Source organism: Rattus rattus, chromosome 14 (genome assembly GCF_011064425.1).
Source record: "Rattus rattus isolate New Zealand chromosome 14, Rrattus_CSIRO_v1, whole genome shotgun sequence".
NCBI lineage: Eukaryota > Metazoa > Chordata > Mammalia > Rodentia > Muridae > Rattus > Rattus rattus.
In genome coordinates, this window is record NC_046167.1 from 18,382,431 (window position 1) to 18,434,955 (window position 52,525).

The 52,525-nt window shown below is 38.5% G+C and overlaps 2 protein-coding genes across 3 annotated transcripts in view; one reads left to right on the forward strand and one right to left on the reverse strand.

Moving 5' to 3' along the window:
* Positions 1 to 2,044, forward strand: part of LOC116883694 (3-alpha-hydroxysteroid dehydrogenase) — a 14,263-nt gene extending 12,219 nt beyond the window's left edge. The window contains exons 7-8 of the mRNA XM_032884907.1: positions 98 to 263; positions 1,943 to 2,044. Of these exons, the coding sequence (XP_032740798.1) occupies positions 98 to 263; positions 1,943 to 2,026 (250 nt within the window). The 3' untranslated portion in view covers positions 2,027 to 2,044. The remainder of the gene's footprint in view (positions 1 to 97; positions 264 to 1,942) is intronic.
* Positions 2,045 to 32,753: 30,709 nt separating this feature from the next.
* Positions 32,754 to 50,354, reverse strand: LOC116883411 (aldo-keto reductase family 1 member C18). Of its 2 annotated transcripts, XM_032884537.1 has the most exons (9): positions 50,235 to 50,354; positions 43,700 to 43,867; positions 42,812 to 42,928; positions 41,815 to 41,892; positions 40,722 to 40,844; positions 36,706 to 36,815; positions 36,286 to 36,451; positions 35,211 to 35,293; positions 32,756 to 32,999 (listed from the first exon to the last, which is right to left on the reverse strand). In XM_032884537.1, the coding sequence occupies exons 1-9, from the start codon at positions 50,316 to 50,318 to the stop codon at positions 32,957 to 32,959; spliced, it is 972 nt and encodes a 323-aa protein (XP_032740428.1). In that variant the 5' UTR covers positions 50,319 to 50,354; the 3' UTR covers positions 32,756 to 32,956. The 2 variants fall into 2 exon arrangements, with proteins under 2 accessions (XP_032740427.1, XP_032740428.1); XM_032884536.1 differs by lacking the exon at positions 41,815 to 41,892 and having other exon boundaries at positions 32,754 to 32,999; positions 50,235 to 50,318.
* Positions 50,355 to 52,525: the final 2,171 nt, after the last annotated feature.

The window sequence follows — 52,525 nt, forward strand, 5'->3', positions numbered from 1 at the left end:
CTATCTATGGTCTGGTTACCTGTTTTTGTAAGTCTCCTAACATAAAGGTAATTTGCATTTCAGGCGTTCAGCATTTTCTTTTAACCTTCCCTTCCAGGGTGGACCAGAAAAGTCCAGTTCTCCTAGATGATCCAGTTCTTTGTGCCATAGCAAAGAAGTACAAGCAAACCCCAGCCCTAGTTGCCCTTCGCTACCAGCTGCAGCGTGGGGTTGTGCCCCTGGCCAGGAGTTTCAACGCAAAGCGGATCAAAGAGCTAACACAGGTGATGACTGGGCTGTTGGCCTTGAAGTGCTTGTGAAATATCTCGTCTTAGGGTTACTATTGCTGTCATGAAACATCACGACTAAACACAATGTATGGAGGAGAGGGCTTGTCTTACACGTTCACAACACAGGTCACCATCAAAGGAAGTCAGGATAGGAACTCACTCAGGGCAACAATTGAGGCAGGGGCCATGGCAGGGACACTGTTTACTGGATTGTTCCTAAAGACTTCCTCAGCCTGCTTTCTTATAGAACTCAGGACTACCAGCCCAGAGATGGCAATACCCACAATGGGCTAGGCTCAATCACTACTTAAGAAGCTATATCTGGATCTTATGGTGGTATTTTCCTCAAGTGAAGTTCCCACTTTTCTAGCTTGTGTCAAGTTTGACATTAAGACAAGCTAACACATATCCTTAACATGGGTCCTCCATGATCTCTCAGACTATTTCTGTGCTTTTTCAGGAGTCAGTTTCCCTTCCCACCATGGATTCCAGGATTGCATTTGGGTCTTGCTAAACCATTTTGCTGGCCTGGGCTGACCTTTGGCATGTCTTTTCTGTTCACTCTTACATTTGGAAGAGAGTGAGGCTTCTTTATTGACTGGTCTGTTGTCAGTGCTGCCTAAGTTTTCTTTCATATAGTTTTTTCTTTACTCTTTAGCTAACTAGCTTAGGCTGCATCTTGTTACACAGCACAGTTGTTGTGGAGTGGGCTATTCTAAAGATGGCTGCTATTTCTTCTCTCTCTGTCTCTCTGTCTCTCTGTCTCTCTCTGTCTCTCTGTCTCTCTGTCTCTCTGTCTCTCTGTCTCTCTGTCTCTCTGTCTCTCTGTCTCTCTCTCTCTCTCTCTCTCTCTCTCTCTCTCTTTCTGTTGTGTATGGACATGGTATGGTATATATCATAGATGTCGGACAACCTTGGGTGTTAGTTTTCACTTTTCACCTTGTTTGATACAGAGTCCCTCTTGCGCATGGCTGACATTGGGTTAATTTAATGTCATAATTTGGTTTCTGTTGCTGGCATAATACCATGACCAAAAGCAACTTGGGAGCAGAAAGGGTTTATTTGGCTTACACTTTAAAAGCACAGCGCGTCTTATCCTTAATAGTTTTCTCAGCTGCTCAGATACTGAATTCCAACATACTTTATAGGAATACTGTAGATCCATAAGATCATTAGTCTGAATATGTTGGGTGCTAGTGGTGATAATATTCATGTTTAATCTCCCTAATTTAGATAAGAATTTTGAGGCCAATTCCTATGCTCTTTGCTGATGACTTCATTAGTATTTGACAATTTATAAATTAAGCTACATAAACCTAATTTTCTCATTGTATTACTAATGGGATATAGGAGTCTCTGCCCATACATTGTACTAAAATTCAGTTTTAAATTTTTTTCTGGTATTCTAAGTTCATTATCTCTCTTTCTTCTCTAGGTTTCCTTTGGCTTGTAGTCTCGTGTGGTTTCAATCTCTTACATAAGAACCTGAGTTTCTGTTTTTTCCACCTGTTATCCTTTAATAATTTGGATGCTTGTTTGGTATCTTCAAGATATTTGGAATGTGCCTCCTATGTTTTCAATATCGCCACTGCAACACTCTGTTGAATTCACTTGGATTTTCCAGACTAGCAATATGTAATATAAAAATAATAAAATTTCTACTTTTGTGGTAGGTTTTTGAATTCCAGTTGGCTTCAGAGGACATGAAAGTCCTGGATGGCTTGAACAGAAATTTAAGATACAACAATGGAGAATAGTGAGTAACTTTGATCATTGCACTACTTCAATTTGCTTTTTGAGTAGGATTGTCACATGTTAAAATAGTCAATATTTGTAAGACAGAGACTAGTATGAGTTGGGAAGGAGCTGCTCTGGGTGTTCTTACCAATTATCTCCAGAGCTCTATTCAATGGTGGAACTAGGGTTAGCTTTTCCACAGTTTCGTGTCACTGAACTTCTGGATGATACAATGCCCTCATTGAAACCAGCCCCTGTATAGGTTTCTGCCTTTTACAATGATGTCACAAGACATATACATTATCATACGGAAAAATGAAATGTTTCTAAAAGTCAGCTAATGACAGTTGCTTCTGAATATCTCATGAGTTTTCCTGTTAACTGGATTGAAGGGTTGCTTTCAATGCTATTGTCCTGGTTAGACTCTCTTATCTAGTTCATATGGAATTGGTAATTACACCTTGAAAATTGATGTTTTTAATAGATTTGGGCCTCTCAATTCCTTTGGCTTCACATTTGTTTGGTCCTCAAAGCTACATTTGTATGAAAACCAGCCAATCTTTGTGAGGTGAATAGAAACCATTGTTTTACATTTCAGACAGACGGAGAGCTCAGTGCACAGAACAGAGGAATCTTAGATTAGTGAGATAAGAAATCAAAGGGAGATCTTGAAGAGATTGTCACTGTTGGAAAAATCTGAAGCCAACAGATGGTTTCTAGTCTCCTTCCTGTCGTAAGGTTGTAGGAACTGAGCAAACACATACCCTATCAAAGAGAGTAGGCAGGGACAATTCTTCTGCTCATGGGAATTTAAATTCACAATTGAAATGATAGAATGTACATGAAGTGAGAATAGCCTGATGGAAAATTATATGTGCTTAAAAATACTGCTATTTTTAATTTATATTAATACAGCATTAATAATCTTTTGATTTGTACAGAGGGCAGATAAGAGATAAGTAGAGACAACAATGCAAAAGTAGAATGACAAGCAGAGAGGAATTGTTCCCATCTTTTTTTTTTTTTTTTTTTTTTTTTTTTTATTAACTTGAGTATTTTTATACATTTGAGTGTTATTCCTTTCCGGTTTCGGGCAAACATCCCTCCCCCTCCCCTTCCTTATGGGTGTTCCTCCCAACCCCCCCCATTGCCGCCCTCCCCCACAGTCTAGTACACTGGGGGTTCAGTCTTAGCAGGACCCAGGGCTTCCCCTTCCACTGGTGCTCTTACTAGGATATTCCTTGCTACCTATGAGGTCAGAGTCCAGGGTCAGTCCATTGTTCCCATCTTTTAAGTGTTAAATTATAAAGAATGATCGTTGTCAGCTATGCTTTATGTCAGTAGTAAAGGTTCAGTATCAAATTCCAAAGTATGCTTCTGAAGTAAGGAACTCAACATTCTTAAACTGGGCATGGTGGCACACAGCTGTAACACTAACACTGGGTGGTGGAGGCAAGATGGTCATAAGCTCAACATTATTGTTAGCTGTAGATGGGTTTGAGGCCAGCCTGGGTTATATGAGACCCTGTGTATAAAACTGAAAAAATATTCCACTTATAAACTTAACATATTAAGTCCTCGTGTTAGTTAGCATTGCTATTGCTGTGAAGATATAGCATGACCTAAGAAACCTGGGGAGGAAAAGGTTTATTGATCTAGCCTTTAGTACTGACCAACATTTGGACTTACCTTCTTTAAAACAAGGAATTAATTTCTTACACTATGCATTCTTTTTTTTCTAATTTTAGTTTTGATGGCCATCCCAATCATCCATTTACTGATGAATAGTAACATGGTGGACTTTGTCAGCATTTCTATCGGAAGATCTGTTTATGCATTGTGATATGAAAGATATCTTGGATACTGGTGACTGAACGCATCAGACCACTGTTTCTGTTAATTCACAGTCAGCTGGAGCAATGTCCACAGTGCTATGAGGGAAGCCATGTTTTTGTCACACTCTGAAATGGAACATCAAGTTGCTTTTCTTAGTCTTGTGTTTTTAAATATTCATTTATTTTGCTTTACATATATGAATATTTTCCCTACATGTATGTGTATCTCATGAATGTCTATGTCCATGCAGGGTTGAAGAGTGTTGCAGGTCACTTGGAACTGGAGTTACAATGACTATGGAGTTACCATGTAGGTGCTGGGAGCCAAACCTAGGTCTTCTGTGAGACTAGCAAGTGCCTTTGAATGCTGAGCCATCTCATTAGGTCCAACCCTAAAGATCCTTGCCTGCCACTATTTCTGTGATCTCAGTGTTTTGTTTTCTTCTGACTTCTGACACCAACCTGATTTGCTAGAAGTCTTGGGCATGAAGTGGGTGTTGAGGACAGTTATTGCAAAGGGATTTCTGGGTGGGAGTTGAAAGAACTTTCAACATTCAGGGAATTAATTGTTAGAGGTTATTGATTAGTCAATATTCCCCATGTTCTTTGAAGAAGAAGAAAATACTCCATAGCTCTTCCCTTTTTCTTAGTTTTGAGGTAGGGCACATGTGGCAGGAATGACCAAGAGACCCAGGGTTCTCTCCAACAGCCCAAGAACCAGAGCTCCAAGAACCCGGAGAGTAAGTTCTTGTGGGAAGGTTGGGATGTTGGTAAGAAGAGAACCAATCTAAAAGCATCATCATGATTCAGATGTGGGGAGATTGAGAGGAAATTTGAATATGTCTCTCTGCTTGGGAAATATATCACATTTTTTTTTTTTGGTAATTACATGTAGGGAGTAATGCCCTTGAAACTCTCCATTATTGATGTTATTATTATGGTTAGAATTAAGTATGACTGGGTTCATGGAAAATCCCCAGCCAGCTGCAGAAGACTAATACAAATCTGGTGGTCAGGATGAATAATAATATGATAAAGTTCTGACCTTGCTGAGAAATACATCTGATATCAAGATACCCAATGTGATGACCTGTAAGCTTTCTGAAAAACCAACATCCTGTTGACATCAGCTGACTACACAAATACTGTGTCCTTGGCCTGTGTAAATGTTTCACACTTCCCCCCTCCCTCTGTTACCCATGTTATGGTATAAATTCAGCCTTGGGAAAAAATAAAATTGTCGCCTTGATCAGACTTTTGTCTTGGCGTCCTTCTTTGCGTCTCTTGTCCCCCATTCTCTTCCAGGTACCCTCAGCACCTTCATTGACAATTGCATGTGACAAGTAAAAGGGAAATCTACATATTTCATCCAAGACAGACAGCTAGACTTGATCTTTATATTTTCAAGGCTTTTGGTAGTTGCATTATTGAGCTATGGAAAGAAAAACTAATTCACAGGAGTATAAACTTCATATTCATCAAGTTTTCTCAGACTTAAAACTTGGTTTTGTGAAACTTGATCTTACATGTTTATAAAAAAATTATAAAAAAATTATAAAAAAATTATCAAAAAGCAATAAAATTTCTAGTTGTTTAATAATAACTCTTATAAAATATGAATGAATAACATAATAAAATTCTATGAAATGTATTAAAATGTGCTGATACAATGTGTCATGTTTTTATTAATAAATGGAATAAAATATGTAAATGTTATAACAGGGTATATGAAATGTCTCAAAATGAATTTAACAACAGATTAAAAGCTAGACACTTACATTATGATGACAGACTCAATATCAATGGGGTTAATAAATCAGTTCCAAAGCAACCAAAGTTTCCAATGCAGAATCAAACACATGATTAGACTTACTCTTTTGTGGAGGTTGATAAGGTAGTTGGATAAAGATTTTATATAACATATTAATAAATCAAAAATAAAGTTACTCTTAAATAGAAAGAGTTATGGAGATGTTTGTATTCTATATAACAAGGCTGCCTTTCAAGATATAAAGACTGTACAGAAATTAAATACATTAGGGCTGGAGTGCTGGCTCATTCAGAAAAATGCTTAACTTGAGGCCATGAAGACTGGAGTTTGACCCCAGGACCCACATTTCAAAAACCAGGTATGGAAACACCACACTTGTAAATTTAGTGTTGGGGAGGCAGAGACAGGTATATCCACACCTTTGTAGCCTACTTGGCAGATTCCAGAGCAGTGAGAGTGTCAATAAAAAAAATCCAAAAATAAAAACAAAACCCCAAACAGAAAATGAATATAGCATTAAAAATAACAACTAAGGTTGTCCTTTGTCTTCCATACACCCACACATGCACATGTGTACACACATGTACACAGTAAAGTTAAATATGCTAACCAGAATAAGAGAGGCCAGTGTAACACAAATACAGGGCAGAAGTTCATCTATCTTTTATTCTTGCCGAGGCCATTTTAGGTTTAACTAGAAATTCATCTCCTTGATGGGAAGACCTGTGGGAAAATTATGCAACTTTCTATTTTAGGAACTTAAGGTCAGGAGGCCCCAGCTACTTTTTCTCAACTTTGGTTAAACTGCGTGAATTTTCCAAATAACTGCTAAGCAAAAGAACAATACACACACACACACACACACACACACACACACACACACACACACAAAACTATATAACTATATATATAACATATAAACATGTTTCAACATGTTTCAAAAACCGAACCTGAGTCACTTACATACACACAAATGGGTGAAGTATTGTTCATAAGATATGCCATGTAAAAAATGAACAAGTAAAAATCTACTCGAGAAAATATTTCAATAAGTATTGCCGATGTTCTAAAAGGAATAATACTTAGAATATATAAATTTTGTAGCTCGATCATATAGACTTCAGTTTTAGGTGGACTCTATAAGTTCCTCTCCCCGCTGTAGAGTTTTTCGTCTAAGGTCCCTCCCTTTGATTCCTGATAGTCAGTCTCTCACCTCCCAGGTTTCTGGTCCTTTTTAGAGGATCCCTGCACCTGACACTCTGACGAAATTGCATATTTCCATTCATTCTGCTGGCCCTCAGGGCTTCTCTCCTGTTACCCCTAATACTTGATCATGTTCCCCGCTTTCCCCTCCCCTTTCCTACTCAGATCCCTCCCTCCCTCTGCTTCCCATGATTGCTTTCTTCTCCCTCCCAAGTGGGATTGAAGCATCCTCACTTGGGCCTTTTGGCTTGTTTACCTTCTTGAGTTCTGTGGATTTTATCTTAGGTATTCTGTACTTTTTTGGCTAACATCCACTTATTAGGGAGTACATATCATGCATGTCCTTTTGGGTCTGAGTTACCTCACTCAGGATATTTTCTAGTTCCATCCATTTGCCTGTAGAACTCATGATATCCTTGTTCTTAATAGCTGAGTAGAATTCCATTGTGTAGATGTACCACATTTTCTGTATCCATTCTTCTGTCATGGGATATCTGGGTTGCATTTAGCTTCTGGCTATCACAGATAAGACCACTGTGAACATAGTGGAACATGTGTCCCTGTGGCATGGAGGGGCATCTTTTGGGTATATACTCAACAGTGGTATAGCTGGGTCTTTAGGTAGATCTATTTCTAATGTTGAGGAATCTCCAGATTGATTTCCAGAGTTGTTCCAGTTTGCAATTCCACCAGCAATGGAGGAGTGTTCTCTCTCCACACCCTTACCAACAAGTGTCATCACCTGAGTTTTTGATCTTAGCCATTTTGATTGGCGTGAGGTGGAATCTCAGGTTTTGAGTTGCATTTCCCTGATCACTAAGGACTTCGAACTTTAAGTGCTTCTCAGCCCTTCGAAATTCCTCTGCTGTGAATCCTCTTATTTAGCTCTATACCCCATTTTTTGATTGGGTTGTTTGGTTTTTTGGAGGTTAGTTTTTTGAGTTCTTTATATATTTCGACTATTTGCCCTCTATTGGATGTGGGGTTAGTGAGGATTGTTTCCCAATCTGTAGTTTGATGGTTTGTCCTATTGACTATGTCCTTTGCATGTACAAAGGAATTCCATGAGCTGGTAGATTCTTAAATGTCGAGTCTTCAGCTTACCTTGGTCCAGTGTCTTTAGTTAAGGGCCACTAATCTACCCACAAGGCTTTATCTGTAAACCATTTTTAGAGTAGGGCCATTGGTATTTCAGCAGTTCCTCCCCTCCTTATAAATATGGAAACTCAATCATTGTTACCTCCTGTGTTTCAACAATTGTCACAGCCTGGGGTCGTTTTTGATGACACATCAATACTGTCCCCAGGAGCATCTGCCATTTCACCCCTTATTTCAAATGGACTGTCTTTGGGGCTGCAGGAATATTATATTTGAGTACCCCACTGTTGTAAAAAGATCCCTTCCCCATAAATTTATGGCATATCAACCACATGAGGTCTTAGTGTTCCTATATGACTTTCGCACACTTAAAACATAATCCAAGATAACTTTCTGTGGTGCACAGGGAGTGGTGATAATTGGAGGTGTGGCCTTGTTGGAGTAGGCGTGTCACTGTGGGCTTGGGCTTTTTTTTCCTTGTCTTAAGTTTACTTGTAAAAATGGCATAGGAAACTGGTCGTCTGCAAACAGTGTGTAGGTAGGTGTATCACAGCGGTCCGTCTGTCTTCACACTGGCAGGAGCCTTTTCTATGGAGCCTTCACAGGGCCTGAGCACCTTTGGGAGTCTGAGCCCTCTTCCCAAGCTTGGGGTGAGCCATGAAAGCCAGATGGCTGAGTTTGCGCCTGGGGCCCTTTGGCATCCTGGACTTGATGACCTGAGGCTTCACAAGGGCCTTGATGGCCTTTGCAAGTGCACTCACTGCCCTTGCTTTGTTGACCTGCATCTTCCTGTCTTCAGGCCTTTCTTGTTGTGCTTCTTGACAAAGCTCATGTTCCTCAGAAACTTGGGGTCAACCCCCTTAAGACATTCATATCTTTGTGACCTGGGTTTCTTTTTTTTTTTTTTTTCGGAGCTGGGGGACCGAGCCCAGGGCCTTGCGTTTCCTAGGCAAGCGCTCTACCACTGAGCTAAATCCCCAACCCGTGACCTGGGTTTCTTGATGCCATTTCTGTGCCACTTGAAGGAGTGGTTGTGTATGGTGTGGTGTGATGTGGTTCTTGGACTTGGCCATGTCTTCACGGTAACCAGCAGTGCCTGGGACTGGAAGAGAAAGTGGGCTTGGGCTTTAAACCCCTCATTCTAGCTGCTGGAAGCCTGTCTAATGCTAGCACCTGCACCATGTCTGCCTGTATGCTACCATGATCCTGCCTTGGTGATACTGAACTGAACCTCTGAATCTATAAGTCAGTCCCAACTAAATGTTGTCCTTAGAAGAGTTACCTTCGTCATGGTGTCTGTTCGAAGCAGTAAAACCCTAAACAAGACACTTTCCATTCCTAGAAACTGAGTCTAAGTCTTTTGAAGTGGCCATTCTGAATTCTAAGATTTTTATGAGATGACAGATTTACCAGGTCCTGGATCCACCAAACGTTCTATTTTAATATAATTTACTTGCAATTTTAATTTTGGCCTCTGATCATTAACAAGTATTTGCCAGAGCACATATTTTCCTGTACTTCTAAGCCCATTATTCTTTCTAATGGAGTGGCTTTACCTTTGATCTAGGGAACCAGTAGCAGCTGAGCTATGACCTGGGTAAAATCACATCTCTCTTTACAGAGGCCACAATTTTAATTTCTTCGTTGAAATCGTCACCTATTATTCCTGGATGAACCATGAATCCTTGGGAAGTCAACTCACTCCTTCCCAAGATTGTCCCTAGTGTCTGTGAGGGCAAAGGAGCATAAATTCCAGTGGTGATTTTACAGCATTGAGTTTTGAGGGATAAAGTAAGATGCTTACCTGTGGCCAAGTCCTGAGCTGCGTCGTCTACAGTGACAGGCATTAAATCTCCAGTGCCGAGGGTGCATGTCACTCCTTTGCTAAAGCGACTCATAATTTTTACTGGCGTGTCCCAAGACCACTTCCTGATGATAAGAAATTACTTTGGATATCTATTTTGGGCCTACACTCATTGGTCCAATGGTAATCTTGACATATCACCAGCATATCCCTGGAACGCCTAGGCTTCCTTTCTGGTTTAAGTCTGGAAAAAACCATTCCCTTTAGAGGTAACTTGTTTGCAATTTTGTTGTAAGTAAGGATATTTTCCACAGTTAAAGCACTGGGCATTGTGAAATCTGAGACCTTTGGTGGCTTGGTTACGGTCTCTTTGCAAATTACCATTATTTACCATAATTGAAGCACTGGGCATTTTGATATTGGCGATCTCTAGCTATAGATTGACCTGTTATATTAGCATGGTACTTGTTAGCACCAATATCAGTCACATCCCTTATCCATTTATCTATAGACTCTGCTTGTGCTTTTAATGATCTAATACCTTTTTAACAATATTTATTTAATGGATATCAGTACACTGTAGCTTGTCATCAGATATACCAGAAGAAGACATCAGATCCCATTACAGATGGCTGTGAGCCACCATGTGGTTGCTGGGAATTGACCTCGGGACCTCAGGAAGAGCAGTCGGTGCTCTTAACCGCTGAGCCATCTCTCCAGCCCAGATCTAATACCTTTTTAACATTCAATAATCACATTTTCGAATGCCAAGGTTTCTCTCTAGGAAATTTGATTTCAAATGCTGTAGAGGAAACCACAGGGGATGAAGAGGCCATAAAAATATTTTTTCAAGAGGCCGTAAAATTTTATTGGGGCTGATATTGCTGGGATATCTCATGCTTGGCTTCTAGAAGAGACTTTATATTTTTTCTTTTTCTTCTTCATATGTTAGGTTCTGTTTCAAAAAAGGTTGGAAGATTGGCTGAGCAGTTGGAAAGAATGCGATTGGAAATGAAGGGACTGGAGAAACAAAAAATAGTTGAGATAGGAAAACAAGAGCGATCACTCTGCTCTCTCATTTCTGAAAGGGCTGCAGAGCTGGCTGAGTCACTGGAGAGGTTGTGTGTGGGGGTGGAAGCACTTGCCAAGTGTGGAGCACTGGAAAGGAGAGAACACAAAGTCTCAGTCCTGGTGGGATTCTGCAGGAGGTTCCCACAGAAGGAAAGAGGGGAAGAGACCTTGTGTCACAGTCTGATACAATTTTGTTCACAGTTCAGACTACAGACTACTCTTTGTAAAAACAAAACAAAACAAAACAAAACAAACAGTGAAGCCCACTCCAGCGCTTGTACAATCTTTGTAATGAGGTGGACTTTCCCCCAGGATACTCACCTTTGTCTCAAGCTCTTACAGCCTCTAAGTGACTTGGACAAAGGAGGGCAGAGGAGCTGCTGCACAGTAGCATAATCAAATTGAATCTGCTCTTGTATATCAGCATATCGCTCTTCACATAGCAACTCACCCTTTTTCTATATCCATTCCCCTCACACTGCTTCACTATTTAATTTTCATGGCTTTCTGCCCTTATGTTAACCATTGCAACTGTGAACCTGCTTCTGGTGCAGCCCTTACCAATCCCTTCCAGTCTTGGGGAGTAATTATACTTTGAGTGACCCAGTTATTTAGAATTTGTTTCCCATAAGGCAAGTACCTTCCATAGGAAATCTTTAAAATGCCTTAGCACTATCGTTTGTATAGGATGGCACCCTGTCTTGTCATAACCTCGTTTCACACTCTTAGCAGGCATACGATGCATGACTACTGGAAAAGCTAATGGTAGTCTTGAAAAACCAGGCTGTCTCTCCTCTGATTCTGACAGTGCAGTTGGTTTAAAATACAGAGACAAAGTGTGGAGCAGAGACTACCACACATGGAGATCCATCCCACATTCACTTACCAAACCCAGTCACTGTTGGGGATGCCAAGAGGTGCATGCTGACAGGCACTTGATAAAGCCATCTCTTGAGAGACTCTGCCAGAGCCTGACAAATACAGAGGTGGATGCTCATAGCCAACCATTGGACAGAGAATGGAGTCCCCAGTGGAGGAGTTAAAGAGCTGAGGTAGCTGAAGAGGTTTGAAACCCCATTAGAAGAACAATAATGTCAACTGACCAGACCCCCCCCCCCAAAGCTTCCAGGGACTAAAACACCAACCAAAGAATACCCATGAAGTGACCCATGGCTCCAACTGCTTCTGTATCAGAGGATGGCCTTGTCAGACATCAATGGGTGGAGAGGCTGGATGCCCCAGTATAGGGGAATGTCAGGGCATGTAAGAGAAGGAAAGGAGTAGGTGAGGGAGGGAGCACCCTCATCGAGGCAGGGGGTGAGGAGTGGGATAGGGGTTTCCAGAGGGGAAATCAGAAAAGGGAAAAATGGAAAAAGAAAAAAAAAACCAAAATCAACCCTTTCTTTCAAAACAGTCTATTTTACCAGATGGTTCTCCATCTAGATTGTTCATCAGCTTTTGTCTTTCTTGAACAGCCTCCAGCAATTTCCTTTCCTCTTTCCTTCAAAAGGAAACTCCTGCTCTCTTGCTCAGTCACAGGGACTTAGACTTTTTGTTCTTTTTTCTGTGGTGCTCCTCAATTCCCAAGAGTTCCAGTTGCACAGCCAACTCTACAACCCTTTCAGAAATGAGAGAGCAGATTGACCCCTTTTGTTTTTCCATTTCAGACATGTTTTTGTTTGCCAGGTCCCTCCATTTCCACCCATAATTTTTTACAACTGCTCATCCAGTCTTCCAACCTTTTCTAAAATTTGAATATATGAAGAAGAGAAAGAAAAAAATACCAGAAAATTCCCTGTGAGAGCAAACCTGGGGATATCACACTGATAGTAGCCATGATATGTATATATATATATATATATATATATATATATATATATATATATATTTTTTTTTTGCTGGCTTCTTGGAAAAAAAATACATCCCTTTATCCCCTGTTGTTTCCTCTATGGCATTTGAAATCAGATTTCCCTTTTTTTTTTCTTTATTGAGCCCCCACTGGGCACCACTTTTAGCTGATTTTTGATACTTTGTGGGTTCTTCCCTCTTACCTTTTATTTACCCAATTTTACCCTCTAACACTAGATAGGAGAGATATAATTGTAGAGGAATTTTCATCCAGCAACATGGCTGCTCTAACAAGGGATTACATATCTGGCTGGAATGCAAATACACCTTTAGTATACACCTTAACCCCAAACAATGTCATCTAACGGAGGGGCAGAAAAGTGATGAATCAGAGAGAGATTTGACAGAATGAGTCAGAAATAGGATATGTCCAACTCTCATGATAAGAGACAGGAAAGAAAGGTTACAAAAGGAAGGCTCTGTCTTTACATCCATTCTGATATTCTGGGACTTTTTATTGGGGAAATGTGACAATTAATATTGAGAGATATCAATGACCACTAGGTGTCGATTCCTGCTATTTTGCTGTTGTTTGTGTGTCTGTATGTGAGTGTATCTGTGTGTGTGTTTACCTTCTTTTGGTTTTGCTGGTGTGATACTGTTAGTTTGTGTTTTCATGGGTGTAGGTTTTTGTTTTCCTTCTAGCACCTTCTGTAGGGCTGGATTTATAGATAGATATTGTTTAAATTGGACTTTATTACAGAATATCTTACTTTATAGTGAATGAGAGTTTTGCTTGGTATAATAGTCTGGGTGGGCATCTCTGGTTTCTTAGAATCTGTGGCATTTCTGTCCAGGCCCTTCTGGCTTTAGAGTCTCCATTGAGAACTGAGGGATAATCTTAATAGATCTGCTTTTATGTGACTTGGTCTTTTTCCATTCTAACTGTTAAATTTTTCTTTGTTCTGTATGTTTTGCATTTTGATTATGTGCTGAGGGAAATTTCTCTTCTGGTTTGATCAATTTCATGTTCTGTGTGCTCTATATAAATGGATAGGTATCTCCTTACTTTGGTTAGGAAACTTTTCTTGTGTGATTTTGTTGGAAATATTTTCTAGAACTTTGAGCCAGGATTCTTCTTTCCTCTATTGTCTTAGGTCTTGTCTTTTCATAGTGTCCCACATTTCCTGGATGCTTTGTGTCAGAAAATTTTTAGATTTAAAATTTTTCCTTGACTGATGTAACCATTTCTTTATTACTGGGAGATTCTCTCTTCCATCTTTTATATTCTGTTCGTAAAGTTTGCCTCTGTTGTTCCTGTTCCAAAGTCTTACATTTTTTTATTTTCAGAATTCCCTCAGTTTGTGTCTTCTTTATCATTTCTATTTCTTTTTTTAGGCTTTGAATTTTGTTTCCTTCAACTGTTTGTTTGTAGGTTTTGTCTTTCTGCCTGCCTGTCTGTCTGTCTGTCTGCCTGCCTGTTTGTTTGATTTTTGGCTTTCTTTAAGTGTTTTATTCATTTTCTCCAATTGTTTATTTGTATTTTTCTGAATTTCTTTAAGAGATTTATTCATTTCCTCATTAATGACTTTCATTATCTTCACACAGTTGGTTTTAAGGTCTTTTTCTTGTGTTATAGCTATGTTTGAATATTCAGTGCCTGTTGTGGTAGGATATCTGGAATCTAGTGGAGGCATTGTTCTGGCTGTTATCGTGTTATTATGCTGGTGTCTGAGTACCTGGGTTTGGTGTGACTATAGGCCTATGTGTTGATTTCCGGGTTTATTTTTGTTGCATGTGTGCTTTGTTCCTTGGTTTCTGTTTCCTCGATAGATTTTAAGAGTGCTATGGCTATGTGTTACCTGTTTTGTCTCTCTGTTCAGTTAGTGGGTTCACAGGGAATTTCTGCTGTTATTGGAGGCTGGAATATAGGGAGGAGTCAGGAGAGGGAAGTCATTGGGGATGGTCTGTGCGATTAGAGAGATCAGAGAAGGTCTTTGGGTAGGCTACTGGTCTTCTGGTAGGGGTTGCCTGTGGTTTGTCAGGGCCTGGGACACAGCAAGAACTGAGGAGCTGTGCTATCTATGTGCATTATTGAAAGAGTTAATCAAGTGAGTAACCTATCCAGACCAGCATCAAATTATGTGGTCATTATAAGAACAACAGGTTCTGATTTCTGGGCTCCTATGTAGAATTGGAGGACAAGAAAAAAAAAGAAAGAAAGAAACAATTTGCTGCTATAAGCTGTTTTCCAGGTTCCTCTTAAGTTCAGGCTGAAGCTGGTATAAGTAAGAGTTCATGAATTTTGGCGAAGTGATGGTGTCCATAGTCAATCTGAAGATTTCTCAAGCATGTCTGGAATTGGGCACAGGGTGCATCGTGTATTTCCTGCCAATTTGGAAAGCTTTTTATGAAGTTAGTTTATGGCTGTGGCTATCAGGTACCATTACCTCCAATGCCACATTGCTTCTAGCTGAGTACACAGATTAAAGGGTGAGCTCAGACCAAAGGACTTTGTGAAGGACTCTGGGTTGTGATAAGTTCTTGCATTAAGGGAGAAAGGAGAGGGAGAAATCACAAGAAACTTGGCCACTTCTGCCTTTATTATTTTTTCTAAAATTTTTTTCTTTGATGTAGGGTCTCATATATCCAGACTGACTTCTACCTTTGCTAAGTAGCCAAGGGTGACCTTGAACTTCTCTTCTCCTTAGTGCTTTGGATTATAGGTATAAGCTAGTATTCCTGCTTTTCTAGTGCTAGGGATTAACCACAGGGCTTTGCACATGTGAGGACAGCATCTTACCAAATGAGATACACCCCAAGCTCCACTTGTGCCTTTATGGGATCCAGACATTTTGAAGGAAGGGCTAAGCCTCAGATGGCTGACCATTCAATATCTCTGGAGTAAACTCTAGCTTTGTAGATAGAGCATATGCTAAACAGTGCTCAGACTCAAAACTCTCCTAACGAGTCATTTCTCTCTATGTAGCACTTTCTGCAATAACTAACCATGGAATGGTGACCAAGTGTGATACCACATAGGGTGCCTTCTCCTTCTGGGAGACACAAAATCAGTAACTGAGGGTGAGCTTTAGCTGTGAGGAAAATTATTCTTGGCCCAAGGGTATGAGAAGCAGACACAAGAGACTCACAATATGTTTTTTTTGGACCACTGGGGCAGAAGTCACATAAGATGATGGAAGAAAGTAGGGGAGAAAGGGAAATATTTATGCTCAGCGTCACTCGTATATGTACATGCACCACATGGACTGAATTACAAAGTGGCAAGCTGTCTAGATTCAAACAGATATTGGCTAACCTACTTTAAATATTTTTGTGTGTGTGTGCTTTTGATATCTTCCTTCAAAAGTAAACAAGATCTGGGTGTAGAAGAATCTGGCCACATCGCGCAGCATGTAATCAGGGCAGGGCAGGAATTGCGTTAGGTCATGCATACAGTACAGATTAGAACATGCTAGCAAACCTGCAGCTGCCTGAGTCTCAGGAGACGGCCTGTTTTCCTGCTTGATCTGTTTTGATGGAATTGTCAAGGATTCAGTTCTGTTTTTGTAGAATTCGTTGAACAGGAGGACCTCCACTGAAGGAAGAGATTTAAGGAATTCCGAGTCTTATAGGAGACAGAAACAAAACAAGATAAGACAAGACAAAACAAAACACCCAGGGAAGAGAGAAGAAGGGAGCTAGGACAGCAGGAGCAGAGAGGAGGGAGAGCAGATGAGAATCTGATCCATTTAGTCGGAAGTAATACAATCCTTCAAATAATGAATAGCTTCAAATAAGTAATACAAAACTTCAAATAATGAATAGCTCATATGCACTCTGACCTCCCTCCTGAAGGAGAGTTGTCAGACCACTTGGCAAGGTCTGAAGATCTGGAAATATCTAGATTTACTGTAGAGCAGGAGAGGCTTCAGCGTTAGCTAAAACAATCCCTATTTGCAAAAGCAAAACAATTTGCTCTTGTGTGCACTGGTCCTACACAGGTCATAGGGAGAGAGAACAATGACAGAATGACAGGGGACCCCTGCAGTAAATCTACTTTGAAGGGAATAATAGAGAGGGTAAGTGGGATATGGTGACATCTCATTTGAATGATAGTTTAAATCTAACGAGAATGAAAGGCTGGAGAATAAAAGAATGAGCACAGGAAGTGGTGCCCAATTGTTGCAGCTCTTAATGAATTTAGAACTTGATGAATGGAGGCTTAGGAGAGACCACAGAGCAAAAGGATTGTTCAGTGTGCTGTGTTAAGATTTTTCTTGTAAAAGAATCCCAAGCAGTAAATATAGAAGTCACTACCTGAAAGTACATTTAAAGTATGAATCAGCCTCTTAGGGAAGCTTGCGTTTTCCGCATTAATGATAAAAGGTTATAGCGACTTCTTCCAAGTGGAAATTTAAACTGAGAGAAGTAAATATAAAGGTAAAAATTGGGTTTCAAGATGTCTGAATGTGTAAAGGTGCTTGTCACACAATCCTGGATACCCAAGCTCAATCTTTGGAATCCAATATGTGTGTAGTGTATTTTTAGTTTGTTTATATGTATGTGTCACATTAGTGCATAAGTGTGTGAGAGTATGTGTGAGAAGATGAGTGAGTTTGTAGGAATGTATTCTCATACATGGGTATGTGTGCACTGTGTGTTCAAGTGTGTGAAATGTGTGGAGTGTATTTGTAAGGCGTTTTAGTATTTCAGTGAGTGTGACTATTATTCACAAGTGGGCACTGTGTTAGTGTATGTTTATGAGTGTGTGTCTGTGATTATAAGTGTGTATGAGCACACCAGTGTGCTAGCATGTGCATGTTTGAGTGTGTTCATGTATGTCAGTGGTGCTAATGTGTGTGAGAGAGATGAGTGTCTCTTCAGTGTGTGTTTGAATTACGGAGAGTGATTGGGTGCAGTTGTGTACAAATCTGATGTGTATATATGTGTATGTGTGTGTAAGTGTCAGCATATGCTATGTCTGTGAGAGAGAAGAATGTACAAGTGTGTCTGAATTGCTGAAAGTGACTGTGTATGATTGTATACAAAATACAAATCTGATATGTGTATATATATATATGCATGTGTATATGTATATTTTTCTATGTGTGCATGTCTATGCATGTGAGTTTGTATATATGTGTGATGGTGTGTGCATGTATGTAGGTGTGTTGTGTATACACATGTATTTGCATATATATGTGTGTATACATATGCATGTGTAGTATGTGTATATATTTAGTGTGTTTGTGTGGGTTTATGCACATGCAATGTATTCATAGGTGGTGTATGAAAGTGTGTGGAGCAGAGGAAAATTGTGAGAATATTGCTCTGTTACTCTCCTCTTTACTTGCTGAGGCAGAGTTTCTTACTGTAGCAGAAGCCTGATTGGCTGACTAGCAGTTCTCCTGTGTCCCTACCTGGCATCTCTAGAATTATAGGTATGCACAGCCACACTCAGACTGTCCTGTAGCTATGGAGGCTCTGAACTGCAGCCCTCGTGCTGTGTAGCGAGTACGATGCTCTTAGTCACCGAGTTATCTATCCAGTTCCCATTTGTTTAGTTCTTTGGCTGTGACTGTGTGTGGGATGAGCCTTTGCCTCAGAAGAGGTAAGGATGGTGGTTTTGGACGTCAGAAGAAAGGAGACAGGACCAGTGGCATCTGAGAGTTTGACCACGGGGTTAATGACTGTAATTCTCAGTACTGCCTTTCACTTGAGTTTTAAGTCTGAAACAAACCCATTTCTAGGTAAGCACAAAAGAGGAGATTGCTAGTCATACTGAGTGTCATGTAACTCAATGTCTGTGGGATATTTTCATTTTTTTGAGAGATCTATTCAGGTCACTTCCCCTCTATTTACCTTATTTTGCTATAAAGTTTTCTGACTTCTTTCTGTGCCCTGAAGAGTAATCATTTTCCAGTTAACACTTTAATTATGATTGCCTCACTGGTCAGAATACCTCATAGAAACCAAAGAAGGGATTGGTGGTTTGTTTTTTCTTTCCTTTTTTTGATTTTTGCCACATGGTTCCCGAGCTCCAGTCCATTGTTCGTTGACCAGCTTTGACTGAGCAGAACATCAAGGTAGGGTTATGTGGAGGCAGCTGCTCTTCTCTTGGTGGAAAAGAGCAGAGAGAAGAGAAGCAAAGGAAGGAGCTAAGGCAAGATACAGTTCAAGAATACTAGGATACAACCCCAGGATCTCACTTTCTCCAAATAGATTACACCCCTACTTTCCACACCCCCCAACAAGAAAATTAAATCAATATATCAATGCAATGATCTGGCCAGAGTCTTGTTGCTCTAATTACCTCTGTAAATGCCAGCATGACTCACCAATCCAGATGTGTATCTCAGGAATCCCTGGGAGCTTTGTTCCTTAAAAAATATTCAAATCAAGCCAACAAAGTGAAACCGAATAGATGGGTGGCTGTCAAGGATTTTCTTCTCACCTGTTCTTTCTTCATTCTACTGTTCCCTTTGCTGCAATCAAACCCTACAGGCAAGTAAAGAGTACTGAGAGTGTGAGAAATAGTCCTGTCCAGGGAAGAACACACTCACTGGTTATCCATGACCAAATGTTCAGTCCTGAAATTTTACATAGGATTAACATTATACAGACTGAGCAGATTATATTTAAGAAAATATGTATATGCAGATACATGTGATATAGTGTTCAAGTGCTATACATAAATTTCACTTAATGACAATTAATGAAGAAGGAGTTGAAAGGGAGAAGAAAGGGTTATATAGGAGGGTTTGGAGGGAGGAAAAATGGGAGAAATGTTAACCCTATATTATGATCTCAAAATTAAAAAAAAAATAAAATTATATATTTTAACATTACTATCAAAAAAGTAAAAACACATTTGTTAAACATACATAATTCTATTTATTACCCACTTTCTTTGGGTCTGTGGATTATAACATGGGAGTCCTGACCTTTATGGCTAATGTCTGCTTATAAGTGAGTACATACCATATATGCCTTTCTGGTTCTGGGTTACCTCACTCAGGATGATATTCTCAAGTGCCACCCATCTTCCAGCAAAATTCATGATTCACAATTCTAAATGGATTCTGAACATCCATTTTTTTTGCTTCTGTTAAGTGTTAGAGATGAACAAAAATTTGCTTCCTGAATATTTCATAAAGCCTTGTTCGATTCTTGCATTTTGTCCAGTATATATTAAAAAACAATCATCCACCATGATCAAGTAGGTTTCATCCCAGGCACGCAGGGATGGTTTAATATACAGAAAACCATCAACGTGATCCATTATATAAACAAACTGAAAGAACAAAACCACATGATCATTTCATTAGATGCTGAGAAAGCATTTGACAAAATTCAACACCCCTTCATGATAAAAGTCCTGGAAAGAATAGGAATTCAGGGCCCATACCTAAACATAGTAAAAGCCATATACAGCAAACCAGTTGCTAACATTAAACTAAATGGAGAGAAACTTGAAGCAATCCCACTAAAATCAGGGACTAGACAAGGCTGCCCACTCTCTCCCTACTTATTCAACATAGTTCTTGAAGTTCTAGCCAGAGCAATCAGACAACAAAAGGAGGTCAAAGGGATACAGATCGGAAAAGAAGAAGTCAAAATATCACTATTTGCAGATGATATGATAGTATATTTAAGTGATCCCAAAAGTTCCACCAGAGAACTACTAAAGCTGATAAACAACTTCAGCAAAGTGGCTGGGTATAAAATTAACTCAAATAAATCAGTAGCCTTCCTCTACACAAAAGAGAAACAAGCCGAGAAAGAAATTAGGGAAACGACACCCTTCATAATAGACCCAAATAATATAAAGGACCTCGAATTGTGACTTTAACCAAGCAAGTAAAAGATCTGTACAATAAGAACTTCAAGACTCTGAAGAAAGAAATTGAAGAAGACCTCAGAAGATGGAAAGATCTCCCATGCTCATGGATTGGCAGGATTAATATAGTAAAAAATGGCCATTCTACCAAAAAGTGATCACGATTCAATGCAATCCCCATCAAAATACCAATCCAATTCTTCAAAGAGTTAGACAGAACAATTTGCAAATTCATCTGGAATAACAAAAAACCCAGGATAGCTAAAACTATCCTCAACAATAAAAGGACTTCAGGGGGAATCACTATCCCTGAACTCAAGCAGTATTACAGAGCAATAGTGATAAAAACTGCATGGTATTGGTACAGAGACAGACAGATAGACCAATGGAACAGAACTGAAGACCCAGAAATGAACCCACACACCTATGGGCACTTGATTTTTGACAAAGGAGCCAAAACCATCCAATGGAAAAAAGATAGCATTTTCAGCAAATGGTGCTGGTTCAACTGGAGGTCAACATGTAGAAGAATGCAGATCGATCCATGCTTATCACCCTGTACAAAGCTTAAGTCCAAGTGGATCAAGGACCTCCACATCAAACCAGATACACTTAGACTAATAGAAGAAAAACTAGGGAAGCATCTGGAACACATGGGCACTGGAAAAAATTTCCTGAACAAAACACCAATGGCTTATGCTCTAAGATCAAGAATCGACAAATGGGATCTCATAAAACTGCAAAGCTTCTGTAAGGCAAAGGACACTGTGGTTAGGACAAAATGGCAACCAACAGATTGGGAAAAGATCTTTACCAATCCTACAACAGATAGAGGCCTTATATCCAAAATATACAAAGAACTCAAAAAGTTAGACCGCAGGGAGACAAATAACCCTATTAAAAAATGGGGTTCAGAGCTAAACAAAGAATTCACAGCTGAGGAATGACGAATGGCTGAGAAACACCTAAAGAAATGTTCAACATCTTTAGTCATAAGGGAAATGCAAATCAAAACAACCCTGAGATTTCACCTCACACCAGTGAGAATGGCTAAGATCAAAAACTCAGGTGACAGCAAATGCTGGCAAGGATGTGGAGAAAAGAACACTCCTCCATTGTTGGTGGGATTGCAGACTGGTACAACCATTCTGGAAATCAGTCTGGAGGTTCCTCAGAAAATTGGACATTGAACTGCCTGAGGATCCAGCTATACCTCTCTTGGGCATATACCCAAAAAGATGCCCCAACATATAAAAAAAAGACACGTGCTCCACTATGTTCATAGCAGCCTTATTTATAATAGCCAGAAGCTGGAAAGAACCCAGATGCCCTTCAACAGAGGAATGGATACAGAAAATGTGGTACATCTACACAATGGAATATTACTCAGCTATCAAAAACAATGACTTTATGAAATTCGTGAGGCAAATAGTTGGAACTGAAAATATCATCCTGAGTGAGGTAACAATCACAGAAAAACACACATGGTATGCACTCATTGATAAGTGGCTATTAGCCCAAATGCTTGAATTACCCTAGATGCCTAGAACAAATGAAACTCAAGGCGGATGATCAAAATGTGAATGTTTCACTCCTTGTTTAAAAGGGGAACAAGAATACCCTTGGCAGGGAAGAGAGAGGCAAAGATTAAAACAGACACAGAAGGAACACCCATTCAGAGCCTGCCCCACATGTGTGGCCCATACATATATAGCCATCCATTAGACAAGATGGATGAAGGAAAGAAGTGCAGACCGACAGGAGCCGGATGTAGATCGCTCCTGAGAGACACAACCAGAATACAGCAAATACAGGCGAATGCCAGCAGCAAACCACTGAACTGAGAACGGGACCCGGTTGAAGGAATCAGAAAAAGAACTGGAAGAGCTTGAAGGAGCTCTGAGACCCCTTATGAACAACAATGCCAAGCAACCAGAGCTTCCAGGGACTAAGCCACTACCTAAAGACTATACATGGACTGACCCTGGACTCTGACCTCATAGGTAGCAATGAATATTCTAGTAAGATCACCAGTGGAAGGGGAAGCCCTTGGTCCTGCTAAGACTGAACCCCCAGTGAACGTGATTGTTGGGGGGAGGGGGGAATGGGGGGAGGATGGGGAGGGGAACACCCATAAAGAAAGGGAGGGGGAGGGATTAGGGGGATGTTTGCCTGGAAACCGGGAAAGGGAATAACATTCGAAATGTAAATAAGAAATACTCAAGTTAATTAAAAAAAAAAAAAAAAACCCTGAAGATGAAGGATATCATGATTTCACAATTAAACCTTGAGATTCTAGCAACTGTCTGCCAAAAGAATTATCGTTCCTCTAGCTACAGAGGAATAAAAATGTAAAGGTAATATGTTTCCTCCAATGAACTTATAGTTATTGTGTAAATAGGAACAAGGTGTTGTAATAAAGATAATAATGTGGTGTTTTAAATAAAAACAGCTCCTACTGGTTTACATATTTGAATACTTAGCTACCTGGGAGTGACATTATTTGAGTTAGGAGGTATGGCTTTGTTGGAGGAATTGTGTCATACTGGGGTGGGCTTTGAGGTTCCCTTTTTTTCCAAAAGAATAAAATATTTAATGCTTACAGAAAAAAAGTCAGAAATATTCCCTTTCATTCGTGTAAATGAAAGGACTATTAACTATTTCCTACTGAGTGAATAGTGAAAAATTTGTAAACCCTTGTGAAATATAACTCAGAGAATTGTTGTTATTATTATTAGATCTGATTTTTACACAAGTATTAATAACTTCTTTCCATTATTCTATAGACTAATAAAATCTAAGTAGGTATCAGACTTGACATTAATAGATTATACAAAGGAGAATTCAAGACTGGACAGAATATTTTTGCTCTTTGGTTGTCAGATTCTGATCAGATCTGCTGAAAAAGTCTCAAATTTGGGTTTAAGAAATCCCCAAATTTGGACAATATGTTAATGTTGCACGACTTTGACTCTAACATTTGCAGCTTTCCCCCACTGGTCATAGACTAGGGGTGGATTGACCTTGCTTGGAAGAGCCATCGAAAAAGCTTCAGTTGGGTTATCTTGACCTTTGGTTGTTTTATTCACTTCCCAGTGTCAATGAAGATAAGTAATTGGCATTGTCATCCTTACATTACCTCAGAGGTCAGCATGGCCATTAGTCTCATGGATGATTTATTTCAACCTAGATAAACTGATAAAACATTAATGAATGTGTCATGGGAACTACTCCAGATAATTTATGTGAAAGACAAGAAACCCTGATCACACTAGATTGATGTATTTGGAAAAGTCTTTAGAAATGTGTTTGTTTATCATTTTTTAAACCTATTAGTTTAGGGTTTTCTTTTATTGAACAAATAAAGCTTGTTCATAGTTCACAGTTGTTTATATTCAGTGACTTATTTACGTCACTGAAGTAAATCAGTGTAAAGATTAATCCTGAAAATAACCTCTTCTTTTAATTTTTTATTTTAAACGTTCATCTTTTTTTTTGGGGGGGGGGGGATGGGGCTGGCTTTGAACTTGCTGTTAGGCCAAGGCTAACATTGAATATATTCTATCTTGCCTCCACATTTCCATAGCTAGGGCTATGGAAATATATTATTGTACCCACTGATCTGTTTTTGTTTGAAAAATTTTGCCTTCTAGCATTTGAAAACTGCACAAATGTAGATGACTTGTAGGCAGCAAGAGAGGATTTTAATAAATAAAATGGTGTCTCTTTGATATGAGCACTGCCCTAGCAGACTGAACAATCTTATATTTGAATGGGCCCTAGCTATGTTGGTTTGAAGCTTTTGATTATTCTTTCTCAATCATCTGGGTCCTGAGATGACAGATGTGTGTCAACTGGCTAGGCTCATTCGGAATGTTATTGAAGTTTTTGTTTTAGTTGGCTGGTTTACATTGAGTAGTCCTTTAAAACCCATGACTCAATTTTCTTATCTGTAAATACCAATAACAATAATACCACATAACTCACAGAGGGAAAAAGTAGCTTAAAGTGAATTAATATAGTGCCAGAAACTTGGTAAATGTATGTGGTTTAATATTTGTAAAATAATATGCAACAAAACAAATGATAAACTTAGTCCATGTCTAGCAATAGTGGAAAATCTAACTATCTTGATACTGTTTAGTCAATAAAAAAATGACATTTACTACAGATGTTTCTCCTATGATTCAGTCCACTTGACATGCTGGACTAAAAATTAAAACAAAACCAAACCTTACAATCAGAGAAAGGATGACAAATGTAAGTCATTGAAATGTCGCCTTTTGAAAGACATTGATTAAGGTTAAGAAAATATTTGCTCATTGAAATATTTGATCTTATGACCTAGAAAACAAATTCCTCAGTAAATATGTTCATTTAGTGTTCCTAACAGAATCCAGAGCCCCAAGAATTAGTGGGTCACACTTCCTAGGTGGACCAGAATTTATCTATAATCTGTCTACCATTGAAAGGGCTATAATTAGCACTTATTATCTTGAGGAGTTTCTGTAAGTTCTAGAATCTACAGCTGAGAAGTTTTGCTATTCATTTTTTTCTCCTGACTTAATTATCTGATTTTAGAGAAAATTATTCTAGAGGGACTCTGATCCCAGTGTCCTATCTACTTTTCTATTTCCATAGCCTCTCTTTAATTAGTTTATACTTTTTATAACTGAAAAAAGTCCACAGGTCCCAGTATTTATTTGTCTATTCACTTCCTTATTTTTGAGACAAGGTCTTATGGAGTTCACCAAGTAGTGGGGGATAGCCTTGAATTTCTCCTCTCTCTATCTACTTCTCCTAAGATCTAGAACAATAACCACTTGCTATCATTCTTGATATAAGCAACGTTGGGGATTAAATCTAAGTCCCTGTGCATACTATACCAAACAATCTACCTACCAGCTAAGCTGTATCCCCAGTTCCTTGATAGACAATGTTTAGATGCCATTTCTAACCTTTGACCTTTGCTATGCTCAGGGAAATGAACACTATTGAGAACATTGATTCTATAACCAGAGACTACAATTGTTTAGTTGCTGCTGTCACGACCACCTAACTACGGATTTTTCTCAGTGACAGATGTTTCTCCAGGGAAAAGCACACTGGCATTAAACAGTTATGCAAGTGAAATAGGATACCTGTTAAGACCTAGGGAAATGCTGTGAATTAACAAATATAAAAGTAAGAATTAAAAAAAAAAGAAACCTGTCACCTTAAATCAGTAGTTCTCAAACTTCCTAATGCTTCAACCCTTTAATCAACGGTTCCTCGAGTTATGGTGATCCCAATTGTAAATGTCTTGCTTTATGGTACAAGTCAAAATCCAAGGGTCAGTGAGCTTCTTACCCATGTCCTATTTTTGATCATTTTCCCCTGTTGTATCTGTACTCAGTGGTACAGAGGTAGTTCATCGCAGGGATGTTTTTTACTGTATAAAAGTAAGTGTGAAGACCACTCACTGCTTGAAGTTTAGATTTTCTATTTCAATTCCACACAGTATAGGCTTTTCAGTGCAGCTTCTTTTTCCTATGAACTCTTCTTTCCCATAGTCATACAAGGTTATTCTATAATCTGATATCTTTCTATCTTGTCCCCCTACCGGACGCCATTCTAATCTGAACCAGAGCAAGCTACTGGGTTGCTGTAGGTCAAAAGATATGGTTCTGCTTGCCTTTGGTGCTCTAGGCACACAACGATATAAGAGCTGGTAAGAAGGATTGTGCCTTAATCATACCTAAGACCTAAGACAAACATAGTATAATTTAGTTTTGCAACTCCAGTTTTTGGAATTAACTCAACAAGCTCAAAGGAGGAAGGGAAATCTACAGTTCTGAAATTGTTCCATATCATGACAGTCTTACTGATTTAGTCCTATTTAGTCTCATTTAAGAGTCCTGGCTCTAGGGTGGGTTCATTCATGTGTTTTGTCAGCCTCCTAACACATTGTATCTTGATGTTAAATAGCCAATATTCCTTTTTGTCAGAATACATAAGAATGCCCCATATCTTTTTGAAGATCTAATTCTTTGTGCTATGACAGAAAAGCACAAACTCTAGCCCTAATTTCTCTCTGGTATTTGTTTCAGTGTGGGATTGTAGTTGTTGCCAGGAGTTTCAAAGAGAAGAGGATCAAGAATGCGAAGAGCAGGCTACAGGCATCAGGGCTCCTGTACAGTGTTTCTCTCTTAAAGACCTCTTTGAAGCTCCCAGTTTCCCTTGTTGTGTGAATGTACTTGGCATTCCCTAGGCATGTACATGCATGAGAATTTTCTCCTCTAAAGTAGCACCCTTGGATCATGGCTGTAGATATTAGGATTGACAGGGTTTCATTTTTAAGTTAGCAATGTACTCAGTAGTCTTGTTCAAGTGAACACCTTTCATTCATTCCTTGAACTGAGGGATCCGAACTATGTGATTTTTCACTGTACTGGGTGGTTTTGTGTGTTAACTTAACACAAAGCTGAACTTATCATAGCTAAGGAGCCTCAGTTGAGAAAATGCCTCCAGGAGACCCAGCTGTAAGGCATTTTCTCAACTACTGATCAAGGGGGGAGGACCCAGCCCATTGTGGGTGGTGCTGTCCCTAGGTTGCTAGTCTTGGGTTCTATAAGAGAGCAAGTTGAGCAAGCCAAGGAAAGCGAGCCAATAACTCGCGAGTAAAAGCGAGTAACTTCTCTCCATGGCCTCTGCATCAGCTCCTGCTTCCTGCCCTGTGTGAGTTCTATCCTGACTTCCTTTGGTGATGAACATCAATATGGAAGTGTAAGCTGAATAAACCCTTTCCTCCCCAACTTGTTTCTTGGACATGATGTTGTGTAGGAATAGAAACCCTGACTAAGACATCCACCCATATTAAAACTTTATTATGTATATCTTTGATGCTCATAAAGAATAGTATTCATGTATTGATCCAGTCTGTGGATTATCTTTATTTTCAAGTAAGAAAATATTGTTACTTTTAATAGTTATTCATTTGGCCAATTTTAATATATGTTTAAAATAAATACAATAATTTTTAAGCCCATTTTACCTCTGTTTCTTTGCCAGGCAGAATCTCTGTAGGCAATCCAGGCTATCCTCAGAATCACTTTCCTCTACACTGAGCCTCCCAAGAACTGTGTTTACAAGTGTGCTACACAACTAGTTTAGGACTGAATACTTGGAAACTCATTTCATGTGTAGATGTAAAATGATCACATAATCATTTTGTTATGCTCCATGGGTCATTGTAAGCTCCAGGCCAGGTAAGACTCAAGAGATGGGGAGAGAGATGCCACCTTATACTGAGAAGACTTGCAATTCATATCACAAAAGTTCACATCCTCAGATATAAGAATTTGCACGTGTGTGGGGTGTGTGCTTTACTCTTTGTCTATCACCTTTATATATTCTGAATATTTGATTTTCACATCCAAAATTATTTCCCCACAATTTACCCATTTTCACTAGTTTCATGATATATTTTTGTGTACGAAAATCTGTCCCTTATTGTAGCTACAGTTTTTTATGATTTTGCTTTGTGGCCATTGAGTATTTATGTCTTATATGGAGAGCAAAATGAGTTTTGTTACATTAGATACAGGTGATAATGTTCCCAACTTGTCTTTATTTCAAAAGAAGTTTTTGAGTTTTAAGGATGACTGTAATGAAACGTAACCTTTAAATGGCATTTAAAGGTTTCTAGAAATAAAATTGGCTACTTTCCTTTTTGACTAATGCAATTACCTTTCTCTGTTATATTAGAAACTGAGTGTTTGATTTGTTACTTTCAATTTAGTACTAGAGCTTGAACCTAGGGCTTCCTGCATGCGAGCAGGTTCTCTACCACTGAGTGATGTCGTCACCAAGCTTGCAGTATTGCTACTTCCCTCCTTACTTTTTACTTGACTTCCTCTGGTTAGATAAATTGTAGAGTCGCCTTCTCCCAACAGTGTCTTACCGCATTGAAACACAATCTAATTTTTAAATTTTTTTTAAAATTTTTTTTAATTTTAATTTAATTTTTTCTAACTTTTTTTACAATGTTAATCTTTCTAATATGATTTTGGTATACATTTCTAAATTTCATATCACCCTTTAATATTATTAAAAACGTTTTTACTTTGCCCACTGAAACATTAGTATTTATTCTGTCAGATCGTATTTAATAATTTTGATCGATTTGCTTTGATCATTTTGCTTTGATACTATTAAAATTTACAAAAAAAGTTAGTTTAAATAAAGTGATACTGATCACCCAGATTCATCAGCGAATAAATTATGGATACCTTTTGCTGTTTCTCTTTCTTTCTCTTTAAAGACTGATGGTTTAGTAATGAGTAAAAATCACTTTGATATTTAAAGTGTTACAAATTTAAACAGTGATATCCTTTTTGAGGCAGTCCCTGGGGGCCCTTGTTTTATATTTGAACACGTGGAGGAAAATGTACTCTATTTTTGTGACAGGGAAGATGACATACTAAAATATAAATTTATATAAAGTAATACATTCATATGTTTTTATATTCTAGTAGTCTTATTTTTAACTAGATTCAATTTCCATCAAATGTATATAAAACATTAATAATGGACAGAAATATATATGTATACATGCTTATAAAAATATAAGGGACGTTAGTTTCCCTGGGCTTCAGATCTTATTACAAAGCCTATATGTTGTATTGGTGGTGAACATTCTCAGTTCAGGAGACTTGTTTGAGTTCGGATAAATACTTGAAAAGATGGGGGTTAAGTTGCCTTTTGGATATATCTGTTTTATCTACAGCAAGCATAAATTTATGAGAATAAAGGACCCAAAGCCTCTCCACAACTCAGAATGGCTGGGTACTTTAGAAGGATTATTATATGGACAGTTCCCTCAGAACAGCCCCATTGTAGGAAGTACAGCCTAGCCACTAGGTGGCGGTAGAAATCTCACATTGTAGGCAAGCATCAACACTGTTTCTCTACTGGAGGAAATAACTTCAGATCAGTGATTTTTTTTTCATTAAATTAAATTAAATTAAAATTTTTATTAGATATATTTCTTTACTTATATTTCAAATGTTATTCCCTTTCCCAGTTTCCTGTCCATCAGCCCCCCATCCCCTCCCCCTCCCTCATACTGGTGTTCCCCGCATCTATGCCCCTTACTGTCCCCCACCCCTTGACATTCCCCTGCACGGGGGGTCCAATCTTGGCAGGACCAAGGACTTCCCCTTTCACTGGTGACCCAACAAGGTTATTCTCTGCTACATATGCAGCTGGAGCCCGGGGTCAGTTCATGTATAGTCTTTCCGTAGTGGTTTAGTCCCTGGGAGCTCTGGTTGGTTGGCATTGTTGTTCTTATGGGGTTGCAAGCTCCTTCACCTCTTTCAATCCTTCCTAATGCTGGCTGGCTGTGGGTGAATGTGTCAGCCCTGGAAATTTCATGCTCATTCTTCTTCTTACAGGGTGTGTTCTAAACTTTCCATATATTTTTAGGCAAATCAGGGTTTATATGAGAAAAGTGTCTTGTTTGGTGAATGTCACAGCCTTGATACGTAAAGTTTTAACACCATGGGTAATACAACCCACCCTGTGGAGGTCAGCACCATTATTGACAATTAGTATAAGTGGGAAATGATTATAGATCAAGGAGACCAGACAGCTGAGACCTATGTGGAAAGAACACTTACAGTGCATAAAGCAAGATCGAGTTCAACACATATCCATTACATTTAAATGAAGCACAGTATAGGTATCGTATAAAAATAGTAACAATGATGTCTTGCATCAGAAAGTACAGCAAGGCACCCCAGTTTGGTGGGCAGAAACCATGGAACAAATTTATCAGGTATTGAAAAGTGTCTGTGTTCTGGGTAAGGTGACTGTGGAAATGCAGATTTAGGCACGGTTATGCGAAGGCTTCTTTAACCATCTTTGATTAGGTAGGTGATATTACTCATGTCGTTAAGACACATAGAACAGGAGGGCCTTGCAATTTGGAAACACTTCTGTTTATTCTGTGGGAAGTCAAAACCGAGTGTTTCTTGGGATGGTTTTATCTTGTGATCTCTGGCCTTTGATCATCAGAAGTCAACAGTTGGTTATATTTGTATCACTTGAAGAACTTAAAACCTTTGTGCTTGGTATTGGACTCTGTAAGTTTCCTGTATTGTCCTAGTCCCATTGGAGACATGGAATGCCTTTTATATAATTATTTGAGAGATAGGACATTTGACAAACATAAGAGCATATGGCATACTTACTCTTTGTCAAATTTGTGTGTTTCCTGTTTAAGTTTGAAAACATTTGACACACTCGCCTCTTGATTTTGTAGCCTTTCCTCTATGGAGCTGTATTAACCCAGGGCAAGGTGTAATACCTGATACATAAGCACAAGGGCCCCGGTGAATATGGAGGTGTTGTTGGGAGGTATTCTACAAAAAGTATAAGAAGCTCTTTCCTGATTATTTCCTCATATGATTGGAATTTACCAAATTGAGTTTCTCATCTTTGTTCTGGTATTGTCTTAGTTGTAATTTTTAAAAATTTCCTTCAAGAGGTGGGGCTTGAACCTTATGAACCATGTGATCACTTACAAAGGTACCAGGACTAGCAAAGTGAAGTTATGTCTTTGTGTGGGGGTCCCATAAAGGTCCACTGGGATTCCTTTCCAACAGTGTGTTGATATTAGGACATAGAATGACATCTGTCCTCAGTTATGTGATCTGTTCTGTAAGAAGAAGAAAGAATGACTTATAAAGGAGGGTGGGAGGAAGTGAGTGTGTTCCATACTGATAACATCTCTGAGAACATGGGAACTTTAAAGAATATTTCTTGAAACTTAAAGGGAGCATGTGATGATCTGTAAATGTCCTTGAAATTTAGCACTTAATAGTGCCAAGGCCAGAGTTACAAGGAAGAACCATTTGTAGAACTGTTTGCTTATCATTTATATAATGAGTGTTTACTCAAAGAGATGGTGTGTTCCATTCAACATAGTCCTGGAGTGTGATCAAGCAGGTCAAAAATTCCATTGTATGCCTTATTCAGAGATGCAAACTCATAAAGGTCAGGGGTTGTGATGAGAATCTATAATACATGCAGCACACAGTACTGTTATGGATTTAGCAGGCCCTTAATTACGGAGTCCTCATAGACGAGTCATGTAGAGTGGGCCAGAACTGTTCAGTGAGAGTCTGACCACATCATTGGCATCTGATGTGTGATGCAATGAGAAAATATAATTCATTCACCACCTAGAAAATGCATCTATTAGTGGACCTCCTCTCGAGAAAGCCATCAGTGCTGAGTTTTGTTACAAAAGACATCCTTATGAATGGCTATTTTTGGCTACAGAATGTCACCTTGGGTGACCTCTATGTCTGTCCCAGTTATCCGGAGCTTGGGTATCTTTATGGCCAGGATTATCTTTAGAAAAATTAACCAGCATAGAGGAGTACAGTCATCACCTGATGTTTTGACTAGAGGTGAAATCAGCTCAGACTACCAGGTAGGCTTATTTAATGACTGTGGGACTCTGACCTACACAATATAAATTAAGTTTTCGATAAAATGTATGCTACATCGTTGTGTGATCCTCTGGTGTGGTATGAGTAAAGATTCTGTAATCTAAATGGAATGAGCAAATCCACTGACACCTGCAGATAAGTCCTTCATTACAACTTGGCTTATAAAGAAGTAGTAACACACACACACACACACACACACACACACACAATTCTACAGATTCATATGCTACAAGATCATTTTTTCCACAAGCATTTTAAAGTCACAGGCCTTTTAAAGTATGTTGGAAGAAACAAGGGAATTCTTTGAGTTGTTTCTACAGAAGGGCACCATTGATGACTTTGTATGGGTTGGAATCAGGACACACAAGAGTTTGGTTCTATTTATATTCTAAAGAGCTCAAGTTCTTTGCAGTTTGACTCCCCTCTGGGCTCCCTCTTAGCCTCCTACAGAGGCTGCTTTCTCAGTTTCTTGGAGTTCTATTCCTTGATCCTGTTCTTCTGGCTTCTGGCTGTTCTTCTTATGTATGTCTTGCCTTCTAGACCACATATGGTATATTTTCTTGTTGTCTGAACACAAGGAGAAACACAGACTGATAAAACCCCCTTCTAATTGCTACTTCCATAAAAGTTGAGCCCTCTATCCATACCTACCCTAGAAATGTCCGTAGAATGGGTTTTATCTCTCAAACACCACACATACATTCCCAGATGAATCAGTTTGAGCTCTGATGGGACAGGAGGAAGTAAAACATTCAAATCATACATAGGAGGAGGTGAGGCTGAAGCAAAATATTTTTATTTATTTACAGAAAAGCAGCAAAATTTAGTGAATTTGCTCCCCGATGTACAGACACAGCTCAAACTGGGGGTGAGTTGCTAAGCAGTATGGATTGGAGTCAGTGTGTTGTATTATTGGCCTCTGAGAGTCCAGCATCACACAAAGGAGCTTCGAGCAGAACTCACGGCTAGGGCCGCCATCTTAGTATTCATCAGAGAATGGAAAGTTAGGGTGAGCCTTAAACCTACAATAAAAAAGAACAACGCACAATGTTTCTGGCGTCTGCTTATATAGTATAAGATTTCTACAAAGATGCCACTGAGGAAAATTGAAAGCTGTTTTTTGATAAAGCCAGAAGAACAAGTGAGCTGCTCAAATTATATTTCCCTTGGAACTTAATACATAGAGAGCCCAGAGATAATCAAAGATATACATCTTTCTATAAAGCAAAGAGACATTTACTGTAAATTCTCAATGAAGCAGTAACTGATTTTTGCTTTGTTTTGAATTGGGTAAGTCTAGTTATGTATTTGATGACAAGGAATACCTCTGAGGGGCTGTGAGATGACTCAAAAGATAACGTTGCTTGGGGCCATCCCAGGTGACTTGACTTATATCCCTGGCCACATGGTGGCAGTACAGAATCAACTTCTGCTAGTTGTCTTACTTGCATAGTATGCACATCATATTAAATACACATCGATTTAAAAAAATAACAAAAAGTTAAAAATACTTTTAGGCGACAAAGAAACTGATAGCAGCCCAGTGTCATTTAAAAATATCATCAATTATTCACTAGCTACTTACGACACAGATTTCCACCTAGCAGGGATGTCATTCATGAGACTGAAGTTGCCTCTCCAAGGGACTTAACTGTATGAAACTTATGATGTAGCAAGAAACCGATAAAATGATTTATCATTTTAATAGGAGTAAAAATCACGGATTGTTTGCCATTATTTCCATCTCTTTGAAAAGGTGTGCTTACTTCATTGTTTTCCTCCATACCATTGGAATATTAACAATGTTTTGCTAATTGTAGGTAATGATTTTGGATCACATGCAATTGTGCATTCTAGTACATTTCATCTGTTATTTTGCTTAATTTGAATTAATTATGATTAATTTTCTCACATGGAGAAGAAATTCCCTGCTTAACCTCTTTTATATCTTTTTCAAATCCTACAGACTCCAAGGTAACATGAAGGAGAGCTAAGATCTCTCATTGATTATAAATTTTTCCAGGACAGGTATAGATGTCCACCAACAGATGAACACATGATGAAAATGTATGAACATTTGTACAATGTAATTTAATCCAAATGTAAAGAATAATAAAGTTATGAAACATGAAAAGACATGGAGGAAAATGCAAAGTCCTACATTAAGGGCTACATCCCAGTCACAGAAAGACAGTTCATGCATGTTCTCTTTCATATGTAGATTCTAGATACTAACTTTTATATACGCGTATTGAAGTGAGGGTGGGTGCGAGTGGAAGTCAGACAACTAGAGAGACTGGTGAATGTGGAGAAGAAAGTGTAATAAGGGAAGATGGGGAATTTGAAAACACATACTTGACAAGGAAGAGGAAAAGGGACAAGTGGGGAAGGACAAGGAAATGGAAAATGGAATGTGAGGGGAGAAATGGAATGCGAGGGGAGGTTTGGTCAAAACTAAGCGTATGTGAAAATGCCATAAGGAAATTTGTTGCTTTGCATGCTAATTAGAAAGTGTCTCTTGCAGTCAGGCGTTTTGCTGCACACTATTTGTAAATGTCTTTTCACTACAGCCTCTTCAGACTCTGCCTTCGGATACCCAGACTGAAGAACATCAATACCAAGTGTTCTATTGACCACAGCAATCCAGACATTCTTGAGAAAATATTTGTCTAGATCACAAATATACATCCAGTGCTAAGAAAATATGAGGGTTAATATTGTACAGCCATTAAATTTGTAAGAACAAATAAGTGATTCTATATGGAGAGGGGTGAGAGCTGTTGACCAAGTACCACAGCGATGGTAGCCTCATCTTTGGTCTGATAAGGAATGGAACCGATTTTTAAAATGGCATTTTGAAACTGATCATTACAATATTCAAACATGTGACATTGAAATATGCACAGGATACCCATAGACTCAAAAGATCTGCAGGAAGAATAAAGACTTGGCAATGGTGCTGGCTGACCCAGTGCCCTCTAATCAATGGCTGTAGGAGGAGCAGGTGCATCAGATCAAGGTGATCCTGTATCCATCACCCATTGGCTGTGCTCAAGAGTAAACCTCTGACAGAGTCTAGAAAGAGCATTCTACAAATCTGTGTCTTCTCTGACTCACTGGTCTTTGATGTCCTCATCTTGAGGTCACTTCTGACAGACATGCTATTAAAATACTCTCCTAAGAGAATAAATAGAGAACCATCAAAATTATAAAAAGCTATGAAAGTTACTTACATATTAGCAGGAAAGTACCGAAGATTTCTGTCCAGGTTATCTAAAATTTCCATGTCATCTGAAGCCAACTGGAAATCAAAGACCTGTTATAGAAGAAGAAATGTTAAATATTTGTTTATGAAAAATATATGTCAACCTTTCTCAGAGACAATAATTAAAAATATCTGTGAAGTTCTCCCCAATTCTCAAAGCCATCAAGCAAAACATTCAAGTGAATCTTAAAGACCAGATTAAAAATTAAGTGGAAAAGGGTTGGGGATTTAGCTCAGCGGTAGAGCGCTTGCCTATAAAGCACAAGGCCCTGGGTTCAGTCCCCAAAAAAAAAAAAAAAAAAAAAAAAAAAAAAAAAACAGAAAGAAAAAATTAAGTGGAAATACTTTATCACACACAATATGTAATACTACAGGCAAAAGAAGAAATGAAGCTGATGTGATTCAAAGGAGATAATGCCATGTATGCAAAAGTGCAGAGATAGTTTTGAAAACGTCCTTCAGTAATTTTCATGGATACATTGAATTTGTATAGCCCATGCATGAGGAGTTAGGATGAGAAAAAAGTCAATTTCCATATTATTTAAAATAGCAGTTGCCCAATTAGTAATCATTCCTGGTCAAAGGACTGACTTGAAGAGGACCCTCATTGTAAATCATTCCAACCAGTTTTATCAAGATGATGATAAACACGTGGGTCCATAATTCATTGGTGTTATTCCAAACTAGTGTGAGAAATAATAAAAATAGCAACAATTTTAAAGCTGACATATTTAGGTAAGAGATGTACTACTTAATTTATATTTTTTTGTACATTTGAAAATTTCCAAAACAAAAATGAAGGATGTGGGGAGCAAGGAAGATGCAGCTTAAGAGTCCTGGTGCACTCACTCAGTGGGAGAGGATACCCCTAGACCTGCAGTGACTTGACATCAGGTGGGGGTGGGGGGATGAGAGGGTGGTGGGGAGGGTCTATGATCTGCATGAGGGAGTACTGGGAGGGGAGGAAAACTGGTATTGGGATGAAAGGGAAGGAAGGAAGGAAGTAAGGAAGGAAGAGTCCTGGTGCCCTATCTCTTCATCACCTGCAGGTTCTCTCTGATTCTCTCCTCATTGAAACTCTTGGCTAGGGTCACAATCCCACGCTCCAGCTGGTAGCGAAGGGCAATCAGGGCTGGAGTCCGCTTGTACTTCTTTGCCATGGTACAAAGAACGGGATCATCCAAGAGAACTGGGGTATCTTCATTAATACTGGAAGGAAAGACGAATTCCAGAAATTTCACTTTTTTTTTCTCTTGTGCCAGGATTGAGCACAGATGAAAATGGCCACAAGAATCCCATGAATTCTCAGATGTGGTCAGTGGACTAGCAGCTGATCATCCTCTGGGACCTCTCAAAAATAACACCCACTTTGACTACGAGTGACTTCCAGAAACCTGACTATTGTAGAACAAAGAATATGTTAGCAACTGTGACTAAGAGATGAATTCTACTGCTGCTGTTACCAGTATTTGTATCTCTGAGTTCCCAGGGCACCATAGGCAACCAGAACGATGTCATTCATCTTGCAGTAAGCCAGCAGCTTGCTCTGGTTGAGATAAAGATGACATTCTACCTGTGCATAGAGAATAGAAAGGTATCAAAGTATATAAAAACTCACACTGGTAACAAAGAGGAATATTAAAGGGAAGGAAGCTGAGTAAAAATAACCAATATCAACATGAAATCGGAATGGAAAGTATCAATACCATATCATGATTTTTTTTTCAAATAAATGAATCCTCTCTCTTGGGAAGTCAAAATAAAACAAATAACATTCTCGAGATTCGGTAACCCTGTGGTAACCAGGTCTCGGATGCTTAATACCAATTTCTACTATGCCAGACATACCAAATTCCATGTCGTTTCATATGGAAGGAGAATGAATTCACAGAGGTTTGAATAATGAACAGTAGACTAAAGCGAGGATTTGATCAAATATTCAGTAGAAGTAAAGTCTGAAGGAAATTGTTAAAAACATAGGCCAGTGATATTGAGTTGATTTCTATACCAAAAGAAGAACAATTAAAATAAGCACAAGTACAGAGAAGGAAAGAGGGAGGGACACACACACACACACACACACACAGAGAGAGAGAGAGAGAGAGAGAGAGAGAGAGAGAGAGAGAGGCAACACGAAAGCATTGTCCTCTAATGATATTGTTTATTATAGTAACTCCTTTCTTACAGCATTAATAATTAAAGAAAAGAAATCAAAGTATAGCTTATCATACAGTTAGTCAGTTTGTTTGGTCTTTATAATCAAGTTCTTTTACACTAATATATCATGTAAGAAAGGGAATAGCAGTATCAATAGAATCATTAATGCCCAAGAGGGGAAATTTCGCAGGTCTCAGTCCTAGACAAACACAGGCAACTAAAGATGTTGGAGGAACGATTAGCCTCCTTGGGATGAGCTCCCTTACTGGTTGTCTAATGCAGAGTGGTCAGCCGAAGCCATATACATAAAATTAAGAAAGGCAGATTCAAAAACTAGATACCAAGAAAGCCACCCAATTAAAAAATGGGGCGCGGATCTCATCAGAATTTTCAAGAGAAGAAACGGAAACGGAGAGGACTAGAACGGGAGGATCACGTGGGGAGGCACAGAGGAATGGGTGATGAGGGGGCAAATACAGGGAGAGACAGGTAAAACTAGGAGCTGTTTGAGCGGCGGAAAATAAACCCAATACAACAGAGGCTTCCTAAAAGATGAACATATGTGAAGGTGATCTAAATGAAATCAGCAAACAATGGGGGGGAGACAGAGTCCTAACTGGTCATCTCTTGTTAGCAAATGTAGCTCCCACTACTGGGTTTGGGATACGTCTAATTGAATGGTTAGCCAAAGGAATCCATGGGATTCTTATACAACCCAGGCTGTAGCCAAGAGTTGGTTGCTCTTCACAAACCGACAGCAAGTCCTCATGGTTGAAGACAACACCTACACAACTCACTGAACATGGAGAAGTTATGTTGGTGTCCCGACAGAGCCTTTACTCCTATGTTCTAGTATCTTTGGTACAGGAAGGTACCCTGCAGGCTGCCACAGGAAAGATGCAAACATCAGCCCAGGTGCAATCTCTTCGTTCTACAACGGTGGCCTGCCTGCAAGATATACTAGTGCAATGGTGACATAAAGCTTGTGACAGTAACCAAACAATGTCTGATTTGACTTAGGGCCCACTCAGTGAGATGAGACTCATTCCAGACATTTTCTGAGTGGTCTAGAACCAAGACTAGATGGGCCAGGGACCTAAGTTAAAGCCAAATAGTACTGAGAGATCATGGCAATAAAATGAGTTCTAATGATATTCTGCTATACTCATTGATCAGAGCCTTGCTTAGCCATCAATAGAGTATCTTTCTCCTGCAGTAAATGTGACCAAATACAGAAACTGATGGCTGGATATTTTACAGAGAGTGAGAGACCTTGGGACACCCAGACCTAATGGAGATCTCTCCATCAAATTCCTTGCCACAGGGCTCAGGGAACCCTGTGGAAGAGCGGGGTAGACAGAGCCAAAGAACCAGTTGGGATGGACTACATTGAGAAAACTGGGCTCGCTGGTTCAACAGGATCAATACGCAAGCGAACTCAAAGACTGAGGCAGTATGCAAAGGGCCTGTGCAGGTCTGCAGCAGATGGAGTCCTAGAGCAGAAAAGAGAAGTGGGCACATCCCATCCCTAACAAGAGGCTGTCTTCAGTTGATAGCCACTTGCAAATGAAAATTTGGTTTCCTCTGAGGGAGTCTCATTGGGGAAACAAACTTCTCTTTAGGGAAAGCTACATGCTCAGAAGTAGGTGGCCAAAAGAAAGCAAATTCAACTTCATCTTTGTAGGCTCACTGTCTTATAATGTCATGTTTTTAAAAAGTTTATCCTGTTTCTATTTATGTATCTATTCACCTATGTGTGTGTATGTATGTATGTATGTATGTATGTATGTATGTATGTATGTATGTATCATCTGCTGACATAATCTATCTGTATATGTATCTATGTATCTATGATCTACTATCTGTCAATCATTAACCATCTATCTATATCTATATTTTCATATATAAATAAAATACACACCCCACAGGTCCTTTGCACATATTATGGATTTGGTGGTTTTTTATGGGATTTCTGAGTGTGCGAATGAGTGATTCTCCATATTTATATCGGCTTCTTGTGCCTTTTCTTAGTATGCGATCCTTCTGTTCATTTGTTCATTTGTTTGTTTGTTCTGTTCATGCATATTTCTTGTTGTTCTATCCCATTTTATTTTATTAGAATAAAAAGAAGCCGTTTTGTTTTATAATGAGAGATAGAATGGGATTGTATCCAGATAGGAAGGGAGATGGGGAGGAACTTGGAGGAGTAGAGGAAGGGGAAACCATAATCAGGAAATATTATGTGAGAAAAATATATCCTAAATAAAGGGGAAAGAAAGAAATCTTACCTTTACAAAGAAGCTATATGGCTAGGTTTAATTTTATTAAGTGATCAAGTCTCATGTCACTAGCTGTTAGATAATTCGAGTTCTGGCTTATCTGTGATTCTCTCCAGCTGCTTGCTGTCAGTTAAAATTCGAAACACTTAATTTTTAACCTCTTTTGAACCAGTGGTTCTCAACCAGTAGGTTGTGATCCCTCTGTGGGAGTGTCAAGTTACCCCTTTACAAGGGTTGCACTTCAGATATCCTACATATCAGATATTTACATTACAGATGATGATAGTAGCAAAATTGCAGTTATGAAAGTAGTAACGATAATAATTCTACAGTTGGGGTTCACTACAACATGAACTGTATTAAGGGACCCCGGCACTAGGAAGACTGAGAACCAGTGGTTTAGACTCACTGGTATTTTTTTTTTATCATTCCTCCAAATATTATAAAAGTTTGAATGTGGTTCATTATAAAACCAATGTAAAGTTATTATTTTCGTGTTGTTTCTTTGACATTTATATTTGAAAATAATGTCATTAAGTATCTAATGCATAAATATATAAGTCACATTCTCTCAACCAAGAATGCATTTCATATATGAAAGTTATGAAAAGTATGTCAGATCATACAACCAGCACACAATAGATGTTTTCAGGTACTGCATCAACTCTACACGTTACGTCAGTATTGCCATACTCTCTCCATTGTTCCTGATTCAGTGTCTCATCATTATTAATAACTCAGGACTAAATGCGCCTTCCTTCTGAAGTGTGACTAATGGCTTCCTCTCCAAATGTTAGCCTTGGCTTCTCTAAATTATTTCACATAGTTCAGTGCTGTGGTCTCCCTTAGTCATTGTTTTGCTTTACCAAGCAAAGACACAATTATTGGTCCTCCCAGAACCCTGGATGAGAGCTCTGCTCTTAGCCACCTTAAAAGAAAGATATAAAAGAAAGGCAAACATGTAGGGAGGACACACAGACACCAGTCAATAGTACAAGAAGAAAGGAAAGAAAGCCCGAAGAAAAGTAGGGAAAGATTCTCACCTGGTTGCACACAGGCCTGTGCTTGAGCCCCGGCTTGTTCAGGATCCTCTCCAGCTGCCTGCGGTTAAAGTTGGACACCCCGATGGACTTGGCCAATCCTGCATCCTTACACTTCTCCATGGCCTGGGGTATAAGACATTAGTGAAGAATAACATATGCAATTGGAATCCAGTGACAGGAATGCAAAGCTACGTTGCTAGAAAGAAGAGTGCTAAGAAAAGAAAATGCAGCTAGCGGTTATTTATTGTTAAGAAGTGAAAATTAATAAAGGAAATGGCAGAAAAGACCATGATTATAAGATAGAGCGTGCCTGCACTCTCCTTAGGCAATCATGATTATCATATAGGGAGGAACACAGGGTTACAGCTATGTTCCCCAGTCCTCTTACACTTTGTTCTGCCCTGCATTCCCCTATTACTTAAGCAGAAGAGTCACGAGAAAGACTGTAATATCCACAGCAAAGGGCACATATCTCTTTCTTACATGTGGAGTTGCGTGACCTAGATTTTTCTCTTCTGTTTCTCAGTAACATTCACAGACTTGGTTTGTTGACAAGTATTAGATAGTGCATTCAAATTACTGTAACCTGGACCCACTCTAATCTCCCTCCCATATCTACCACCTGTCCCTCTTCCCTCCAAACCTCCTCTCCACATTGATATACTTTTGTTTTGAGGCCCTCAGAATTTAACCAGGATCATCTATATGACCACAGCTTTGGAAGAACCTATTGGTGCCTGGTGAGTTCCTGAGTGGATACCAGATGAAGACAATAACTGTCCCTTTCCAAGAATTTATCATCAATAGTCAGTAGTTCAGCAGGGAGAGATAGGGTCTCCATGAAGACAGGGTTAATCTTGTGCAGGCCTACTCAGAGGGGATGGGGCACACTTGGTATGAGATCATGTCTGCATTGCCTATATCAGGTCCAGAAGACAGCATTTCACAGGGCTTCTTTCTTCTTTCTTTCTTTTTAAATTCTTCTTGCCCTTCCCTGAGATGTTCTTTGAGTCTTAGAATGGCTGATAATCAACCATAACATTCTCTGATTGTCTTTTTATTTTTTTCTGTGGCAATTAGTGTTGTCACTCACCTCCCAGGTGTCACAGAGATCCACTGTGTCAAGTATTAAGTTTCCATGCTCATCTTGAGGTAAAAGCTCATCCCCTGGCTGGAATAGTAGTAGCCATTAGAGACATGTTAGCATTTCCTCCTGGAGTTATGCTCCCACACAAGTTTATGTCTGGGAATTAAATCCCTAATATAGATGAAACATCTCCTGACATATTAAAACAGCGCTTTTGGTGCAGAATTGTAAGTGAAGTCCTTCAGCAACAGTTCTTTCCATTTTCATATGCTCTGTGTGATCATAAAAACTGTAATTCCATGTCATATGTTGTAATGTTGTTGACTTGTGTTGCAATGATGAGTTTGCTCTGAAAAAGTCACTTGTGACATGGCTTTGATTTCAGGTAATTGTGTGTTGTAACCTTGACCCAGGACAATCAGGGTTCTTATAGATGGCCTTCAGCACTCTGCATGCATAAATTATAGAGAGCTCAGAGTAAGAAAAAGCTAATCATTGCTTTGCAAGATGAACTTTGATGTTGGAACATTTAGGAAGCCATCAAATATTAATGAGCATGAACTTGGAGTGAAAGGCAATGTTTACCATCATTAGAGGTGTCTGAAACAAAAGCTGATCAAACCTTTAATAATACAGAAGCAAGGTATGGATAAGTGGAGATATTCCCAAAGAATACTCCTAATAGTGAATATATCCTTAGCTTTGCTCATTTACATGGTGTGGTAAATTTTTTTTACATAAGTTATCCTGAGCAGTGTTTTATAATTTTTTTGCATTTTATTTATTTTTTTAGTGTGTGTGTGTGTGTGTGTGTGTGTGTGCGCGCGCGCACGCGCGTAGGAATTAGGTCTTTCCTTCCATTATTTCTGAGCAATACATTGTTGTTTTATAACTCATGTAAGTACACCAAGAATTCTATACACTTTTAGAAGCTAAATCCATGTGCTCACAAACGAGGGTCATGTTGATAGCTAAAGTTAGGTAACCATTACAAATTGCCTACCTTCAGAGATACCGGGAAATGAATGAGATAGAGGTCTACATAGTCCAAATTAAGTTTCCTCAGTGAATTTTCCAAGCTGGGTCTGACCAACTCTGGACGATGGGAAGTTGACCAAAGCTACAGAGGATGGATAATGGAAATTGTGCTGGATTAATAAGTTACTCAGTGGCTTTCTATCACCTGATATTGAGAAATTTCAAGTGGTTAAAAACTGATCACAAAAAATATACTCATTTTCCCCTAGATATTTGTTTTAAAATAGTGTCCACTTATATAAACTCATATACATAAATATTATTAGTAAATATGACAAAAATTGAAGGGGATTTCTTAAGATATAAATACATTGTCAATTCACATTGGAATTATGCACTACAAAACAGTTTAATATTTTAATTCTCTCATCCACCGAACGATTTAATAGCCCTTTAATTTGTATAACTAAAGAGAAGTTTTTCAGTATTTTAATATATTGTAGACACAGTAGTGTAACTATTTCTTAATTTCATACCTAAGGGTTCTTTTATAATGTTCTGTCTTATCTAAATATATGATGATTGATATTCATAATTATAAGTTTTAGAAAACAATTTAGCTCACGAGGGAATGTGTAGTCGCAGCAGAGTCCTCCCTGATAACATCTAAACCATAGTACTATCAGTCGAGCCTCAGAAAAACAACTGGACTCTCTATTAAGCTTATGAATTTCAACATAGTAATTATGAGAAGCCATCACCCTTAACCTTCAAGGCTGAACGCAATGTGTGGATATGCATGAACAAAACATGGTCAATAAGCACAATTCACCAACTACAGGTTTAGTCATACAGTGTTTTCTAAATCCCTTTTCATTAATCTGTAAAGTCAGGCAGGGTATACAGAGCATACCTTTGAAGTATAGAATATATCTTCCCTTTTCACAGTGCCATCTTCAATCTTGCTTACAATGGCCTGGCCTATCTCTTCTTCATTCTGGTACAAGTGAGAACAATCAATATGGCGGAACCCAACATCTATAGCTATTTTCGTGGACTCCATAGACTTTTTCCTGAGATGCTAAAGAAACAGAAACAAATATTATTTAGAGATCTGTATGATTGAGTCATGAATCAAACCCTCCCCATGTTTTTAGTTAGTTGTGCTTGGAGTAATAAATCTAGCCAAGTTTTATTGGGTCTTTCCTAACTCGATAAGCACATTGATGAGAGATATCATTTCCCAGAAAACAGCAACCTCTACTCTAAAAAAAGTGGCTAATATGCTCTGTTAATCTTTTTTATAAGCAGTTAAATTATATATATGTAATATATATGTATGTATCAGAAATAAAAATGCTCAATGAAAATGATTACTCAGAAGACAGATTTATGCATAATAAATTATCTACATCATAAAGGAAAATTTAGTTGTCAGATTTTACATTAAAAGTAATAATTTTAGGAAAATTATATATAAAGCAACATTTAAAATTATTGTCTTGTGTACCAAGTTTGGTTAAAAAATAAAAAATTGTGAACCAAATACATCATTTATTTGTTATGCATTAATTAAAATTAGCATTTATTTCATAATTCAATTTTGAGGGTAGGAAGAATAAAAGAAATAAAATAAATGTAAATATTCTTTTATGAAGTAGTGCTGAAGGTTTTGCAAGACAAGTAATAATAATAAAAATCATAATAGCTTGTAAACAGTGTCCAGTTGAACAGATGTTGCTTGCCCTAAAGGGAGAGCCTCAAAGGGACATAGCTAGAATTCTTGAATGTGTGTTCTGGAGCTCCTGCAGGCATCTGTATGATTAGGACAACCCTGCATATGAGAGACAGAAGCAATAAGGCCCATAAGAAAAATTTTCCATGTTTTATCAAGCCCTTTAGAAGCCAAAAGTGGAAATTTACCAGCCGAATATACAAAACTGCTTGTTCTTACCCTTGAAATTTCATAGAGTTCTAAAGGTGTTTTTATAATTATTAAATCAAGAATTTAACTACCAGAAAACTAATCACCAATTTTATTTATCTTCGAACCTTGCAAGCTTCATTAATGACTGGTCTTAGCAATAAATGCTCACTGCTACAATAGGGGCATAGATAGTATGAGAATAACTAATTACTTTTTGGATGTAAGCCCTACTCCCCAAGAGTAGGTATCCTTACTGGGGTCATGAACCTGTAATCAGAAAGGCCATAGGCCCTAGATAAGAACTTATCTATAAGAATATTTATTAACTTATTTATAAGGATAGCCATAGAATTGAACTGACTCTTGACCACTTATCCTTCTATCCAGAGGTTAGTGAATCTCTCAACTGTCACCTGGGAAGTTAATCAGGAATTGTCTCAACAACAATTATTTTTTCAAAAGCCATGGACTTGAAAGAGAATAATGAGGTGTATACAAGAGAGCTTGGGGCGGGGGGAGGGAAATGACATAATCATATTATATTATAATCTCGAAAATAAAAAGAAATAATGAAAAAGATGTCATTTCTCAAAGTGAAAATTTTGCCCAATCCTTAAATAAATGTAAATTAAATTTCTGGAGTATGAAATTAACAATAAATGCAATGCATTTCTTTGGGAAAGGGTGAAGTTATAGCTAAGGTTAAGAGTTATAGCAAGGTTAGGAGTACTTGCTGCTCCTGAAGAGGACCCATGTTCTCAGTGCATACATGGCAGCTTGCAGCCATCTCTAACTCCAGTCCCATGCTACCTGACTTCTGACCTCGCCAGTCATCAGTTACTCATGGGTTATGTGTTGCCTCCAGCAAACCTAAAGAGTCTATACGCCACACTCTATTGATTTATAGATATTTGTATTACCTCATGATGTTATTGTGTGGCTTGCGTTATAAAACCTATACAGAGTTAATAGAAGAGAACATGGGAAAACTGTGTGACTGCTAGTGATTGCTAAAAGAGGTTGTAGTAAGAATAACTTTTAAAGATACCACCGTTTATTTATTTATTATTTATTTAGTCTGTGTATGTGTGTGTATGAGAGAAAGACAGAGAGACAGAAGACACAGACACACACATACACATGCACACACACACATATGCACACACACACACACACAGATAGAGAGGGGGGGAAGAGAGAATATATGGAGGCTAGATGACAACTTTCTAGGGTAGGTTCTCTTCATCTGGGTGGGACAGTCAGGTTCTAAGCTTGGCAGGAAATACCTTAACTGCTCAGCCATTTTGCTGACCCAAGAATTCTTTTTAAAATTTTTTTTGATTAGATATATTTCTTTACTTACAATTCAAATATTATTCCCTTTCCCGGTTTCCTGTCCATAAGCCCCCAGCCCCTCCCCCTATACAGGTGTTCCCCCCTCCAACCCCTTACTCCCCTCCCCCATATTTCCCTGCCTGGGGGTCCAACCTTGGCAGGACCAAGGGCTTCCCCTTCTCCTGGTGCCCCAACAAGGCTATTCTCTACTACATATGTAGTTGGAGCCCTGGGTCAGTCCATGTATAGTCCTTTGGTAGTGGTTTAGTCCCTGGAAGCTCTGGTTGGTTGGCATTGCTGTTCTTATGGGGTTGCAAGTCCCTTCAGCTCTTTCAATCCTTCCTCTATTTCCCCCAAAGAGGGTCCTGTTCTCAGTTCAGTGGTTTGCTGCTAGCATTGACCTCTGTATTGGACATGCTCTGGATGTGTCTCTCAGGAGACATCTATATCCGGTTCCTTTCAGCATGAACGTTTTAGCTTCATCAATGTTATCTAGTTTTGGTGGCTGTATATATATGGGCCACATGTGGGGGCAGGCTCTGAATGGCCGTTCCTTCAGTTGTTGCTCTAAACTTTGCTTCCATATCCCCTCCTATGGATATTTCCCCCCGCCTTTAAGAAGGAGTGGGAGCATCCACATTTTGGTCATCCTTCTTCTTGAGCTTCCTGTGGTCTGTGGATTGCATCTTTGGTATTTTGAGCTTTTGGGCTAATATCCACTTATAAATTAGTGCATACCAAGTGTGATTGAGTAACCTCACTCAGGATGATATTTTCTAGTTCATTCCATTTGCCTATGAATTTCATGATGTCATTGTTTTTGATAGCTGAGTAGTACTCCATTGTGTGGATATACCACATTTTTTTTTTAATCCATTCCTCTGTTGAAGGGCATCTGGGTTTCTTCAAGCTTCTGGCTATTATAAATATGGCTGCTATGAACATAGTGGAGCATGTGTCTTTGTTATATGTTGCAGCATCTTTTGGGTATATGCCCAGGAATGGTATAGCTGGGTCCTCAGTCAGGTACTGGAATGTCCAATTTTCTGAGGAACCTCCAGACTGTTTTCCAGAGTGGTTGTACCAGTCTGCAATCCCACCAACAGTGGAGGAATGTTCCTCTTTTTTCACATCCTCACCAGCATCTGCTGTCACCTGAATTTTTGATCTTAGCCATTCTGACTGGTGTGAGGTGAAATCTCAGGGTTGTTTTGATTTGCCTTTCCCTAATGACTAAGGATGTTGAACATTTTTAGGTGCTTCTCAGCCATTTGATAATCCTCAGCTGAGAATGTTTTGTTTAGTTCTGTACCCTGTTTTTAAATAGGGTTATTTGGCTCTCTGGAGTCTAACTTCTTGAGTTCTTTGTATATTTTGGATATTAGCCCTCTATCAGATGTAGGATGCTTTTAAAGACACAGTTAGTATTGGCTTGAGAAGGATCTGTTGAGCAAAGGGTTCTAGAACAGTTGAACTTCTATTCACACTGTAACACTAACAATTGTCAGACATAACACCTGACCAAATTGCTATTACCTAAATATTACTTTAAATTCAGGATTCAAAATCTCTAGGTCCATGCTTTCCCCTTCCTCCTAAAGTCTGAGGGACAATTTTCTTTCAGGGAAAAGAGAAAATGATACAGATTCATGTGTGCAAGAGCCTGCCATTGAGCAGGGCCTCTTATGCAGTTTCTCTTGATTTCTTTCCACCTGTTAGTTCTGACTTGTATTCCTTGGTCTTTTTATGAGTGGCCCAGATCAATTATTTCCACTTTTAAATCTGTAAAATCAGCGTTTGAAATAGATGAGAACCGTATGTCAGTTAAAAATATAAAGTAAGAGAACATGCTTAGCACTTTCTACAAACACCAAAGGGCTTTGCTCACACCTTTCTCAAAAGCAGAGCCGTCTATTCCACTGCACATAAATTTTGTGTCCCCATATCCTATGTCTGTTGAAAACGGCACACTGCATATGAATTTGATTTGGTGCATTATTCATTAAAATGAGTCAATGTCATCTTTATTAATAGAGCATTTCTACGATGACAAGGCTCAACTGAAAAAAAAAATCCTCAAATTGAAATAGATTTCACTGTTTACAGCTTTGCTAGTTGTATGAAAGGTCCAGGTCACTGAGCCTGCAGGCGAGATCAGGCTCGCTAGACAAATATCTGTAACAACTGTTATCTGCACCTGAGTAGATGGAACCCGGGGATATTGTGCTAAGTGAAATGTCCTCTAGAGACTGGAAGACACTGCCTCTGAATGTGGAAGCTTCAAACACGGAGCAGCTAGGGTGACTGTACAGTGAAACCCAGTGCCATTCGGTTTTCAGTGCATAACAATTTTACAATGATGTGTATATTTTTTGAAAACATTGCCTTGATTAATGTACTGACTTTACATCACTGATGTTAATTGTCATATTTCAGCATTTTGTATGTAGTATGCACTAGTCAAATTATTCAAATTGGCACTTCCCCTGCATATAGTTTCTTTGAACAAACTTTTATTTTTCTTGCATATTTTATGAAATGTGGTAGGCTCTTGTGCACTACACTCAATCCCACAGTGTTTGAGGAAACACAGTTTATTCCCTTGATCTAATTGTGTGTATATCTAAGTTATACGACTTTTATCCAGCCTTCTCTCCTAGTCTCTATCCTTTATACCCTCTAGTTATCAATATTGTATATCATGTATTACATATCATAATCACATATAATTTATCATATATCATACATCATATACCATATATCACATATCATATATTAATTATGTTATTATTGTACATTATATTATATTAATTATATCATGTATTATGTATTATATATTATATTATACATTATACATTATAATTATACATTATACAGTGTACATTATACATTATATATTATATATTCCAGTAGACTCTTTTAGTTTCTACTTATGAAAAGGAACATGTGACCTTTGTTTTTCTGTGCCTGGACAGTTCACTTAGCACAATATCTCAGAGTTCCATCTATTCAGCTGCACATAACAGTTACTTTTCTCTATGCATACTGGCCTAATATATGTATCATCACCGTCTCTATCTCTATCTATATCATCTATATCTACCTGTCTGTCTGTCTGTCTGTCTGCCTATGTGTGTGTCTATCCATTTGTCTGTCTCATGCTTTCTTTTATCTTTCATTAGTTGCTGCACACTGAATTGAATTATTATGTTAGTATTGATTTGCTATACCCATATACTTATTTTTATATATACCCAGAAATGAGATATCCAAGTAATATATATATATTAGTATATAATATATATATATATATATATTAGTGGTTCTGTAGGAAAATAAATTGAGCAGTGGCATTGGTATAAAACTGGGCACATAGGCGAAGGGAATGGAATAGATTTCATTGATGTAAATCCATGGTCCAAAGTGATGCTCAACAAAGGCACTAAAACAAGGCTAAGAGAAAGCAGGGGATTTTCAACCAGTGACCCCAGGAACTCTGAATGTCCCTACAGAGAGTACAGAAACATGGCTGCAGTTCCTTACCTGGTATAAATATCAATCAAAATGAACAAAAGACATTTGCATAAGAACTGAGATGTTAAAAACCACCAGAAACAACATCAAGGAATCTCTCTAAAACATTGCATAGGCAATTTTTAGATACGTTCTTCAAAGTACAAGACACAATAGCAAAAGCAGAAAATGATAGTATTCAAGTTAAGAAGCTTTCCTATCATAGTAGAAACAGTCAACAGAGTAAAGAAACAATTTACAGAATAGGAAAAAAGTGTCACCCAATTATTTCATAAAGACTAATGCACAGAACTTATATCAAACAGAGATAACAAAAAACCAAGTAAACCATAATTCATGAATTGATTGAATAGGCATATTTCAGTGGTTAACAAATAAAATGCTCATGTAATACATAGTATCAGACAGTGATATTAACTAAATTTCAAATTTTCTCCTTTTCTCAGAAGCAGATCAAACCAGAAGGAAGACCCAAAGACCAGAATAGTTAACGATCAAATGCTGGCAGAGCACACACAGTTTGCCTCTCCTAAATAGCACAGCTCTAACCTGGTGAGGCAGAGGAGCCTACCAAAATGCCACAGGAATTGGTAAGCTTCATCCTTTTAGGTATTTCTTCACCAGCCATTCACCCCCAAACCAGTTTTGTTACCTCTTCGGTTGCATAGGTGCCAAAGCCCAGTACAGGGATGGAGTGACCATCGTTTAATTCTATCTTCTGAATTTTGGAATTCATTCTCAGATGCTGCTCTTCCCTAGAAGAATCTCTTTCTTCCTCTGCTTTCTCAAGTCAATGAACAAGTGCGAATTATAGCTTCAAGTAAGTGAGTAATCGGTAGTCAATGGCATGTGGGCGGGGTGAATTCCAAGGACAGTATTCTACTTGTGAGGAAAGAATTGGCACCAGTTCATTTATTTTTATATGAAAGATAATTTGCTAGGAAAAAAAATCCTACGTAATGACCCATTAATGATTTTATTTAATAAATGTTGTCGTTGGAATACCCCATGCATTATTTTAAGTTGCTTTATAAGAGACCAAGTGATTATTGACAATTTCTAGAGTGGCAAGATTGCTATTGCTTTAGTTGTCTGTTGTTATAAAAACACACTATGTACATGCAAGACGTGGCATAGCAAAGTACGTCAAAGCCAACAATGGTGATCTCTGTCTCTCTTCCATTTTAATTTGGTTCTTTGGTTTTTTTTTAGAGGCAGTGTCTACAAAACCCTTTCCACTTCTTTCCTACTACTACTTTTCTAGCCAGAATGATCCCCAGGGAACGACCCGGGTTCCCTGTTCCCTTGTTTATTTTCCTTTTCTGTTATCTTCTTTCTGCATTTTGCAGTTTTAATGTAGTTTCCCCCTTTTGTGGTTTATACTCCTGGGAGAAATGAAGAATTGGAGACATATCCTTGCAACTTCTCACACAGAGTATTTTGGACATTGAAGTGAAATTTTAGGTTGGTTGACGTAACAAAAGAGACATAAAACTGGTTATACCAGTGATTAAATGCAGTAGAATTAAACAAACACATGTGTTAATCCCTACAGAAAACTACAACATTGCCAAAAGCTAAGTTCAGAAGAGGTTTTATGTATCTAAAATACTGGTGTTACAACATAGTCAAAAGGCTACCTTCACAAGAGGTTTTATGTATGGAAAACAATACATAAAATGTTGTTACAGCATTGTCACAAAGCTACATACTGGTGTTGAGGCAACACATACTTTCACTGAGATCAGTTTGCCGCATCCATGAACAAACAGCCAAGTTAATGTGTCATCCCTGTATTGTGTAAAGGGGTTCCGCCCTCAAAATCACGTGGGGGAAAACAAAGATAGATTTTTTTTTTAATTTTCTTGCATTCAGCACTATGGGAAATATCTTCACTCTTCACAAATATTTAGGAGAGGATTCTGCTGTTTTTGCAGTTTAGAAATAAAGTTTTGAATTGTCCTCTGTTCATTGCTGTTGGAGACACTTCACTGTCCTAACTTGTTTGGTCACTTTGGAGTCACCTATCCTACATACATAAACTTGAATTTGTGGAGAAAATTCCTTGTCTGCAAACTTTCCATGAATCTTCAAATAATAGGCATTTTCTCCCTGAGACACTGTCCTAAGGCTATACCATCATCATAAACATCTTGCCATCTAGACTTCAAAGTGGTATGGGGAAGTTTATCAGTGGCACTGACAGCTGAGTGCCATCTCTCCTATTTTATTGCACACCTGATCCATCATAACTTGCAAACAGAAATATAGCAATAAAAGTGATAAAGTCCACATTGGAAAATTTCCCAACTAAGAAAAGGCCTAGATCAGGGAGATTTTCTTGTGAATTATAATGACCATTTAAGAGGCTAGAGAGATGGCGCCATGGCTAAGAGCATAAGCTACTCCACAAAGATCTATGTTCATTTTCCAGTACCCACATGGCAGCTCACGACTCTCTGTACACTTCCTTCTAGGGGACCCAACGCCCTCACACAGATGAATACAGGCAAAACACCAATGCACTTAAAACTTTAAAAATAAGATAATGATAATATTTCTATGGTATTAACTGAATATGTTTAAGTGATTCAAAATAGGCCCTTTGAGAGAAAAGAGAAGTGTTCTCTAAGACTAAATATCAAATACCATAAGATATTCTACTTGTAGGTTTGCAGCCAAAACCTTCAGAGGAAGTCATCGGAAAGATGTTTGCATGGTAGTGTTCGAGGAGCCTCACTCACTAAACTCCTAACAGTGGGAGACAGGTAACAAAGAGGTGAATGCAGAACTGTTGCCTATGAGTGCAATATCATTTAGCCTTTGACAAGAGATTCAGGTAACATCCAATCACGTGAATGAGACATGAAGACATTTCTCTGAAGTTGAACATTTTATGAATGAATAAGTATACTATAGAAAATGCATGTGCTTCCATAAGAC

What these genes read in the sequence shown, in the direction of transcription:
- LOC116883411 (XM_032884537.1), bottom strand. Translation starts at nt 50,318, where the DNA reads ATGAATTCCAAAATTCAGAAGATAGAATTAAACGATGGTCACTCCATC. An exon ending in GCACCTATGCAACCGAAGAG is followed by an intron (nt 43,868 to 50,234) that starts GTAACAAAACTG and finishes CTGTTTCTTTAG; the next exon opens with CATCTCAGGAAAAAGTCTAT. An exon ending in ATATATTCTATACTTCAAAG is followed by an intron (nt 42,929 to 43,699) that starts GTATGCTCTGTA and finishes CATCCTCTGTAG; the next exon opens with CTTTGGTCAACTTCCCATCG.